This window comes from Nicotiana tabacum, chromosome 2, assembly GCF_000715075.1.
Source record: "Nicotiana tabacum cultivar K326 chromosome 2, ASM71507v2, whole genome shotgun sequence".
NCBI classification, from domain to species: Eukaryota; Viridiplantae; Streptophyta; class Magnoliopsida; order Solanales; family Solanaceae; genus Nicotiana; species Nicotiana tabacum.
In genome coordinates this window covers 68,130,976-68,203,064 of record NC_134081.1, presented here as the reverse complement: position 1 = coordinate 68,203,064, position 72,089 = coordinate 68,130,976, and the positions used below count along the sequence as shown (strand labels likewise).

Sequence of the window (72,089 nt, the reverse complement as noted above, 5' to 3'; positions counted from 1 at the left end):
GCATTCATGGTGGCACTCGGTCTGCAGCTCGAGATACCCATAACGTCGAGGAAAATGACGTAAGCTTGCGTATGATTTTCAAAATGTTGCAAGCTCAACAAGCAGCAATCGCTCAGTTGCAGAGTCAAACCCAGATACCGAGTAGACCGGAGCCCAGTCAACCTCGAGAAATCGCCCATACAACGGAACCAGCTATAGTGAAATCAAATGAGCAGGAGTCGGGGACTAATCCCGAAATTGCTAAGATGTTCGAAGAACTGACCAAACGAATAGAATCGGGATAAAGGAGGATCGAAGCAAACGACAAAAAGGTGGAGACATACAACTCCAAGGTTGATCCGATCCCGGGGGCACCACCAATATTGAAGGGCTTAGATTCCAAAAAATTCATACAAAAGCCTTTACCCCCCAAGCGCGGCTCCTAAACCGATCCCAAAGAAGTTCCACATGCTCGAGATTCCTAAATATAACGGAACTACCGACCCCAACGAACATGTCACCTCATACACATGTGCCATCAAAGGGAACGATCTAAAGGATGATGAGATCGAATCTGTATTATTGAAGAAATTCAGTGAAACCCTATCAAAGGGAGCAATGATATGGTATCATAATTTGCCATCTAATTCTATCGATTCTTTTGCTATGCTTGCGGATTCCTTCGTAAAAGCACACGTCGGGGCCATAAAAGTCAAGACCAGGAAGTCGGACCTGTTTAACATAAGACAAAAGGATAACGAGATGCTAAGGGAATTCGTGTCTCGTTTTCAAATGGAACGAATGGATCTACCCCCGGTCACAGACGATTGGGTTGTTCAGGCTTTCACTCAAGGTTTGAACGAACGAAGTTCGACGGCTTCACAGCGGTTGAAGCACAACCTAATCGAGTACCCGGCTATCACTTGGGCCGATGTGCACAATCGGTACCAATCAAAAATTAGGGTCGAAGATGATTATTTGGGGTCTGAACCCGCTGCTCGAAGGAATATCAATCGAGAACAAGGTCCGATCAGGGATCGATACCGACTGTATAACGGAAATCACAGAATCAATGAATCGAGACGTAACCCCGGACAAAGCAACAAAAGAAGTGATCAAGGTCAAGGGTGTCTCGAGGGCTGATGAACAGAAGTGGGTTCGACAGGCCTACCAGATCTAAGGAAGCGCCTCGGTTATCGGAGTATAACTTCAGCATTGATGCATCCGCCATCGTGTCGGCTATCGGACGCATCAAAGACATAAATGGCCTCGACTCATGCAGACCGATCCTGCCTAGAGAAATCCCAATCAAATGTGCGAATATCATGGTACCCATGGCCATATAACGGAAGATTGCAGGCAACTAAGAGAGGAGGTAGCCCGGTTATTCAATAAAGGGCACCTTCGAGAATTTTTAAGCGACAGGGCGAAGAACCATTTCAAAAACAGGGATTTTGGCAAGCAAAACGAACAAGAAGAACCACAGCACGTCATTCACATGATCATCGGCGACGTCGATACCCCTCAAGGGCCGGTGCTTAAACGCACTAAGACATCGATTGTGACTCAGGATTATGCACCTATAGGAACTTTGTCCTTCAATGATGAAGATGCAGAAGGAGTCATACAACCTCATAATGATGCACTGGTAATATTCGTACTTATGAATAAAACTAAAGTTAAGCGTGTATTAATTGATCCAGGTAGCTCGGCTAACATCATTAGATTGAAGGTCGTACAATAGCTCGGTCTACAGGACCAGATCGTACCCACGACCCTGGTTCTAAATGGATTCAACATGGCATGTGAAACCACCAAAGGCGAGATAATTCTGCCGATAACCGTGGTCTGGACCATCCAGGAAACGAAGTTCCACGTAATCGAAGGCGACATGAGGTACAATGCCCTTTTTGGAAGGCCATGGATCCACAACATGAGAGTTGTACCTTCGACCCTACACCAGATTCTTAAATTCCCAACCTCGAGGGGTGTCAAACAGTGTACGGAGAACAACCGGCCGCAAGAGAAATGTTTGCCGTCGAGGAAGCGAATCTGATATCCTCGCCTTCACCAATAAAGGGATTGAGCTCAAAAGGGGAACAGGATGCCAAATAGCAATCACAGACACCAGCTTTAACCAAACTAGAAAATCAGAAGATCGATGAAGATGATGATCAAAGGATCCCCCGATCCTTCGTGCTTCCCGATGATTTCGACGCTACCCAATCAATGATTGAAGAGTTGGAGCAAGTCATATTAATCGAGCATTTTCCCGAACGAAAGGTATACCTGGGAACGGGATTAACCCCCGAACTCAGGAATAGGCTTATTCAATTTCTTATCGATTACATGGATTGTTTTGCTTGGTCCCATTTAGATATAACAGGGATCACACCGGATATAACGACGCATCAGCTAAGCCTGGACCATAGGTTCCAACCAATAAAGCAAAAGAGAAGGCCCCAATCCGAGGTAAAGTAGGCATTCATAAAGGACGAGGTAACTAAACTTTTTATAATTGGGTCCATTCAGGAGGTGAAATATCCTGAATGGTTAGCCAATGTAGTTGTAGTCCCTAAGAGAGGGAACAAACTTAGAATGTGTGTAGATCACAAGGATTTAAATAGGGCATGCCCCAAAGATTCTTTTCCACTGCCTAACATCGATCGCATGATCGATGCCATGGCCGGCCGCGAGATCCTTACTTTTCTCGATGCCTATTTCGGGTATAATCAAATCTAAATGAACCCGGAAGACCAGAAAATGACTTCATTTGTCACCAAGTATGGAATATATTGTTATAATGTGATGCCCTTCGGGCTAAAAAATACAGGAGCTACTTACCAACGCCTAGTAAATAAAATGTTCTAGGAACAAATAGGTAAATCAATGGAAATTTATATTGATAACATGCTAGTTAAGTCCCTACGCGCAGAGGACCATTTGACCCATTTGCAAGAAACATTCAGGATTTTAAGAAAATACAACATGAAGCTCAACCCCGAGAAGTGTGCTTTCGGGGTCGGTTCGGGCAAGTTCCTCGTCTTCATGGTGTCAAATCGGGGGATCGAGATTAACCCCGATAAAATCAAGGCCATCGAAGACATCGCCATCGTGGACAGCGTAAAAGTCGTCAGATCGAAGTCACAAATTTTTCTCTCTACACAAAAAGAAGAATGATTTTGCTTGGACCCCGAAATGCCAACATGCATTAGAGAAATTAAAACGATATCTATCGAGCCCACCACTGCTTCATATTCCAAAAATAGACAAAATTGTTTGCTTGTACTTGGCAGTATCGAAAATCGCGGTAAGTGGTGTCCTAGTTCGAGAAGAGCATGGTACACAATTTTCCGTCTATTATGTAAGTCAAACCTTAGGAGAAGTTGAATCTAAATATCCATACTTAGAAAAGTTGGCACTTGCACTGATAAGAGCCTCTAGAAAGTTAAGACCGTACTTTCAATGTCACCACATATGTGTATTGACCACTTACCCACTCCATAATATTTTGCACAAGCCCGAACTATCAGGCCGGTTGACCAAATAAGTAGTCGAACTCAGTGGTTACGATATCAAATATCAACCCCGTACGACCATCAAGTCTCAAATTTTAGCGGACTTCGTGGCCGATTTCACGCCGACCCTCATACCTAAAGTTGAAAAAGAACTCTTATTGAAATCGGGTATGTCATCGGGGATATGGACCCTTTTTATGGACGGGGCTTCGAACGTTAAGGGTCCGGGCTAGGCATCGTTTTAAAATCACCCACGGGTAACACTATTAGGCAATCTATCAAAACTACTAGGTTGACTAACAACGAGGCCGAGTATGAGGCCATGATTGCAGGTCTCGAGCTAGCTAAAAGCTTGGGAGCAGAAGTCATTGAAGCCAAGTGTGACTCTTTGCTGGTGGTAAATCAAGTAAACAAAACCTTCGAAGTTCGAGAAGATAGAATGCAAAGGTATTTGGACAAACTGTAGGTCACTTTTCACCATTTCAAAGAATGGACTTTACAGCATGTTCCACGAGAGCAAAACAGTGAGGCCGATGCACTTGCAAATTTGGGATCATCGGTCGAGGAAGGCGAGATAAGCTCGGGGACTATCGTTCAACTCTCGAGATCCGTGATCGAAGAAGGTCATGCCGAAATAAATTCTACAAGCTTAACCTGGGATTGGAGGAATAAGTATATTGAATACTTGAAGAATGGAAAGCTCCCATCAGACCCTAAAAATTCGAGGGCCCTACGAACCAAAGCTGCTCGATTCACATTAACTACGGATGGAACGTTATACCGAATTCCATTCGACGGACCATTGGCAGTATGCTTAGGTCCAGGAGACACCGACTACATCCTACGTAAGGTGCAGGAGGGCACTTGTGGAAATCACTCTGGTGCCGACTCATTAGTCCGAAAAATAATCAGGGAAGGGTATTAATGGATCGATTTGGACAAAGATACAAAGGAGTTTGTTCGAAAATATGACAAATGTCAAAGGTTTGCACCAATGATTCATCAACACGGAGAGCAACTTCACTCAGTCCTATCCTCATGGCCATTCATGAAATGGAGAATGGATATCGTCGGCCCTCTGCCATCGGCCCCAGGTAAAGCTAAGTTCATTCTATTTATGACTGACTATTTCTCTAAATGGGTTGAAGCACAGGCGTTCATGAAAGTAAGAGAGAAATAGGTTATAGACTTTATCTGGAATCATATCGTATGTCGATTCGGGATACCCGCCAAAATAGTGTGTGACAATAGGAAACAGTTTGTCGGCAGCAAAGTAACGAAATTTCTCGAAGACCACAAAATAAAAAGGATATTATCAATACCATATCACCCCAGTGGGAATGGACAGGACGAATCAACGAACAAAACTATCATTCAAAACCTAAAGAAGAGGTTGAACGACGCTAAGGAAAAATGGAGAAAAATCCTACCCGAAGTGCTTTGGGCATATCGAACAGCATCAAAATCTAGTACTGGGGAAACCCCGTTCTCCTTAGTATATGGCTCTGAAGCCTTGATTCCAGTCAAAATCGGGGAACCCAGTGCCAGATTTCGATATGCAACAGAAGAGTCAAATAACGAGGCTATGAACACTAGCCTCGAATTATCAGATGAAAAATGAGAAGCTGTTCTCGTCTAATTGGCCGCCCAAAAGCAGCGAATCAAAAGATACTATAATAGAAGAACCAAGCTTCGCCATTTTAAACTCGGGAACTTGGTGCTAAGGAAAGTCACCCTCAACACTCAAAATCCAAACGAAGGGAAACTAGGACCTAACTGGGAAGGACCGTATCAGGTTCTCAAAAATGTCAGAAAAGGATCATACAAGCTCGGTATCATAAATGGCAAACATTTATCAAGCAATTGGAATGTATTGCACCTAAAATGATACTACTGCTAAGGTACGACCCTCCCATATTCATTTACATTTCAAAACTTACCCATACAGGAGTCCGATCAGGAGCTAGGATTGATCCTTCAATACGAAGGCCTAGGTTTGAAAGCACACGTTGCACTATTTTTCCCTTAGACTGGTTTTATCCCAAATGGGTTTTTCGGCAAGGTTTTTAATGAGGCAACCATTGATCGTGCTAACTTAGAAACAAATCGATAGTATCTGAGACCTCTTTACAATCGACCTCGAATACTGTGGGCATTAGCCCTCAAATATATCAAGTTCGATGCAAGAAAGTTACTTCATAACAACAGGGTTCCGATAGGAAATATTGTAAGAGCTAAATGGTCTGCTCATGTAGTTGGCCCGAGCCTTGACACAAAACATGGACACATGTACAATGACTTGCAAAGAAAAATTTCTTCTTTACCGATATCTTATATCCAAGACTTATTACGCAAACATGCTTAAGGTAAATCAATGAGTTCAAGCAACGCTCACTCAACTATCAAGCCTACGGCTACATTACTTCGAGTTCGAAACATTCACTCGACTACTAAGCCTACAGGCTACTTTTATTTCGAGTCCTAGCAAGCACTCACTCAATCATTACACCTATGAGATATATTACATCGAGTTCGAATCATTCACTCGACTACTAAGCCTACGGGCTACTTTTATTTTGAGTTCGAGAAAGCACTCACTCGACTACTATGCCTACATGCTACACTACTTTGAGTTCAAATCATTCACTCGACTACTAAGCCTACGGGCTACTTTTATTTCGAGTTCGAGCAAGCACTCACTCGACCACTATGCCTACGGGCTATATTACTTCGAGTTCGAATCATTCACTCGACTACTAAGCCTACGGGCTACTTTTATTTCGAGTTCGAGCAAGTACTCACTCGACCATTACGCCTACGGGCTATATTACATCGAGTTCGAATCATTCACTCGACTACTAAGCCTACGGACTAATTTTATTTCGAGTTCGAGCAAGCACTCACTCGAATACTACGCCTACGGGCTACATTACTTCGAGTTCGAATCATTCACTCGACTACTAAGCCTACGTTCTACTTTTATTTCTAGTTCGAGCAAGCACTCACTCGACCACTATGCCTATGGGCTACATTATTTCGAGTTCGAATAATTCACTCGACTACTAAGCCTATGGGCTACTTTTATTTTGAGTTCGATCAAGCACTCACTCAACCATTACGCCTACGTGCTATATTACATCGAGTTCTAATCATTCACTTGACTACTAAGCCCACGGGCTATTTTTATTTCAAGTTCAAGCAGACACTCACTCGACTATTATGCCTACGGGCTATATTACTTCGAGTTCGAATCACTCACTCAACTAATAAGCCTAAGGTCTACATCACTTCAAGTTCAAACAATCACTCAACTCGACCACTAAGCCTATGGGCTACCTTATTTCAAGTTTGAGTAAGCACTCACTCGGTTATAAAGGCTACAAAGTCCAAATTCGATCAAATTGCCTAAATCCTTATGAAAACATTCATAAGGCATGAATAAATCTTTACAAGGCATGAAACAAAATAGAAGCAAGTCGGTACAAGAAAAAGATATTTATATATATATTCAATATTGTTTACATGGTTGATTACAACATAGAAACTAAGGGCTAAGTTTCTTGGTTATCTCCGGGAGTGGTCTCTTCTCCACCGGACTCCCCCCCATTCTCGGACCCGCTCTTACTCCCATCATCATCATCATCATCATTATCATCAACGTCATCACCGGAAGCCAAGGCTTCAGCATCGGCTTCGAGTTCTTTATCCCTTTTTATCTCTTCAACGAGATCGAAACCTCAAGCATGGATCTCCTCGAGGGTCTCCCTCCGAGATCGGCACTTAGCAAGTTCAGCGACCCAATATGCTCGAGTATCGGCGGTCTCGGCTGCCTCTTTTGCTTGGACCTGGGCAGCTTCAGCATCGGCCCGATAGACGGCCACGAGTGCATCCGCATCGACCTTTGCCTTTTCGGTGTTAGATTCGGCCTTGGCAAGTTCAGAGGCCAACCGAGCCTCGAGCTCCTCTATTTTTCTTGCTTGAATCGAGCTTTTCTCCTTCATACTTTGAAGTTGGTTTTTGACCGATGATAATTGGGCTCGAGCAGCTTCTTTCTCTACATCAAAGCGATCCATACCTTCTTTCCACTTCAAAGACTCCGCTTTTATCACATAGACCTCTTCACGGAGTTTCCCGATCATCTCAATTTTCTGCTGCAAGTGTGAGACCGAAAACTTAACCATCATTCTGGTATCGAGCCCATAGGCTTTTAAAAGTATCATTACCTGTTTGGACAGATCAATCTGATCTTGGTGAGCCTTGGTCAACTCAGCTCGAAGGTTTTTTATTTCCTCTCCCCTTTTCCCTAAGAGGAGTTTAAGGGAGTTCCTCTCCTCCGTAACCCATTGAAGGTCGGCCTCATATCGACGTATCTCGGTTCGGGACCGAGAACATGCTTCTCGATGAACTGTCGCGGCCTGCAAAGAAAGAAGAAACGAAGTTAGAAAAGAAAAGCAAACATAAAGGTAATGCCAACAAAATAATTTAAGGCTTACCTGATTCAAAGCCTGCTGCACTCCGTGAAAAAGATCCGATGCGTCACTTGTACCGATAGCGTCCTCGACACCGGTAAACATGTCACGAAAAGGATCCTCTCCATCATGAGTCTTGTCTAGTTCGAGGCCCCCCAAAGCTTGGGCTTCCCGAATCGCCCCTGCGGAAAAAGCAAGAAAGGTGGCGAGTCTTCGATTGCTACTGCCCCAAGTGAATCACTTGGAGCATTCTCTTCGGCTCGAAGAGATTCGGGGAGAGCCCCTTCAGATATATCCCCTATCCATTGGCTTCGATGGGAAGCATCTTCGATCTCCAACAACTCGGGGACTCTGCCCGAATCTTTCTCCGATATATCCTCAGTTCGAGGTGGAGCCTTATGAACCACCATCGATCCAGCTGCCTGTGGAACATCGGTGGTCTTCTTCGTTCGGGCCACCAGTGCGGACCCATCATTTTATTCTTATTCTTATTCTTCGTCTTCATCCCTTAGATGTAGAACTGATTCTACGGTCAAAGGAATGGTATTCTTGTCCGGCTTATGAGCCGTCCTTTTCTTCGGTTTTGGATCTTCTAGAACGGAGGCTCTTTTCCTCTTATTATCTTTCACAGGCTTTGGGACAGAGGCCGAAGCCTCTTCCTCGACGGACGAGGGTCTCAAAACTGCATCTTTGCCCACACCTACATACGGAAAATTTTATTAAAGTGTATGGAAAACATCTTGTTCGAACTAACAAAAATACGAGAAATGGGCTTACCATGATTTTCGGCCTCCCATCGGCCCTTTGACAAGTCACGCCATGAGCGCTCGGCATATGCGGAGGTCGAAACTAGATCCCGTACCCAGTTCTTGAGATCGAGAACTACTCCGGGCATCCGGGGAACCACTGCATCACAAAAAGAGGGATTTCGGTGAGAAAAGATACGAAAGGACAAAATAGTAAGAGATAACAGCAGAATTACACTTACGCTTCATGTTCCACTCCTCGGGAAAAGGCCTCTTTTCAGTCGGAATCAGGTCTGAAATCCTTACTCGAATGAACCTGCACATCCCGCCTCGATCCCTATCCTCATCTATGCTCGAGAACAGAGCCTTGGTAGCTCGATGTTGAAGTTTTATTAACCCTCCTCGAAAAAGGCGAGGACGGTACAATCGGATGAGATGATCGAGGGTGAAAGGCATCCCTTCGATTTTGTTCACAAAGTATTGGATCAAAATAACGATCCGCCAAAAAGAAGGATGGATCTGGCCTAGGGTTATTAGGTATTTACGACAAAAATCTATGACAACAGGGTCGAGAGGACCTAACGTGAAAGGGTAAGTGTATAAACTTAAAAACCCTCTCACGTGAGTAGTAATATCCTCTTCGGGAGACGGGACTACCACTTCTTTGTTCCCCCAGTTACAATCTTTTTTTATCTGCTCGATATACCCCCCGGTTATCGAATAAATATATCTCGATACGGGCTCATATCGGCCAGAAACCGGCAAACCTTTATCGAGTTTGAAATCGGAGGTAAGAACACACGCCTCCGGAACGTACTCCTCAGACCGTGGATCCACCGGTGTTTTGTCGACAGGAGATTGGGAAGAAGAAGCTTTTTCATTTTGGGGGATGATTTTTGATGTCTTCACCATTTTTGGATTTAAATAAGGTGCCAAAAATTTGGTGGTTTAGAAGAAGAATTTTGCAGAAAAGAGTCACAGATCAACGAATAAACTCAGAAGAGACGAAAAAGAACTTAAAATATCTTCTGAAGATTGAAGAAATAAAAGTGATGAATGGTGGAAGGAAGGGTTATTTATAGATTGAAGCAATGACGGTTCAATATCAGCGGTGGCCGACCACCGTCTGACACGCATTAAATATCTTGGTAAGCTAAACCGATAGACAACTATCACGGACGTCATGGTCGGGCTCGATGCAAATGTCGGCGCATATCCAATCGAGCCATTGAGAAATCATATCATTTCTCACCATATTCTTCCCGAGAAACGAGGGGACTATCTGTATACGGTCGAAATAGATTTCGGTCTTCGTACGATTGATCGAGGTCGAAACATAATGGATCGAAGAAAGACTTCGTAATATCGAGATGGGTTCCGAAGATGGTATGAACGAGCTTCAGATTTCAGGTATAGGTCAAACACCAAGTTCGAAGTCATTATCGAGCTCGGGTTCGAATCGAACTATGATGAGATGATTTCGAGCTTAAGGGGCAGAGGCCAACCGATACCGAGCCCAAATCATCACCTGATCTCGAGTCCACATCGAGCTCTAGAAGCAATATCGACCAGCACCGAGGCCGATCGAGCTCGAGCTCACAGACAAGAGCCGTTACAAACACACTAAGGGAGAGAATCTCGGCGAAAATTAGGGAAAAACTGATTTATCATGGGTTCTCTACTATGTATTTTTAATTATATCTAAAGTAGGATCTTCCACTATAAAGAGGATGTCTACATTTCTGTAGAGGGCGGTTCTTTGGCTTACATTGTAAATTCAAGCACCATACACTCCTATATTTAAGAGTTATTCTTTTAAGATTCATAAATTGATTCATCTTGCTTAGTTCTAAAAATCATCTTTTTCCAACCTTGTTTATTTGGTATCCGTATTTGAGATTTCTATTTATCCTTATAATTTGTACTAAGATATACCACATATCCTTAGAACTACGTACAAATTAAACTCTATCCGTTTTTCGGGTAAACAAACTAAATTTTAGGTTAGACCGTTCTATGGTAGCTCGGGGGAGACGGTAAAAAAAATTGAAATAGATTTGACTTCATAAAATTTAATGTAAATATATATTGGGTAATTTAAATTTAAATTATTGAGTCATGCTCACTATAAACTGTTTATTTGGCTAGTAGGTATCCCTATTAAATATCCACAGTCCTAAAAAGTGACATAGCCTAACACTCACTCTCGCACATGTGGCTAAATAGCTTAAGGATGTACCCTTTTTGAGGATTATGAGTAGGCCAAGAATTGTATTTCATTAAAATGTCATTGTCGTAACTCGTAAGAAGTAAAGAGCTGCCAAACTATAACAAACCAAGTAAAAAAGGTGGGCCTTTGAAATCCTATTGCTCCTTTGCAAATTGCGACTTTTCCTGCAAATTGTTTTTGCTCTCATCCAATCCTCCTCAGCACCTCGAGAAGCTAGTGGCCCTAAAAATCACAATGATTTAGGTCAACTGTTTCATATTCTTTTTCCATTTAATATGACTTTATTCTCTTTTTTACTCACATGCTATCCGAAATTTATTAGCTCAATTAATCCTAGGTCGCGTTGAGTAAATTCACTCAGGGAATTGGCCGTTTCCTAACAAAAGTTCTCTATTTTTCGGACTCAAACAAAAACCTTTAGTTCATGGTAGAAGAACTTAAATCATCTCGTGATACTCCCTGATGGTCCATTTGATATGTGATATGATGTATTATTTTCTTCAAGATAAATATTTTAACTGGCAAAATTATATAATAAATAATTTCAAGTTCTTGATTGAGTCTTGAGGAAAGTAACATATATTAATTGTACATCGTAGATGAACATGAGGATAGTGCTTTGACGATAATTTAACCACTCAAAGTAACCAATTATACTCTCAAAAGAATTGACATAAAATAGGTAAAATAGTTATAAGAGAAAGAACTGCCACCATTACTAGCACATGTCATTTCCCTCACTTGGTACAATAACAATTTAAAAAACAACCAACGTAGTAAAAATGAATTAATCAAGGAAAATATTTTATAAGGAAATTGTTTCCTTTAAAAAAAAAGTACAGTTGACTTTGTAACGTGATTTATGGACACATGAATTAAATTGATCTGATTAATAAGATAACTAAGGATAAAAGAAACAAAATAAAAATACTTAAAGAAATAACAAGCTTAGACTTCATGCTGGTCCCACCGAAACTAAGAACAATTAGAAAATCTTAGTAGCAATTATATAAAGCTTTGTCAAAATGTGTCACCACCCAAACTTCCTCCGTATAACGTCATGACGGCACCTAATCTCTACGACTAGGTAAGCCTAACAAATTGCAAAAAATAACAAAACGAAAGTAAAACTTGGCAACTAACACGAGTGGATAACTGAATAACTAGTAACAATGCCGCTCGGCATATACAATAACCAATACTCTATAAATACATAGTCTTTCCAAAACCCGAAACATCGTAAGTCACAAGCTATAGAAGGAAAATAGCATCTCTATACGCCAGAGTCAAATAAAAGGAATACATGAAGTATTTGACATAGGGGAGAATAGAGGGGGACTCCTAGGCCTGCGGACGCGAGCAGATGTACCTTGAAATCTCGGGAACAGCAGCAAATGCACAACTAATAGCGAGGCTGGTATGATGAACCTGGATCTACACACGAAAACATGTGCAGAAGAGTAGCATGAGTACACCACAATGGTACCCAGTAAGTGTCAAGCCTAACCTCGGTCGAGTAGTGACGAGGTCAGGTCAGGCCCACTGGTAAATAATAAATAAGGCATGAGAATATACAGTATAATTAGAGACTAGAATTTAATAAAAGAAAACACAGCAAGGCAACAATACAACACACAAGGGTAAACAGCAGGGGAACTCCCGAGGTACTGTCTCGTAGTCTCAAAAGTGAATATACAGAGAGAACTCTCGAGGTACCGCCTCGTAGTCTCAAAAGTAAATATGCAGGGAGAACTCCCGAGGTACCGCCTCGTAGTCTCAAATGTAAATATACAGGGAGAACTCCCGAGGAACCGCCTCGTAGTCTAAAAAATAAATGTGCAAGGAGAACTCCCGAGAAACCGCCTCGTAGTCTCAAAAGTAAACACACCGCTCAAACTGATAAATACAACAGTTAACAGCAAGATTTCTACAGTTATACTAATAAAGAACAAGGAAAAGCAAAAAAATCAACTAGGCATGCTTCAGAGAGTTCAAATAAGCAGTTAAAGCATGTAGACATGCGATATTAGACTAAACAGGATAACTACACATATTGGAATAGCTCAATTAAGAATGAAAAACAGACTAATACTCATTTAAACGATATAACTCAAATTAAAGGAAAAATATGTTGCTACTCAGTAAAATAAATCAGGTTTTACAACAAATAGCTCGTGTACGTACTCGTCACCTCATGTACACGGCGCTCACATATTACAACAGTACCAAATCCAAAGGGGATTTCCCCCACCAAGGTTAGGCAAGCCACTTACCTCGAACCAAGCTCAATCAATCGGTAACAATTCCTTTTCCACGAATATCCGACTCCGAATGGCCCAAATCTAGCCAGAATCAATTACGTACCATAAATACAACTATAAGAAACTAATCTAATTAATGAAATCAAAACTAAATCAAGAGATTAGAAAATTGCCCCAAAAAGCCTCCCCGGACCCACATCTTGAAATTGGGTAAAAGTCATAAAATATGAACACCCATTCACTCACGAGCCCGGTTATGTAATTTATTTTGGAATCCAGCCTCAATTTGAGGTCTAAATCCCCATTTTATAAAAATCCCTAAATCTACCCAAAACCCCCAATTTTCACCATGAAAACACAAGATTTTTGGTTAAAATCTTAGGAAATATAGTGAAAGATTGAAAGAAACTAGTTTAGAATCACTTACCAATGATTAGGGGAAGAAAGGTTCTTTGAAAAATCACCTCTAGGTTTTTTTGTGGAAAGGTATGAAGAGGGATGTCGCTGAGTATGTGGCTGAATGCTTAGTGTGTCAGCTGGTTAAGGCTGAGCACCAAAGACTAGCAGGACCCTTACAGCCAGTTCAGATACCGCAGTGGAAGTGGGACGAGATAGCGATGGACTTTGTCTCTGGATTGCCGAAGACTGCGAGGCAACATGACGCCAGAAACATTTGAGAGAATGAACCAAAATCCCGTCTAAGTCCCATTTTGATCAGTTGCAGATGTCGCATTTGCGACCTGGGGTTCGCAAATGCGAACCCCGCAAATGTGAAGAATCAATCGCAAATGCGAAGATCTTCACATCTCTGATTCAATCGCAAAATGCGATGAATTGTTCGCAAATGCGAAATGGCCTGAATGGAAATGCGAAGTAGCTCCCTTCCCCAGTCCTCATTGCAAAAGCGAAGACTTGGTCGCAATTGCACAACTGGGTCTCTTCGCAAATGCGAAGGTTATGTTCGCAAATGTGAAACTGACAGGTTTGCTGCCATATAGCAAATGCGAGGTCTGACCTCGCAAATGCGAGATCAGAGGCCTACACCAGAACTGGGACACACCAGTAATATTTTCTAAGTCCAATTCACTCTATAGCCTATCTGAAACTCGCTCGAGCCCTCGGGGCTCTAAACAAATTATGCACACAAATCTAAAAATATCATACGAACTTGCTCGCGCAATCAAATCGCTAAAATAACACCTAAAACTATGAATTTAGCATCAAATCAAAGGAACTTCTATTTTCACAACCGGACATCCGAATCACGTCAAACCAACTCCGTTTCTCGCCAAATTTGACAGACAAGTCATAAATATAGTATTGGACCTATACCGAGTTTTGGAATAAAAATACGGATCCGATATCCAAAAAGTCAAACATTGGTCAAACATTTCAAAGTCATTAAGCCTTTAACTTTTAAATTTCAACAAAGTGCGATAACTCGAGCTAGGGACTTCCGAATTTAATTCTGGGCATACGCTCAAGTCCCAAATCACGATACGGACCCACCAGGATCGTCAAAACCCGAATCTGGGTCCATTTGCTCAAAACATTGACCGAAGTCAACTCAAATAGATTTTAAGGCAAAAATTTCATATTTTCTCAGTTTTTAACATAAAAGCTTTCCGAAAAAACACCCGGACTATGCATGCAAATTGAGGAAAGCTAAATGAGATATTTAAGGCTTCAAAGCGTAGAATTAGGTACTAAAACATAAGATGACCTATCAGGTCATCACATTCTCCACCTCTAAAATAATCGTTCGTCCTCGAACGGACATAGAAAAGTACCTGAGCTGGTGAAAAGGTGGGGATATCTACTCTACATGTCCGACTCAGACTCCCAAGTAGCTGCCTCGATTGGCTGACCTCTCCACTACACTCGAATTGAAGGATAACTCTTTGACCTCAACTGACAAACTTGCTGGGCTAAAATAGCCACCGGCTCCTCCTCGTAAGTCAAATCCTTGTCCAACTAGACAGAGCTGAAATCTAACACGTGAGACGGATCACCGTGATACTTCCAGAGCATCGAAACATGGTATACTAGATGAACTCCTGCTAGGATGGGAGGCATGGCAAGCTCATAAGCAACCTCCCCAATACGTCGCAACACCTCAAATGGGCCGATAAACCTTGGGCTCAGCTTGCCCTTCTTTCCGAACCTCATAACACCCTTCATAGGTGACACTCGGAGCAAGACACGTTCCCCAACCATGAATGCAACATCACGAACCTTCTGATTCGCATAACTCTTATATCTGGATTGGGCTGTGCGAAGTCAATCCCGAATCACCTTAACCTTTTCCAAAGCATCCTGAACCAAGTATGTACCTAATAATCTAGCCTCACCCGGCTCGAACCAACCCACTGGAGACCGACACCGCCTACCATACAAAGCATCATACGGTGCCATCTGGATGCGTGACTGATAACTGTTGTTGTAGAAAAACTCCATAAGTAGCAAGAACTGATCCCAAGAACCTCCAAAATCTATCACACATGCACGAAGCATATCCTCTAATATCTAAATAGTGTGCTCGGACTGTCCGTTCGTCTGAGGGTGAAGTGTTGTGCTCAGCTCCACTCGAGTACCCAACTCATGGTGTATGGCCTTCCAGAACCATGATGTAAATTGCGTACCCCGGTCAGAGAACCTTCTGATTCACATAACTCTTCTGTCTGGATTGAGCTGTGCGAAGTCAATCCCGAATCACCTTAACCTTTTCCAAAGCATCCTGAACCAAGTTTGTACCTAATAATCTAGCCTCACCCGACTCGAACCAACCCACTGGAGACCGACACCGCCTACCATACAAAGCCTCATACGGTGCCATCTGGATGCTCGACTGATAACTGTTGTTGTAGGAAAACTCCACAAGTGGAAAGAACTGATCCCAAGAACCTCCAAAATCTATCACACACGCATGAAACATATCCTCTAATATCTAAATAGTGCGCTCGGACTGTCCGTCCGTCTGAGGGTGAAGTGTTGTACTCAGCTCCACTCGAGTACCCAACTCATGGTGTATGGCCTTCCAGAATCGTGATGTAAATTGCGTACCCCGCTCAGAGATGATAGGTACCGATACGCCATGAAGCCTGATGATCTCGCGGATATAAATTCGAGCCATCTGCTCGGAAGGATAGGTAGTCATCATAGGAAGGAAATGAGCTGACTTGGTCAGCCTATCCACAATCACCCAAACTGCATCAAACTTTCGCTAGGTCCGTTGAAGTCCAATCACGAAATCCTTAGTGATCCGTTCCCATTTCCACTCTGAAATCTCTAACTTCTGAAGCAATCCACCTGGCCGCTGATGCTCATACTTTACCTGTTGGCAATTCAGATACCGAGCTACATATTCCACTATGCCCTTCTTCATTCTTCTCCACCAGTAATACTGCCTCAAGTCCTGGTACATCTTCGCGGCATCCGGATGAATGGAGTACCGCGAGCTGTGAGCCTCCTGGAGAATCAACTCACGCAACCCATTTATATTGGGCATACATAGCCTTCCCTGCATCCTCAATGCACCATCATCCCCAATAGTGACCTCCTTAGCATCATTGTGCTGAACTGTGTTCCTAAGGATAAGCAGATAGGGGTCATCATACTGACGCTCCTTGATACGATCATAAAGAGAAGACCGAGAGACCACACAAGCCAATACTCGACTCAGCTAAAAAATATCCAATCTTACAAACTGGCTGGCTAAGGCCTGAAAATACAATGCCAATGGCCTCTCTGTTGTTGGTAGATATGATAAACTCCCCAAACTCTCTGCCCGGCGACTCAAAGCATCGACCACCACATTGGCCTTCCCCGGATGGTACAAAATGGTGACATCATAGTCCTTAAGTAACTCCAACCACCTCTGTTGATGCAAGTTAAGATCTTTTTGCTTGAACTGATGCTGCAAACTTCGATGATCGGTGTAAATCTCATAAGGGACACCGTACAAATAGTGCCGCCAAATCTTCAAGGCATGAACAATAGCTGCTAACTCCAGGTCGTGGATAAGATATTTCTTTTCATGCACCTTCAGTTATCTGGATGCATAGGAAATTGCCCTACCGTCCTGCATCAACACCGCGCCGAGACCAATTCGCGATGCATCACAATATATAGTATAAGATCCTGAACCTGTAGGCAATACCAATACGGGAGTTGTAGTTAAAGCTATCTTGAGCTTCTGAAAGATCTCTTCACACTCCTCTGTCCATCTGAACGGAGCACTCCTCTGGGTCAACTAGGTCATATGTGTTGCAGTAGATGAGAATCCTTCTACAAAATGACTGTAATACTCTGCCAAACCAAGAAAACTCCGGATCTCCATAGCTGATGACGGTCTAGGTTAACTCTGCACTGCTTCCACCTTCTTTGGATCCACCTTGATCCCATCACTCGATACTACATGACCCAAGAATGCCACCGAGTCTAGCCAAACTTCACACTTTAAAATTTTTTTGCATATAACTTCTTTTCTCTCAAGGTCGGAAGCACAGTCCTCAGGTGCTGCTCATGATCCTCCCGAGTTCGGGAGTACACCATAATGTCGTCAATAAACACAATGACGAAAGATTCAAGATAAGGCCGGAACACACTGTGCATCAAGTGCATAAAAGCTGCTGGGGAATTGGTCAGCCCAAATGACATCACAAGGAACTCGTAGTGACCATACTGAGTCCTGAAAGCGGTCTTCGGGATATCTGGCTCCCGAATCTTTAACTGATGATAGCTGAAACGTAAATCAATCTTGGAAAACACCATGGCACCCTGTAGCTAATCAAATAAATCATCAATACGAGGCAATGGATACCTATTCTTCACTGTAACATTGTTCAGCTGGCGATAATCAATGCACATATGCATAGAACCATCCTTTTTCTTCACAAACAAGACAGGAGCACCCCAAGGTGACACACTAGGCTGAATGAAGCCCTTATCAAGCAACTCATGTAACTACTCTTTCAATTCCTTTAACTCGGGAAGATCCATACGATACGAAGGAATAAAGATGGGCTGAGTGCCCGGCAACAAATCAATGCCAAAATCAATATCTCTGTCGGGCGGCATGCTCGGAAGATAAGCTAGAAACACATCTGGAAAGTACCTTACTACTGGGACTGACTCAACTGTAGGGGCATTAATACTTACATCTCTCACATAAGCTAGATAAGCATTACACCCCTTCTCAACCATTCATTGAGCTTTAAGAAATGAAATGACTCTGCTGGGAGTATACTCTAAGGTACCTCTCCACTCTAATCGTGGTAATCCTGGCATAGCCAGCGTCACGGTCTTAGCAAGAATAGCATAATAGGGCGACAACCACTCCATGCCCAAGATAACATCAAAGTCTACCATACTGAGCAATAATAAATCGGCTCTGGTCTCAAAACCACTAAGAGCAATCAAACACGACCGATACATATGGTCCACAACAAGAGAATCTTCCACATGAGTAGACACATAAACAAGGGAACTCAAGGAATCACGAGATACGCCCAAATACGGGGCAAAATAAGAGGACACATAGGAATAAGTGGAGCCTGGATCAAATAAAACTGACGTATCTCTATGACTGACCGGAACAATACCTGTAATGATAAAGTCGGAAGCATCTATGATCTGGCCTGGCCTCCCCCTCTAGGGTGACCTCGACCTCCCCGACCTCCACCTCGAGCTGGTTGAGCAGGTGGGGCAGTAGCTGGTGCTCTAGTCATAGCCTGAGGACCTGGTGGAGCACGCGGTGGCTGAGAAGTCTATGGAGGTGCACCCCTCCTAAGTCTGGGGCAATCCCTCACCATATGGCGGGTGTCGCCACACTCAAAACAAGCTGTCGGAGAGTGTGGCTGCTGTGACTGGCTCGTGCCAGGTATGCTAGACTGACCGCTAAAAGCATCCCGTGCAGGAGGCACACTAGACACTGGTGGTGCATAATAAGGCTCATGGGGCCTATAAGGGGACAGAATACCACTGGCGGCTAGAAGAGCTGAATGAATGGGGCGACTCACATAACCCCTACTATGGCGAACTGTAGCTGGGGAACGAGTACCACTATAAATGCCAGACTCTCGAGACCTCTTGGCCTCCCTCTCCTCTCTATCCCGAGCAAGCATGCCCTCCAATCTCCTAGCAATACTCACAACCTGCTGGTAAGGAATATCCATCTCCAGCTCCCTGACCATACTAATTCTAATACTGGGGTGGAGTCCCTCAATAAACCGACGAACCCTCTCCCAAACTGTGGCAACCAAGGCCGGTGCATGTCGGGCCAAATCACTGAAGCGAACTGCATACTCTGACACAGTCATAGCACCCTGGCGCAACTGCTCAAACTTCACGTCATGCGTCTCTGAGACTCTAGGGAACATACTCCCTCAAGAACATATCCGAGAACTGAGTCCATGTAATTGAAGCTGCCTCAGTCGGACTACTCAACTCATAAGCACGCCACCACTGATAGGCTACTCCTCTAAGCTGGAATGCAGTAAAAGAAACCCCACTCAACTCTACTACACCCATAGTGCAGAGAATACGGTGACACTCTTCCAGAAAACCCTGGTCATCCTCTGACGCCAATCCACTGAAGGTAGGAGGGTAGTACTTCTTGTACCTCTCAAGTCCAAGCTGCTCCGCCTCAGAAACTGCTACCATAACTGCAGCTACTGGCTGCATCGGTAAAATCTTCGAAACCTGGTCGACCTGAACCCGCTGCTCTAGAGTACTGGCGATGGGAGTCTGCCCTCAGATGCCTGCCCTCCAGCTGGAGCTACTGGGGGATCCTCTGTCGCAGCTTGAGCGGGTGCTCTGGCTGCACCGTGTGGATGTCCTCGACCTCTACCCCGGCCCCGGCCTCTCATGGCTCTAGCAGGGGGCGCGGGTGCCTGGTCATCAGATGCGCCTATACGTGTCCTCACCATCTGTGAGAGAATAGAATACAGAAGTTTAGAATTTTGAAGTCAACAATTTTCGCATGACAAGGAATCAAGGAGCGTAATTTTCCCTAACAGTTCCATAGTCTCCCGAAGATAAGTACAAACGTCTCTGTACCAATCCGCGAGACTCTAATAAACTGGCTTGTGACTCACGACACCTATGAACCTAGAGCTCTGATACCAACTTGTCACGACCCAAACTCCCTCTGTATAACATCGTGACGGCACTTAGTTGCTACGACAAGGTAAGCCTAACAAATTGCAAAAAATAACAAAATGAAAGTAAAACTTGACAACTAACAGGAGTGGATAATTGAATAACTAGTAACAATGCCGCTCGGCATGTACAATAACCAATACTCTATAAATACACAGTCTTCCCCAAATCCGAAACATCGTAAGTCATAAGATACAGAAGAAAAATAGCATCTCTATGCGCCATAGTAAAATAAAAGGAATACAAGAAGTGTTTAACATAGGGGAGAATAAAGGGGGACTCCTAGGTCTGCGGACGCGAGCAGATGTACCTTGAAGTCTCCAGAACAGCAGCAAATACATAACTAATAGCGAGGCTGGTATGATAAACCTGGATCTGCACACGAAAATATGTGCATAAGAGTAGCACACGAAAATATGTGCATAAGAGGTCAGGTCAGTCCCACTGGTAAATAATAAATAAGGCACGAGAATATACAGTATAATGAGAGACTAGAATTTAACAAAAGGAAACACAGCAAGGCAACAGTACAACATTCAGGGGTAGACAGCAGGGGATCTCCCGAGATACCGTCTCGTAGTCCAAAAATAAATATACATGGAGAACTCTCGAGGTACCGCTTCGTAGTCTCAAAAGTAAATATACAGGGAGAACTCCCGAGGTACCGCCTCGTAGTCTCAAAAGTAAATATGAAGGGAGACCTCCCGAGGTACCGCCTCGTAGTCTCAAAAGTAAATGTGTGGTACCTCGGTAGTCTCAAAAGTAAATATACAGGGAGAACTCCCGAGGAACCGCCTCGTAGTCTCAAAAGTAAATGTGTAGGAAGAACTCCCGAGGAACCGTCTCGTAGTCTCAAAAGTAAACACACAGCTCAAACCGATAAATACAATAGTTAACAACAAGATTTCTACAGTTATACTGATAAAGAACAAGGAAAAGCACGTAGACATGCAATATTAGACTAAACAAGATAACTACACATATTGGAATAGATCAATTAAGAATGAAAAACAGACTAATACTCATTTAAACAGTATAACTCAAATTAAAGGAAAAGCAGGTTGCTACTCAGTAAAATAAATCAGGTTTTACAACAAATAGCTCGTGTACGTACTCGTCACCTCATGTACACGGCGCTCACATATCACAACAGTACCAAATCCTAAGGAGATTTCCCCCACCAAGGTTAGACAAGCCACTTACCTCGAACCAAGCTCAATCAATTGGTAACAATTCCTTTTCCACGAATATCCGACTCCGAATGGTCCAAATCTAGCCGGAATCAATTACGTACCATAAATACAACTATAAGAAACTAATCTAATTAATAAAATCAAATCTAAAGCAAGAAATTAAAAAATTGCTCCAAAAAGCCTCCCCGGACCCACGTCTCGGAATTGGGTAAAAGTCACAAAATATGAACACTCATTCACTCACGAGCCCGGTTATATAATTTATTTTGGAATCCGACCTCAATTTGAGGTCTAAATCCCCATTTTATAAAAATCCCTAAATCTACCCAAAAACCCCAATTTCCACCATGAAAACACAAAATTTTTGGTTGAAATCTTAGAAAATATAGTGAAAGATTGAAAGAAACTAGTTTAGAATCACTTACCAATGATTAGGGGAAGAAAGGTTCTTTGAAAAATCACCTCTAGGGTTTTTTGTGGAAAGGTATGAAGAGGGATGTCACTGAGTATGTGGCTGAATGCTTAGTGTGTCAGCTGGTTAAGGCTGAGCACCAGAGACCAGCAGGACCCTTACAGCCAGTTCAGATACCGCAGTGGAAGTGGGACGAGATAGCGATGGACTTTGTCTATGGATTGTCGAAGACTGCGAGGCAACATGACGCTAGAAAAATTTGAGAGAATGAACCAAAATCCCGTCTAAGTCCCATTTTGATCAGTTGCAGATGTCGCATTTGCGACCTGGGGTTCGCAAATGCGAACCCCGCAAATGTGAAGAATCAATCGCAAATGCGAAGATCTTCACATCTCTGCTTCCATCGCAAATGCGATGAATTGTTCGCAAGTGCGCAATGGCCTGATCGCAAATCCGAAGTAGCTCCCTCCCCCCAGTCCTCATTGCAAAAGCGAAGACTTGGTCGCAATTGCACAACTAGGTCTCTTCGCAAATGCGAAGGTTATGTTCGCAAACGCGAAACTGACAGGTTTGCTACCATATAGCAAATGCGAGGTCTGACCTCGCAAATGCGAGATCAGAGGCCTACACCAGAACTGGGACACACCAGCAATATTTTCTAAGTCCAATCCACTCCATAGCCTATCCGAAACCCGCTCGAGCCCTCGGGGCTCTAAACCAATTATGCACACAAATCTAAAAATATCATACGAACTTGCTCGCGTGATCAAATCGCCAAAATAACATTTAAAACTACGAATTTAGCATAAAATCAAAGGAGATTTTCAAGAAAACTTTGAAATTTCTATTTTCACAACCGGACGTTCGAATCACGTCAAACCAACTCCGTTTCTCGCCAAATTTGACAGACAAGTCATAAATATAGTATTGGACCTATACCGAGTTTTAAAACCAAAATACGGACCCGCTATCCAAAAAGTCAAACATTGGTCAAACATTACAAAGTCATTAAGCCTTTAACTTTTAAATTTCAACAAAGTGCGATAACTCGAGCTAGGAACTTTCGAATTCGATTCCGGTCATACGCCCAAGTCCCAAATCACGATACGGACCCACCAGGACCGTAAAAATACAAATTCGGGTCTGTTTGCTCAAAACATTGATCGAAATAAACTCAAATGGATTTTAAGGCAAAAATTTCATATTTTCTCAATTTTTAACATAAAAGCTTTTCGAAAAAACATCCGGACTACGCACGCAAATCGAAAAAAGCTAAAATAAGGTATTTAAGGTTTCAAAGCGGAGAATTAGGTTCTAAAACATAAGATGACCTATCAGGTCATCACAAAATGAGAGAAGAATATCAGCCTTTGAGAACATTTCGAATGCGGAACAAAAGAATATAGGATACAACGTAAGTATGATGTTTTGCTATATGATTTCTAACGAACGCAAAACACAACACAAAATTATTGCTCGCTAGTCAAAGATAATATAGTTAAATTATCGTCTCCACATGAATTGAATTTAAATAGTGTTCGAATAATTTTTAGTTAAATATTATCTAGAAAAATTAACACTTGATTAAATGATTATCAACTACGATTAACTACTAAAAAATCAAGCAATTATCAATTGATCACAAAAGACAAGAGTTGAGCAACACAGAAATATCAGTGAGAGAAATAAGGGTAGTTGACTAGACAGGTGCAAGATAATTGACTCGGGATCTAATTCTTGAAGTAATTCACTCTATAATACCGTTGATTCTCACGAATTCACCAGATGATTAGATTACACTTGAAGTTAAGGTTCCTCTTTCGATTAAACGTTAATTTCAGTAATTAATCCAATTGAAACACGGTGAACCATTGCAACGAATAAAATGATGGTTTTAGGCTAAAGAGCAACTTCTCACGAATATTTTCCTATTTTTTAGTTCGATTAATAATTCAAGAGGTTCTTTCGATTACCTAGCTGAATCATGAATTTAAACTAGAGCATAAGATATAAAGAAATTCAATATAAAGCTCCTCTTTCGATTAAGCAAGATAATAAACTACTTCACAATACGAATTAAAGCTCCGTCAATTAATTCAAGCAATTGTCAAGAATCGAATCCATAGTCAAATTATCAGTACAACATATCTGTCAACACCCTAAAGGAAATTACTCCATAGCAATAGAAAAATTCATCTCAATAAGGTTTAAAAATATAGAAATCATCACTGCTAATGATTCGATTTAAACTCCCGTATTGCATCGATTGTTGGTTGAAATCTAATGAAATCTTATGTCTTCTTGCCTTAGTTGCTTCTCAAATACTTCGCAGGTCAAAAGTTCCTTTAGAAAGGTGTTTTTGGTGTATTTATGCCGTGTAGAAATGGGTCAGGACGAAACTACCCTTTCCAAGCCGAAAAAGAAAAATACTCTGGGGAAAATGCACGGGCGTGCCACACCTCGCTCGCACCATGCGGCGCACTTGTGGGAATTATCAGAGAGCAAGTTTTTTTGTTAGCAGGCACCTTTAGACTGCCGCGTTGCGCCTCACGGCGCGGTAGTGGTTCTTTCTCAGAGTAATTTTTCTTTTACTTTTTGACATCCAGACTTGGTCCTCGACCCCCGAATGCGGTCCCGATTTAATTCCTTGGACTTTTACTTAGCTTTCAAAGCTCCAATTTTTTCAATTCAGCTCCAAATTAACGTTTTAACTCGGAATCACTTCCTGCAAGGCGTAAAACACGTAATAAGTGTAATTCACTATCATTTAAGCTCAAACACATGTAAAATGCAGTAATTAGAGTGCAAAATACGGCTAAAATACGGGGTTCTAGCCTACCATCAATTTTCTCCCCCTTACAATAGAATGAAAGGCTTTATTTATACTAGAGTTATGGGGTGCATGATTCACAAATCATGCCCCATTAAATATCAATATTAATGATGCAATAAAAGGTAATTAAAAGATGATAAAGAATAATAAAGGATAATAATGACTAATAAAGGCCGGAGGAATCTTGGGGTCTTCTATAACGTTTTTGTAACGTTCATATCATGAATTGCTTATTATCCGGCCACAAATTTATCTTTGGTGTCACCATGATTAAGTCAGCAATGACTGATTATCCTTGACACATATCACTTCCTAATTCACCCAAGACACATATCGCTTCCTAATTCACCCGAGATCAGTTTGTACCGTATACAAAAATATTCTACTCCATGTCAGACACGTTGATTTTCAATTTGTTTTCTTTTCCTTTTCATTGTTTTATCCAAATGCTACCACTTATATATTCGTTGCCTATTTTTATAAAGGCAGAGACTTTTGAATTTTTTTTTACTTATTAAATTGTGAAAAGCTTCATTCTTTTGACGAAGAGTTGGAACGATAACGCAATGAAATTATATTTATTTAATATTTGCTAAAAGTGAAATGACGTTCTCATGTTCTGGGTTTCTACTATAACTTTTTTTTTTTGTTGGATAAAATATTATTTTGACATGTCACGTGCAAATCTTTATGTTACATACTTTCGCAGGTATCAAATGTGATATCGTATCTTATTTGTTTATTCAGATAAAGTTCGATATAATTTGAAAATAAAATAAAATAAGATGGCTTGTTTCAGTTGTCCATTCTTGAATAGAATTGGGTGATGGTATTTCTACATTTTCTTTGAACCGTTGAAATTAGTTTCATTTGAAGAATTTATTACCAAGTCTTATACTAGAAGCAAATACATTTGAAAAGGCAAACAGAAATTCAATTAGGTAAAATGTTGTTGGGGTTGGAATTTTAGATAAACCACTTTGTGTAAAAATATTTTCTGAATTATTAATTAGTAGCAAATAAGAAGTTTGGGATGGAAACAAAAATCTAGTTAACGTTCCTATGCGCTTTAAACAAAATACGTGTTTTATTTGTGCAACGAACTATAAATTGTTTCCTCTCTATTTATCCTAATTGTGATATTGTTCGTGCTGTTTAGATCAACTTGTGCGCCCCTCAACTAGTTTCTCGAGTTGCTTGCTACCTTCCAGGCTTCCATCAATACATAAATAGGGTAACTTTATCTAACTAGGCTTGGTGAGATGGAAATAAATAATCACCTAATATTTTTTAATCTTGATATATAAAGCTAAGAGTTTATGGTTCTCACTCCACTTTATTAATTACTAAGCCACACCCTTGATATAGATATCCCTCAATTATCACTTTAAACCCACACAATGGAATAAAACGCAAATTTGATGGTTGAACATGATTTATTAATCAAACATTTTGCCTTCTTAGTATCTTCGTGCGTGTAAGTTTGTTCATATTGTTAGTCCTAAACCGAAAAAGAATTAGGGCTACAATAGGTAGACAGCGTAATGTTAGGGTTTGCCTTAATTTTCTTAACATGTTTGGATTTTACCTATTACTTGATGGAAGGACTCAATATTTAATGGGCGGAATATTTACTATAACTTATTTTAGTTTTCCCCAAAATAAAATATAAATCTCTTCCATAGTTGATAGATCCATTTCTTGTAAAAAAAAGGCTGTAGACTTCTATGAATTTAGGACCCCTCCTTCACACATAGGTAACAGTAGCATCCATAATGCAGTCCTTAAGAGAGTCTTATTTAGGGGAAAAATTTCTTCTCTCAAAAAGTTTTTTTTTCTTTTATATTAGTAGATTGATGTAGGTCAATTGACCAAATCATATTAAATTATAATATCTTCTTTGATGTATTTTTCTTTTGTCGCATGATTTATCATCATCCTTATTATTTCGATATTAATAAGTGATCTCAGAACCAATGATTCTAACTATGTTGAAGACAGGTTCAAATCAAACTGCAACTAATTTGACAAGAACGAAGATTTTTATCCCAAAAAATTAATTTTGTTCGGATACGTGGTGACAAACTTTCAACTGCATATTTTTAATGTTCCTGCTACATTATCTTTAAAAGTACAACGGCTCCAACTTTCAACCCATATTTAGTTCTAACGTATAAGCTCCACTTTTAATCTTGTACACTTTTAATACAGGGTTTCATTTTTATCCCTGTTCATTTTTAACGCTGGACTTCAATATTTTAATTCGTGCTTAATTTTAGTGCACATGGCTATAATTTTAATCCATATCTATTTTTAAATATAGCAAACAACAGTCACGAAGATTATGTAAAGAATACGGATCAAGTTTTGCCCAAAAAATTCAAGCCAAATGAAAAAACTATTAGGGTTTACCTTAATTTTCTTATCATGTTTGGATTTTACTTGTTACTTGAAGGAAAGGTAAAATATTTATGATAACTAATTTTACTTTTCCTAAAAGGAAAATATAGATCTCTTCGATAGTTGACAGATTCCCATGTTGTAGGAAAATACCGTGGACCTCTATAAATTATGAATCTCTCCTTCACACAAAGACAACAATATTATCCACATTGTAGTCCTTAAAAGAGTCTTGTTTAGGTGGAGAATTTATTCTCTCGATAAGTTTTTCTTCTCTTTTATATTAGAAGATTGATGTAGGTCCAGATCATATTAAATTATAATGTCTTCTTTGATATATTTTTCTTTTATCGTCTGATTTATTGTCCCCATATTTGCTTTGTTAGCTTTTGCATGCCGCCTTGTTATTTTGATCCCCATACGTAAAATTAGCCAATTCATGATGTATCGTCAATACATATACATTACTAGGACTACATGAAGAAACATAATTAATGAAGATTCACATAACAGATTCTAATTTATTTGAGATTGAGGTGTATTTTCTATTGTTTTGCTCCTAAACATGTCATTAAAAATATTATTGAATTGGTATTTGCATAGTGGGAATGCTTTACCTCTGCCTATACTCTATTAGTAGTATTTCTTTCTCACTCAATAAAAACAAAATCACTTGGTGGTTATTTTAAAAAGTAGCTACTGGAGTACTATTATTTTGTATTTAGCAAAATACGTAAACATACAGTTAAAGTTGGCCTCAGATGTCTCTCTCACACTGCAACTTATCAGGTGACCATATAGACACTTTATGTTAGTTTTAGTATGTCTCGTAAACATTCCGAGGTGACATGGCAAAATGAGCGTGTCTCACTCATGTTTGAGCGCGTGAAGATGCATAAAATTATATTTTTACTTTAATTTTTTTCATGTGGACCCCGCCTTCTTCATCCCCAATCAAGCCATAGCCACCATCACCATGTTTGATCTTTTCTTGTTCTGAAAGATGAATTTCACATTATTATTTTTTTTCTCTCACCTCACCATCTTCTCTTTGCCACAAGCTCATCTTCTCCATTTGTCTTCCACCATATGAGCTTTACCAAGCTTCACTCTAACACCTAAAATAACCATGTACATAAGTCCTTTAAGTAAAAAAAATGAGCAGCCCCATCACCACCAAACAACTCGCACACAGAAGTACAAAAACACCATGTAACCATCACCATCTTCTCAACCCAAAAATAACAAAAAACTTGTCAATTTGTTCAAAAGTAACATGAAGAAGAAAGAAAATCCTCGCTACCTCTATCTCCTCATAAACAATATCTGGATCATTCAAAAGCAATAACATTTAACATTAAGAAGAAGAAAAATCTAAACAGTAACATTCCCGGCGAAAACAATTTGAACAATAACATTTTCGGCGAAATTTCATTTTTTTTGGCAAAGTTTTATTTTTTTTCCAACAATAACGAAATTAATCTTTGTGACTTAAATCTAAAATAAAAAATCAGATTTATATTTCAAAAATTCCTCCGAAACTTCATTTTTTCGGCGAAGTTTCTTGAATCTAAAGAAGAAGAATCAGATTTGAAACTTTCAAAGAAATTTCGACGAAAGCTCCAACGTGAAGAAAAAGAAGGAAAAAAAAGATCAAATTTCTAGAGAAGAAACAAAATTGGAAAAGAATGACCGGAATTTAATTTTTCTGGCAAGGAGGGGTCGTTGGGGAAGATGACGGCGGTAGGGTTGGAAGAAGGAAGAATTGTTCTTTTTGAATTTTTTAATCAAGTTATTATTAAGGTGATAATATTTTTATTTTAAAATACACGTGTCATTATTTTATCTGTTGACTTGACATGTCAGCAGAGAATGTATTTTACGAAAATAGACTTTCAGACATAGGTGTCCACATGATATATCTGTACTAAGTTGAAGTGTCTATATAGTCGGTCACTTAGTAAGTTGGAGTGTGAGAGATATATCCGAGCCCAATTATAAATGTTTGTTTGCGGTTATATTTTATAGAACACAGAGAAAAACAGCTGACTACAGTATGGCAAGCTGGACGTATATATGTAAAAGCACTGACTCTTTCACCCCACGTGTTCATCTCATGCCAAGTTCCATGGCCATTCCCCCCCCCCCCCCAAACAACAGGGCCCCACCTGCTTTCCTCTTAACGTCCGTTACCTCCATTCGTACTCATTCACAACGACATTTCCAAAGCTCCAAAAATTTCCTCCATAAAATCCCCTCTTTCTCATGCTCTGATTCTTCAATACCGCAATGAAGCTGAAACATCCTCCTAGCTCCAGTTCTCAAACCCTAACTTCAACGGCCTCGTCTCACGACGCTACGTTGCTTGTCCGTGAAACTCTCCGGATTAGTGCCGACCTCGCCTCCGCTCCTCCGTCGCCGTCCGTCGCCGTTGAGCGGCGGCCGGAAGTGGCGAGCTTTGGGCTTCATGATCGGCAATTTGTTGATTCGAGCTTGAGATTGCTCTGCTGTGAGGAGATCGACGGTCGCCGATGGAAGTATTTCGCTGACGAGAGTGTCAATTGTGGCTCTCAGCAGTTAAAGAGGAACGCAATTCGTGCTGTTAGTTTGCAGTCTCCTCAAGCTCCTGTCGAGGTTTGTCGCTTTTGCTTGCTCTTGAATTTCTTTTTAAATACTTTTTAATTTGTATGCTTGTGAAACTAAAATGTTATGGCGATTTTTTATTTTGTTTTCTACATTGCTGTTATATGGATTTGTTGGCATTTACTGCATAAGTTACTATTAGTTTCAATTTTCTGGTGAAGAATATACTCTTATCTAGAAGAATTCAACTGGACAGAGAAAAAAGTTGAAGAACTTCCTCATGACCTAAGAAATCAAGTCGAAACCCAGTGAGTGCGCTAAAAAGAAAATTCCTATAGAAGAAATATAATTCTCTAAATTGTATCTTGAGCATTTTGTTAAAGTTCTAAGTCTAGGATTCTGAAATTCCAACATTAGAGGTGTATTTTCAGCAAAGTGTTAAAGCTTTTCTGTAATGTGAATTGAGAGAATACTGTCTCCTGCTTTATGACTTCCTTTAAGCTACTAAATTATGTGTCTATGAGGAATGCATGTTAGTATGTTGTAAGATCGCTGTGTGAGTAAGACATTGTGCACCAACTTTTATGGTTACAATTTTTTGTTATTGTGTGAGCAAGACATTGTGCATGAATCTTAATAGATAAGATTTTTTTTTTATTAAGAATGTATTTTTCTATGTTCCTATCGTATATGTGGTGCAGGAGTTTATGGGGTTCATAAGATCCTACGTGGTTCCAGAAGGTTTTCCTGGTAGCGTTACACCTTCTTATGTACCATACATGACATGGAGGGCACTGAAGGTATACAACTACAAAATAAATGCTCTGTCTTGGGTGCCATTTTTGGCTAATGTTTTGTAACATGCTGCTGTGGTTATTAACAAATACCTCGTTTTTGCCACTTGTAGCACTTTTTTGGTGGTGCAATGGGTGTTTTCACGACACAAACACTCTTAAATTCAGTAGGAGTTTCCAAGCATAGAGCTACCCCTGGTGCCGTAGCCATTAACTGGATTCTCAAGGTACAGATAGAGTCTTCATCATTGTTTCAGCAAGTACCTGATACAAAAAAACTCTTAGCTACATGCTTTTGCTTGATATTTTACCTAAAGTTGGGACTTGATATAAGAATGTGGAAATGATTATGCAAAAAAATTAGAATAGGTTTTGTGAGATTAGGTTGTTGGCTCGGCATTTCAGTCTGCATATCAGATATATGTGTATTTGAAGCTATTTACATGCTAACAAGGTCCAATATTTTCCTAAAGGTCCTAGTAAGTAGTAACATGCATTGTTTTGGTTGCAGGCTGAAAATAAACAAATGTGTACCCCTCTTTTACCTTTTCATCAAAAAATATAAAAATAAAAAATAAATAAACAAACAAATGTTTTCGCTCTTGAGCTTGAGCTTTTAGATGAGTTGGTTCACACAATTCGACAATGTTACATGAGCAGGCAAAGGTCTTGGGTTCGAGTCTTATCATTACCCATCTACAAAAATACTTTCACGTGCTTGACCTTAAAAAGAATCAGGCCTGCACTTGACGGAGAGTGTTGCATACCTAATATAAATAAATGTGTCCCCTCTTCGCTCTGCCCTGAGTAACCATATGAGAAAACAATATCCAAATTTGTGTCATCCAAAAAACAGATGTTTCTTTAATTCTTTCTGACTGAGAAGCGGGAACACCCATTCAATCATGTGGAATTATTTTCTTTATAACCTGAACCAAATCCATCTTGGAAATTGTGACAAGCCAATGAACTAGGGAAAAAACTTAGATTTAGTTCTTTCTGGCTTGAGGGTGTTTGGGGGGGGGGGGGGAGGTCTTCACTTCATTACTTGAATATCCAATCTTCAACTCATTATTTAAGCATTACAACAAATTCTTGAACATAATATCAGAGTAAGACGGGGTTAAATCAAGAACTGCTGTGTATTTTATGATATTCTGAGAGCTCACTCCTTTCATGTTCCATGAGTACAAACTGGAAGGTATATGCAATTTGCAGGATGGTGCTGGCCGCGTAGGGAAGATGCTTTATGCACGACAGGGAAAGAAATTTGATTATGATCTAAAACAGGTATTCTCCATTGTTCCCTCCTCTCTAATTTTCTTTTTGTTTGTTTTGCGTTTTTCTGTTGTTTATATTTGTTTCTTGGTTTGGGCTGTGGTATGGGTAAGGATTGAAATCTAATTAATGGTTTCAACTTGTGATTATTATTGTCCTAGTTCATTTTTCCTTACAATTCTTGTTTCCTTATGATGCCCATCAGCTAAGGTTCGCGGGTGATCTTCTAATGGAGTTGGGAGCTGGTGTTGAACTGGTAACTGCTGTTGTGCCGCAGTTTTTTCTTCCTTTAGCCTGTGCTGCGAATGTCGCCAAGGTTTGTCGCCTTCCTCTTTTCCATATTTATTCCTGTTGCATGCACATACATTTAGCTAAGAACTCAAGATTTATTTTGAATTGCTTACAGAATGTAGGTGCTGTCACTTCTACCTCAACTCGTACTCCTATATATAAGGCCTTCGCTAAAGGGGAAAACATTGGGGATGTAACTGCTAAGGGTGAATGCGTTGGCAATCTTGCTGATTTGGTATGCATTTCTAATCTTTCTTTCCTTCTTCTCTTTTTCTGGTGATGAAGATATTGATTTGATCTTAACAAGTATTCTGAATTTGGAAGTATGCAGAATTCTGATTTCAATTGCATGGCCTCTTGAGACCACTTCTCAAAAAAACAATTATCCTGGTCTGGCCATGGTAGTGTCATATATTATAGATTGCATTATTGTCTTAAATGCCATTTCCACAAGAAGGCTATTATTTCCATCTTTTGAAAGGGAAAAGTGGCAGAAGAAGAAGTCACTGTACTTTATGGTAGTTGTTGCAGGTTTCTTAAAGTGATGGTGTTGCCTAACTACTCATTTGCTCACTAACTTTTCACTCAATTCTTTCCCTTATGAGGGTTTTGGTGGAATAGAAACTGAAACAAAGGCCATATTCTATGATGGCAGTTAAGTTTTACATTATAGGGAAGCTGCAACCGACTTTGTGATCTGCTGTTATGTTGTATACTTGTATCTTCATATTGTTTCAAAGAATTTCGCTGGAGCTAATGTTACCATTTTCAAAAGAAGAATTTCGCTGGAGCTGTTCACTTGCTTATTTGTAAAAGTGACACTTTTAATCTAAGTTACTCGGACTCGGGTACGGGTATCCGACACGGGTACGGATCCAAAGGTCGGATCCTTCATGATCTAAATTTTAGGATTCGAGGATATGGATCTAGGTACAGGTACGGGTGCGGGGATTCGGCGAAAAACAAATTAAAAATCTAGAAATATAGCTATAAATTGGATGAAGAAAAAAAATTGATTTTTTTGGCTTTGGTCACAGAAAGTCGAGAAAGTCGAGATGAAGCAGAGAGAGAGAGAATGGCTTCTTTGTCCATTTTCTTGGTCTGTTGGAGGGAAAGTAGGTAGAGAAAAGATAGGAAGGATGTATTTTGCTGTCAAGAAAGGTCTCTATACCCCACTTTTTAGACAATAAAGTTCACTACCCCACTTTTTTTGACAAGAAAGTTCCTATGTACCCCACTTTTTTGACAAGAAAGCCACTTTTCATGGGATAGTACAATAAAAAATATAAAGAGATTTGTACCACTTCCTTTACTTACGGAAATTTTCCTTAAAATTTTGGTCAACACACCCGATCTCGTCTGACCGGATCCGACACAGATTCCACACCCTTATCCATGTCAGTGTCGTGTCGACACGGGTACGGTGCCCAAATTGCCGAGTCCGAGTAACTTAGCTTTTAATTCTTGTTGTAAATTGACTGCACATCTTCAAGGGGGAGTACCTTTTGGAATGGGTATTTTAATAACTTTTCTAATTTTTCTAAGGTGTTGGCTAGTCAAAAACTCCCATGTCCAGCAGATGAAAGTAGCGGAAATGAGGATGTTGAGATGGATGTGTGGGCATACTAGGTTGGATAGAATTAGGAATGAAGTTATTCGGGACAAGGTGGGAGTGGCCCGTGTGGAGGCAAAGATGCGTGAGGCGAGGTTGAGATGGTTCGGGCATGTTAAGAGGAGAAGCACAGATGCCTCAGTCAGGAGATGTGAGAGGTTGGCCTTGGGAGGTGAGAGGAGGGGTAGAGGTAGGCCAAAGAGGTCTTGGGGAGAGGTGATCAGACGGGGCATGGCGCAACTTGAGCTAACCGAGGACATGACCCTAGATAGAAGGGTGTGGAGGTTGAAGATTAGGGTAGAAGGTTAGTAGGTAGTCGTACGTTTCCCTTTGTCTTCTCTAGTTCGATAGTATTAGTGCTAGTACGGTACCCTTTTTCCTTAGTTTGCTATATTCGCATGTCTTGTTCCGTTATTACTTGCCATCGGTAATTCCGTAGTTTACTAGCAGTACTTCGTTCATATTCTCGTTTGCTGCCTTGGACTTAGTTTTCTAAATATATTGTCTTGCTATTACTTGTTATCGGTACCTCTTTCATATTCTCTGTTGCTATCTTCGATTTAGTTTTCTAATTATTTGTCTTGCTATTACTTGCTATCAGGGCTTCTTTCACCTTCTTTAGCCGAGGGTCTATCGGAAATAGTCTCTCTGCCCTTCCAGGGTAGGGGTAAGGCTACGTACATCCTACCCTCTCCAGACCCCACTTGTGGGATTATACTGGGTGGTGATTGTTGTTGTTGTTGTTGTTGTTGTTCTAATTTCTCTAAGATCAATTTTATCATTAAGTTAGGAGTTTTCTCTAAGATCAATTTTTATCATTAAGTTAGGAGTTTAGTCTAATGAGGTGGTAAAACTGTTTGAAACCATTGAGTAACTGATGTAAAAGTACTGGAATTATTGATTGTAAGATGAGAACATGAGTTGCTATCTTCAGATATCAAAAATAAGTTTTAGACTTCTTTCTCAATCCATGTGTTCAATAAAATCTCATCGTCTGGGCCTTGATTATTCACAATTCAGAAGCTAAAATATTGTTCACATTGAAACGCAAATTTTACTGTCTTTTCATTTCAGGTCTATGGTTCATAAGGTGCACTCCTCTTCGCAGCATATCAGTTAATGATAATGAAAATATATAAGAGTTCTCTATAATAAAAAGGGGAAGAAAGAAAAAGAATATATAAGAGTTCTCTATAATAAAAAGGGGAAGAAAGAAAAAGAATCTACAAGAATGAAACAAGAATTATGAGCAGAAAAGCAGAAAACTACTAAAGAAGCAAAAGAATATTACAAAGGCAACAAGTTTGACGATCCTTAAAAAGTTTCCTTTTTTCTTTCAGGGGAATTGAAGGGGCTTATTTCCTACTTGACAAGGAGTTTATATTTATTTGTTTAGTGGTTTCTGCCATGTATCTGACTTCTAATGTATTTGAGCTGGAATAACTTATGTTAGTTTTTTCTTATGAAGCTTGGGACAGGATTAAGTATCATGATTGCCAAAAGGAATCCATCTTTGGTCAAGACATTTGCCCTCCTCTCATTTGGATATGTCTTCAGCTCTTATCAAGAGGTTAAGTAATGTGCATTAATTTCTAGTTCACTGCACTTCTTAACGTACTAGTCTGATTTCTTTCCTTGTTCTTTTTCCCATTTGACTGACGTCTCTTATTGCTTTTGTATATATTAGGTGAAATCTGTTGTGTTGCATACCCTGAACCGTGCAAGATTTACAGTAGCAGTAGAATCTTTCCTAAGGACAGGTTAGGAATAGCCTTTCCGTCTTCCTCCTTCCCTCTTTTTCTGTTATGATTGAGTCTCTTTCGTACCATGATTTTTGTTTGCTGTTAACTGACTGTCAGCACAACTGAATGGTTCAACTTACAAATTTGTGGTAAAACTAGGACATGCCAACATTTTCTTTGACTCAAATGTAGCAAAGTTATGTGCTTTTTGTCCTCTTTTACCTTTTCTTCTCCATTTTAGTTTCCCATAGACAACAACAACAACAACAGCCCAGTGAAATCCCACAATCCCACAAGTGGGGTATGGGGAGGGTAGTGTGTATGCAGACCTTACCCCTACTCCGGAGGAGTAGAGAGGCTGTTTCCGATTTTAGTTTCCCATAGAGTTATTTGGAATTATCCGAAGTTAAGAAACACTTAGTATGAGTGAAGCGAAGCAGGAAAGGTAAGATAAGTTAGCAGTCATTAATCTTTTTCTTCGAGTTGATGCCTTTTCCCCGGACCTCACTTGCGGGATTACACTGGGTTTGTTGTTGTTGTCCGAGTTGATGTCTTATCGTGCTACTTGCTTTTCAGGGAGAGTTCCAACACTGCAGGATGGAAATTCAAGGGAAAACATATTCAGTTTTCCATGGAAAAAGCACAGACCTATTGTTCTTGGTAATTACAAGGAAAATACACTTTGTTTCCTTTGTCATCTGAACATAACATCATCAGACGTATCCATTGCAGATTTTAACTAACTGCTTGCAGGACCAAGATTTAGAGAAGCTTTCCAAGATCCAAACTCATATCTTGCTGTCAAGCCCATCTTTGAGGTATGTTATCAAGGGAGGATGAATGTCAAGGGGAGCTCTCCTGCACATAGCACACTTACATCCCCTTGCTTTCTTGTTATGCTGCTAAATGTTTCTTCTTCTATTTTATCTGATTCATGCTTGTGACTTGCATGTTGATCTTGGTTAACAGAAGGAGCAATATATAGTGTCATACAATCCTTTTAAGGGAAATATATATGTGTTGCTCAAGGATCAAGCTAAGTCTGATGATGTACTGAAAGCAGCATTTCATGTAAGACATCTGACTTATCCAACTGATGAACGTGAAACTCTTAGTAACTTACATTTACCTAATTAACTTTAAAATACAGGGCCATGTGCTTCTGCACATCATTCGTTCATCGACCGACAAACAGTCTTCCTCCAGGAAACAGCGGGAAGATGAACTTTCAGCATCCTTGCTATCAACTGCTGATCTTCAAGCTCATGTTATAGAATCTTATAAGATGGTCTCTGCTTTATATATGCCTTTCAAGAGCAAAGCTAAAGAACAGGTGAAGAGAAATTTGCCACTTAATGATACTATTTCTGATAGATCATTTTTCTTTCTAAATTTTAAACAAGCTAAAACATAGAGATGATATGTTACAGTCTGAGAGCAAGTGAGCCTCTGTTTGTCATTACCTATAATCACATATTACAGTTGGAAAAAAAAAAATCACGTGCAAAGATGAGGAAGTATCAGGAAGGCTAAAATGAAAGAGACCAGAATTTTTAAGTCTTCAATCTCATCCCTGTAATTCCTGCTCCTCCACCTCCACCTCCCCCGAATACAACAACAACAACAACAACAAACCCAGTTTAATCCCATAAGTGGGGTTTGGGGAGGGTAGTGTGTACGCAGACCTTACCCCTACCCTATTACAATCATGGTTATGGTTTTACAATCATATTCATCACGACTGACAATTAGGATTTGTTTCTTTGGTATTGCTGCAAGTGAACGTTTTTCTTAAGAAGCTAGATGGCAATGTTTTGCCTTGTCTGAAGTTGTTAGTGTCTTGAAAAGTATAGGGGCTGGGACCATAAATCAACTTCCCTCCATCATGACTAGCTAACTGGAACAGACATACAGTTGGTTAAAGTACAGGGACATATGATATACCTTATTTCTCTTCAAGTGTGCCTTGGTTTCAATTAACGGATTGCTATTTTTTACACTGGCATGTTCATCATGTATTTTTCGTTTTCGATCAGCCATCTGCTTGTTGCTACTCTGAAAATGCAACAATATCTTACAGTGAAAGGAGAAATCTTAGAGAAAGAACGTTGGGCTGCTATTTTTTTCTTATTGCTTGTGTCATTGCTATGGTCCTAGATATGTGATTGCCAAGGCACCATGCAAACGTGCTTTCCTCTGGAAGGCCCTGACATGGATTCATGAGCTCTGTTTCACTTTTATCGCTTGCCCCCTGAAATTTTAATACTCATAACCTTTATGACTTCTGTTAAAATGCTTCTCATTCTAGAATCCAGATAATTAGGACTTGTAGCAATCTCTTAGCCTCGGTTCCCTTTGAATTACTCTTTTTGTGGAAGTGGAAGATCCCTGATTATTTTTAAGACTACATGCAGTGTGTGACACATGATCTAGCCTTGTAAAAGGATTTAAAATGGATTCTCTTGTAATTGGTTATATCTATGAATTGCCTCCATAATTCGTAGTGGGTAATTCCAACTTATAAGATGTGAGTGCCATTCAGCATTAAATGCAATTACAAATAAAATCATAGTTGTAGTGTTTTTCTTATAATCTCCTTGCCCGTCCATTCTGTTTTTCATTACCTTGAAGGCTTGAACTCCTTCAAATGGTGCTGCTAGCTGTATTTGTTCAGCTGGCTGGATTAATTCAAAGAGGTCGTAAGGAGTTATTTTACACGAAGGAATTAGTGGAAAAACTGTACACTGTCCAACTCATGATCAATTCCCTCTTTTCAGAAGGGTGAGGTCTGTTGGCTACCAACAATTTAACCCCGTTGGATTGTGATTATCTTTTTGGGGTGAAACGTTTTAATATTCACATTGCAGAATATTAATGGAATTAACACAGTGGGCCTGGCAATGGTGGTTTCGTTGTTTGTCTTCCTTACCAGTTTGATTATCACATACTTGCAGGAGGCTGCTTCTTTTATTTATTATGCAGGTTAGTGATCATTTTACATTCTTGCAGGGCTGGGTGATGTCGGAATCACTACTTAATCCTGGCCGAGCTAGACTTTGTGAAATGGTCAAATAAGATACATAACTGTTGGAGTCGGTTGCGGAGGAGCTAAAATTGTTTCTTGTTGTCACAACTATTTTGCATGACCATTGATGTCACTGCCGCACTGCAAAGCATTTGTGCATCTAGGGGAATTTGCTACATGGCGGCAAATGAGGTCGGATTTTTGAAGTAATTGCCAGATGTTTATCTTGATGCTGTGTAGACGCAATTTGCTACATGTGCTTGCTATTTTGTAGCGCGACAGTTTACCTGTACATCAGCAGCTCGTGATTGGCGTAAGCAAGAAAATACACTTAGTGAAAGAGATTTCAGTAGATTTGTTTATTCCACCAAAAACAATTTCTTTGATATTTTCTTGCATATAAATTTTCATTTTAATACTATTTGGTACTGCATACAAGGGTTTAATATATTTTTTTTGGGGTTGTGGGGGGGGGGGGGGGGTTTGGAATTGCGCTTTCAGTTTGGAGACAAAAGATGCTCTCCTGCCCCAGTTCCCTGTTTTTTCTACTTTGTTTCGGCTAGTGTAATAACATCTCCATCCGGTATTCCCTTTTCCTTATCTACCATTTTTACTCTGCACTCATGGTAGAATCTTATTCTTTAGACATGGATTTGCTTTTAAGCAAACTTGAGGAAAATGGCACTTTTATTATTGTTATTCTAGTTACTTTATCTGATGATATTGAGTCTTGGTTGAGATTCCAAAAGAGAAAGCTGAACTAATGGGTATCTATTGGACCACAAGTACAAGTATGGAGGCCAAGGATGCAAGTAAGCATTTGTGGTCACTCGCTTCGTTCCTTGATATCACATCCACAGCATAATTCTTGTCCAATGGTCCATCTCGATATTTGCAAGTGGGCTATTATGTTTTTCTTACATGTAGAGAGTTATTAAGATGAATTGGATTGTATTGTTTGACGAGATTCAAAATGTGAGGGTCAAAATGTTTAATTTTCAGTGAATATCCTCAACATAAACAACAAAGAAAAATATAGCTGGAGTAGATAAATCAATGTGTTTCAACAAAATTCTTGGCAAACAATGTGGGCAAGTTCATGTTAGCTGTTCCAGAAAAGCCATGCTCGTTAAAAAAAAAAATCTGGTGAATTTACTCTCTACAAAAAAAAAAAAAAAGCTTAACGTAATTTAGGACCAATTGAAAGTGGTTCGGTTTTATGCACCATTAACTATGTGATCTGCCACATTGCCGTAGGCCTGGGAGGTAAGGTTTCCACATTTGCTAAAAGTCAGGTGAGGAAGTGTGCATATGTGAAAGGTCTAATGCCTGGTGAACGCGAAGCATAAGAGCTAGCATGGAGCAAAATCCAAAGAAGCCTAGTATTGTTCTTTCTTTCCTTATTTTTTCCTTTTCTTTCTTTTCATGGATATAAGCAATAGGTAGAAAATTTATTCACCCATGTAATGTATTTGTAGGGTTGGTTTATTGACTGAATGTTTGCATGTGTTTCAACACCATGTTCTCGCGATACTTGTTATTGTTATTCTTTTTTAAAAGTAGTTTCTTTATTGTTTTTTTTTCCTTTCTAATCTTTTAGGACCCTCTGTCTTCAAAACAGTCCCACCAGGTCGATTCAGTTACTGGACACTAGTTTTGATTCGTATGATTTCTCAACCTGATATGTTGAGACAGTGACCAGTGAGGCGAGCTCGCGTCATAGATCAGCATTTTCGAGTCTCTTCATGTTTTATTCGTTAATTTTGCTTCCATTTCGTGATTTTTTTCTGGTGATTTTGTTGTCATGAGCTATTGGTGGAATGAAGATTTTATCCCTAGAATTGTATTGTTAACTCGTGAATTACAACTTAAATTAGACTCCTGGAATGCTCGCTTGTAAAATTCTCTAACTTTCATGTGCTGGAATCAAAGTCATCTATGTCGTTCATTTGGTCTTTCCCAGAATTTGGTTACTTTGTCTTATGGTTGGTTCCATTAATTGTATATTTAATATAGTTTTATAATCCTCAATGCTAAAAAAGTTGTTCATTTCACTCAAAGGAAATGAAAAAAAATATTCGTGTATTATCAAACATTTTGGTAAAGTTCGAGGTTCAGTACTATAACTGATGTTAGTTATCCGTGGCAATTGGATCATGGGGTTTCAAATGAGTACCTTTGGATACAATCCAACATACATGGAGCTTCAAGCAATTAGAGTTGGCCTACAATTAGATATGGGATCATAACTTTACACCACTGGAAATTGAAACGAAGTCCACAGTTATTCTCCACATACTTGAAACTTATAATCCTATCTATACCAACTTAAGTTCTTGATTCCATGTGCTTATAGAGGAGGTTGGGGAATTTAGTGATCCGGCATAATTTTAGGGAAAGAAGCATGGTATCACTTCTTTTGACGCAACAAGGGACCAAGCAAGCCACTGTCAACAACCTAGTTATTGAATAGTCTCCTCCAGAATATGATGCAGACGCAATTCTAGCAGACAAAACTGGATTAGTATCTACTAAGTCTATTACTGTTTCTGTTTGTAATAAGTTGGCTCCCTTGGTAATCTATGTGTACTTCCTAGTCCTAACTCTTGTAACCTTAGCAGTAATATTGTAACTACTTCCACTGATGATCTCAATGGGACATCTAGTCTATGTAATGTTACTATCTAGTAATGAATAAAATCTCCTTTTTAACCAAAAAAAGAAAAGAAAGATATTACTGATTACTAGCACTAAGCCATTCAATATGACTTCCTTAAAGAACAGTTCGCCGGAATATAGTTTCATAAAGAATGTGTTATGAATTGGGAAAGTGGGAGTCTGATTTAGGAAAGTAGGGTATTGGGAGGAGTCACGTGAGGAGTTGTAATAAAAGGGGAATAATTATGGGATATATTCAGGGTTATCCATAGAAATCAAAATAATTACCCTGATTCTACCCACGACCCTACCCATATAATATTTCGGTATATATGTATACTATTATAGTATAATGTTGTAGTATAACCATATACTTTATTATAGTATACTCTTACATTATATTGTGATACAATAACGGTATACTGTTGGATAACTGTGTTTTAATTTGCATATTATTATAGTATATCCTTTCGGTATATATGTATACTATTACAGTATACTGTTGCAGTATAACTGTATACTCTTACAGTATATTTTGATACCGTAATGGTATACTATTGGGTAAATATGTTTTTATTCAAGTTTCAGCTGAAATATTGCATATTATTACAATATATCATTTAGTTAGCTCTATTTATTTTTTTAAAAATCTTATTTTATTCCTCTTTTTCTTTGTCATTAGATTGTGTATCATATAATAAGTCCTAGTAATAATAATTCTTAGAGTTAGTTAATCGCAGTATGTGGTCAGGGGCGGATGTATCCTTTCGGATATGAGTTCAATTGAACCCATAACTTCCGACACAGAGTATGGATTTATATGCAAACATCTATTAAAATCTCAACAAGTATTAGATTTGGACTCATAATTTTAACAGTATAATCAGTTCAATGCTAAAATCTTAAAAGTTAAACCCACTAAATTTAAATCCTAGATTCACCTCTATAAGTAATTGAGGAGTTAACTTATCCATAGAGTTATTTAACAAGACATTTTGGATCGGGGGATCTTGATTTATGAACGTAGGAAAAGAAATAATAAAAAAGCTCTTGAAGCCTTCAAATAATAGCACAAATGATAAAGAGAAGAATAAAGTGCAATGTAGGAAAAACAATAGGAGAGGAAAAACACAAAAAAACATAAAGTAATTAATGGCAGAAAGGGAAAGTCAAAGAAAAGTTAGGACAAAATAGGAAAAAAGAGGAGAGAGAAAACACAAAAAGATAAAGAGTAATTAATGAAAAAACTAGAATATTGGGAAAAAGTCAGGGTAAATATTTTGAATCGCATGGGTGTATTATGTAAAAAGTTTCGAGTAGGTAATTAGTTTGGCCCAAATGGGCTTTTAGTGTAGATTTCCCAATAATTATTGGGTTAAAGGCATCCGGCTAATAGAGCACAGAACTGGGCCAAAGTGTTGAGGCCCAATGTTCACCCGCCACTTATGCAGCCAAGTCCTATCAATAATAAATACTAGGAGCTAGGTGAAGGAAGTTAGGCAATTTTTCGGTAATTCAGTTATACGTCTAACAACCTTCTCTTCCACTTCTCTCCTCTCTCTTCTCGAATCTTCTCTTCCATTCTCCTAATTTCGTTCTTCTCCTTCTTCTTTCTCAGGTTATGAAGAATACTTGTAACAGTGGTGTAACAATTTCCATTGATATTGAATAAAAGAATTCCCGTTTTCCATTCTATTACTCAATTGTTTAGCTAATTGCTTAATTCTTCTAGTCTATAACAACTTGGTATGAAAGCTTCCTCCTGGCACCATGAGAATTACAAAAACTCGAGCTAAAACCATTGAAGAAAAATGTCAAGAAACTGAAAAATCAGTTATAGAATTGCATGACTGAAACAAACAAAAAACTGGAGTCCAATGACTAAAAAATGGATGAGTTGAATCACAAATTTGATATGATGATGGAGAAGATCTTCACGCACAAAGATTGCATCCTGGGAAGTGCACCGACTGAAGGTCTTCATTTGGAAGGGTCTGGGAGCAGAATGAGAATGACGGATGAGCAACATCCTGTAAAAGCTCCAATGAACAACTTTGCTTCTATAGTGGAGTTCCCTTACTTTGAGGAGGGAGATCCTAGATCATGGTTGTACAAATGTGATAGGTATTTCCATTACAATCACATTACTGACCCACAATAAAAATTAGAATCAATTGTTCTTCATCTAAATAGAAGGGCTGAGTCTTGGTACTTTTCTTATCAATTGGGGGGAGGGGGGGGTATTTGTGAGATAGTTCAATTTTATTGAAGAAATTTCAAAAGATTTAATGAATCTTACAATAGTAATCTCAAATTGTTGGGAGAATTCAAAAAAGTGGAGCAAAAAGAGACTATTAATGAATATCTGGAGAGGTTTGAGGATTTGAAGGCTTGGGTGTTGATAAAGTACCCAACTATTGCTGAAGAATATTTCTTAAGATTCTTCATTAGAGGGTTAAAAGAGAAAATTAGGCACACTATGAAAATGCTTGAACCCTATTTTTTACGTCATGCTGTAGAAAAAGCCAGACATAAAGAGAACTTGATTGGCACTATGACTAGGAAGAACAGACTCAGTGGAGCAAGAAGTGTAGTGAAGTACCAAGGATCCAACTCTGTATCAGGAGCTAGACCTTTGGGAAATCTGCAGAAGGACGATAATTCTAATACATCCATGTCAGGAACTAAACTATTTGAAGCCAGAAGGGCAAGGGAGGAATGCTACAAGTGTGGGGAAAAATACTTCCCAGGTTATGTGTGCAAGAACAGATAGTTGAACACACTATCTGGAAGTACTGAATAGGAGGAAGAAATTCTGGAAATGAATAAAGAAAAGGAGGTTATGCCTAGTGAGATTACATAAGAAATATTGGATGAGGCCATCAGCCTCAATGCACTATCTGGTAGCATAACATCTACCACTATTAAGCTAAAAGAAATGTACGTGAAGAAGATGTTGACCATTTTGGCAAACAGTGAAAGTACCAATAGCTTCATAGCTAGTGAGACTGCCAAAAATCTAGGCTGCATGATTAAAGAGGATGTACCTATATATGAGAGTGGTTGTGGCTAATGGTGGTTACCTGATGAGTTACCAATCTTGTCCTCAATTTAACTGGAAAACTCATGGGATAGACTTTGGACACAAATTAAGACTACTGGATATTAGAGGGTGTGGTGTGGTCTTAAGAATGAATTGGATGAGGAAACATAATCCCATCCTGTTTGATTTCATTGAGTATAGACTGCAGGTGAGTGTGAAGGGGAAGAGAGTGGACCTTAAGGGCCATTCTGAGGAAGGCAAACTCCATAGCATGACAGTTAGTGGAGTCAAGCAACTCCTCAGGAAGGGTCAAGTGTTGTGGACTCATCTATTCACAATTACTGCCAGGACTACTGATCAACAAGAACCCATATCTGACAAGATCAGAGCAGTACTTCAAGAGTTTCCAGATGTTTTTGAGGAGCTCGTGGACCGGCGTTGCATATGAAAGTTGGAAGAAAGAGCAAGGGCTAGAGAAAAATGTACTAGTGCGTCGCATAAGGCGTGGCATTAGTAAAATATTTCGTCAGAAGTTTGAGAAGTTTAGAGACTTGGAGTTTTTGAGTCTGACAGAAAAATACACTAATGCTAGGCATATTGCGTGATATAGTGCATAGCATCAGTACAAAATTTTGTCAGGCAAGCTAAGTTCAGAGAGTTTACAACCAAGAAATTTGCATTAATGCTACGCACCCTGCGTAGCATAGTGCGACACATGAAGTGTAAAAAGTTTGTAGGTTTTTCCACTTCGGCTCAAAGAGGGTAGTTTCATCCGAGTTCGTTCCTACTTGGTATAAATACACTAGAAACACATTTTTGAGAGAATTTTTGACCTTGGAAGCTTTGGGAGAGCATTGGAGGCTACAAGACTCAGGATTTCATCATCTTTCCATCAATTCAATACGAGAGTTTGGATTGTAAAGTTTGATTGATGCTTCCTTATTCTTTAATTATATTTGTGATGACTTCCTCCATGATTATGGAGTAGTTTACCTTAGGGTTTGACAAATATGGTATTTTGATAAATATTTGTGGATTTTAATTCTAGCTCTTGCTTGAATTCGTTTATGGAGTTTTGAATTGTTGAAACTATATTCATTAGTTTATTTAATCAGAAAAGGAATATCTTGGTGATTATCTTTGCATTATTTTGTTTGATTCAATTCATTGATTCTCTTAATTAATCGGAAGAGCTTGTTGAATTGTCGATTAAATCAAGTTAGGAGAATATTCGAGAGACGTTTTACTAAGGACCAATCCATTAATGCATGCTTGCATATTTCACGGTGCTTATTTTAGTTCATCTCATAGAGTTAAGATTTAATCGAGAGAGGAGTCTTGACTACACGTTTGAACTAATCATCGAGTGAATTCGTGAGAATTATTAGAACATTAGAGTGAATTAAACTAGAGTATATCCCAAATATTGATCTTGCACCTATCCTGTCAATCCTTTATTCCTCATATTAATAAGAACCACTTTACGAATTTCCAATTCCTTGCTCTCAATTGTCAATTGCTCTATTTTAATAGTTAAACTTAGTTTATAATTATTTAACTCAAGTGTTGATCCTCCTGAATAGCAATTAAGTCAGAAATTACCCGAACATTATTTAAATCCAATCCATGTGGAGACAACATTATACTATACTATCTTTGATTAGCGAGCATCAATTTTGTGTTGTATTTTGCGCTCGTCAAATTTTGGCGCCATTGCCAGAGATTGGCAATCAATAGTGTTTAAAATAGTTTTCGGTGCTAATTCAGAAATTTATTATTTTTTTTATTCTTTACGGGTTTCCTCTTCCGTGTGCAGGCAACATATTGACGTATCTGGTGTATAACTCGATCTTCTTCAAAGGAATTGATTCCATACAATCTAGAGGTGGAAAAGACTCTGCGACAGTTGAGGAAAGAGAAAGAACTCACCGAAAAATTTTTGGGGCAACTTTCAACCCTAGAACACATGGCTAAAAACGGTGAAGATGAGGTCGAATTAGCTGCAAGAGAAGCAGCACAACAAGAAGCTGCACGAATAGCAGCTGAGGAAGCCCGTTAGAGTTGCTGATGAGATCATCAACGATGATGAGGGTCGAAGATTCAATCTAAATTTACCCTTGATTGAAGACCAGTTCAAGAATGCGGTACCCAGGCCTAGTAGATCATTGGGTGATTATGACAGACTGGTCTACAATCAGGGACTATCCAGTGTTAGTCCTTCGCCAGTAGCAATAAATAATGTCGAGTTGAAGCATGGCTTGCTTCAAACTATTTATAACAACTATGTCTTAAGAGGGAAGGTGAATGAGGATCCTAACACTCACTTGATGAATTTTGAGGAAATCATGAACACTTTCCAGTACAACGGAGTATCGAAAGATACAGTATACCTTAAGGGCATTCCCCTTTTCACTGAATGATGACGCAAATCACTGGCTTCGTAGCTTACCAATGGGGTCGATCAGGACATGGGAAGATATGACTAGAAAGTTTCTTGACAAATACTTCTCAGCTGCAAAAACAGTGAAGTTCAGAAGGGAAATTCACAACTTCTGCCAGACGGACACTGAAACAGTTTTCGAGGCTTGGGAAAGATTCAAGGAGACAGTGAGAAAGTGTCAACATAATGGGATTGAATTGTGGATGCAACTCCAGGACTTTTGGGATGGACTTACACCTCCCTCACGACGAACTCTGAACACTGCAGTTAGAGGTCCTTTAATGAAGAAGACTCCTGAGGAGATTGCGGCAATTCTTGATGATCTCAAAAATCTTTGTGTGATTCAGGAGCTTCTATTAATCTTATGCCTTTGTCTATTTTATGGAAATTGGAGGGAGAGATTGGAGAGATCAGGTCGGTACCTGTGTCCTTGTAGCTGGCGGATCAGACCATAATCATACCTGAAGGAATAGTGGAAGATGTGCTAGTTCGGGTGGACAAATTTGTGCTCCCTGTGGACTTCATTGTGGTGAACATGAAGGAGAATAGGGAGGTTCCCCTGATTTTAGGAATACACTTCTTGGCTACGGGCAGAGCAATTCTAGATATTCAGGAAAGGCAGCTCATACTCAGAGTAGGGGATGAAAGGCTGATCTTCAAGATGGAAGGAGAAAGGGGGGCCCTGAAAGAGCAAATTGGAAAGAGTGAAGCTGATAAGTGTGGGATGTACCCAAAGAAGGCGAAAAATAAGCTCTCAGCATGGATGTGTGCACTAGGTTGGGCGTGCAAAGGAGATCCCGACTTCGATTCCGACCCCGGCTAGATGAATCAGGGAAGTTTCCTTTACCTCTTACTTTTTAGTTGTGTTTCATGGGGACATCCCACAATTTAAAGTGTGGGGTGGGGAATGTATATATGTATATGTGTGTTTGTAATAGTATCATTTCTTTTGATTTTGTTTTTTGGACTTTTCCCGACGATGTATTTCCTCGACTGTCTTCTTGAGGGATTAGAGTCGAAGAAAAAAAAATATTTTATTTTTCTTAGGTAGGGTAATAATTTCCCCTTGATTTATCTTTGTGCCGCAGTTCTTTTTCAAGGGTTTTTGTTTGAACCGGGTGTAGTTAGTTTTTCTTTTAGTAGGAGTAGTGAAGTCTTGTGCTATGTATTGAATGGAGATGACTTTCCTTGACTTTGTTATGCCTTGAGAGCAAAGAGTGCCTTATTTGTGACGCCTAGACTCAGTTCTTGACTCCTAAATAAACACCTTAAATTGTGTGATTGTAACTTTTCTTAACTATTTTGACTAGAGAGTCGGGATAGATCCGATCCTAAGTGAGTTATGTGCCAATAAATGAGTGAGATTTTTGTTGATATTCTGTGCATTTCAGTGATGTCTAGAACTTACCCCATGTATTTGCAAAGCAAAATAGTAGTCTTGTTCAGTCTAGGAAGTGATATAGACATTTCTTTCTTGAGCCATTTATATGTCTGTGACTCGCCTAATTGTTGTGTATCCTAGTTAACCCTGTTGAGCCTGTGATCCTATTTATTTGGCAACCACATGCCCGATCCACTTTGTTTGAATTAACTATCAGTTTGAACATTTTACCTCTCTTGAGCACTTGATTTTGTTATGAGTTTGTAAAATCTAAGTGATGTATGGTCGGTTTTTTTGAGTGAAACTATTGAAAAATGAGAAAGGTGCATTGTTTGAAAAATTATGAGAGCCACATGTAAGGAATTGGAGAAAAAAAAGAGAAAGAAAAATCAATCAAAACTTTGAAAATAAGAAAACAAAAGAGTGTGTACGTGGTAGAAAAGAGAAAAATTGATCCCTTGCTATTGGTAGTTCTCTTCTTGTATGTGCTTAAAGATAGTGGGAGCTTAATGTTGTGAAGGTTGGGGTTTGGTTCAAAATAAGTGTGGGGTTTAAATGTTGAAATTGTATGTATTAAAGTACTCAGGGAGGTGTAGTCACTATATCCAAATGTATCCTACCTGTCCCGCAGCCTACATTACAACCAATTAAAGCCCTACTTGATTCTTAACTTAATGAGCTAAATTAGTAGAGTATTATACTACGGGCAAGCCTATGGTATATTCTCTGTGGCGCATGAATTTTATTTCTGAGAGTGAGTTAATTCTTTCTATATTGAGTTCCTATTTGTTCTTTAATTTTATTGTGTGTAGAACTACTCTCTATCTTAGGTATGAGGGCACATGATTTGCGAAGGTAAGGTAAAGTCTTTGACCTCTGTGTTAGAGTAAGTGAGCAGGTTGTGAAAAATACGTGGTGCTTTGAGTCGAGTGTTGAGGCTAGGGTGTTATGATATGGTGGTTAGTCTATTTTAAATATTCTTGGCATGATGAGTCATGGAAGTGGTCTGATAAGAAGGTCGTCTTTATGTGAAGTGCATTTTAATTTCTCGAGGACGAGCAACGGTTCAAGTGTGGGGTGTTGATGGTAGGCTAGGAATACGTGTTTTAGCCGCATTTTGCACTCTAATTACTGCACTTTGAGTGTGTTTGAGCTTAAATGATGGTGATTTGCACTTATTACGTATTTTATGCTTTGTAGGAGATAATTCCGAGTTAAGAAGATGTTCTGGAGCTACATCGAATAATTTAGACCTTTGAAGTCTGAGTAAAAGCCTAAAGAATTTAAACCGGGATCGCATCCGGGGCTCGTGGATCGGTGTTGCATACAAAAGTTGGAAGAAAGAGCAAGGGCTGGAGCAAACTATACTAGTGTGTCATATAAGGCGTGGCATTAAGCGTCGCATTAGTACAAAATTTTTTCAGAAGTTTGAGAAGTTCAGAGACTTAGAGTTTTTGGGTCTGACAGAAAAATACACTAATGCTACGCATAGTGCGTGGCATTGTGCATAGCATCAGTACATAATTTTGTCACACAAGCTAAGTTCAGAGAGTTTACAACCGAGCAAATTTCACTAATGTGATAAGTGGAGATTTTAACTACTTATTAGCGCCTTTTAACTTTTGTTTTAGTCAAAAGACATTGAATTGTGTGTCCGAAACTAAGGAAATTATGCAAAATTGTAGGAATGCTGGAAGTTGGGCTCCCGTGATGAAATCCGGCTAAAAAAAGAGCAGTCTAAGCACAAAGCAATAAAGGGCACAAAAGCACAAAATGTGCGGTCCGCATAAGGAATTCTGCGGCACCAGAAGAAATTGCGGATCGTAGAATTCCATCTGCGGTCGCAAGCAAAGAAGGAAAAATCTGCAGACAATTGTGCAAATTGCGGACCGTACATGAATTGTGCGGCCACAAAAACTGGGCTAGGAGTCAAGATCAGAGAGTATGCAAATTACTAAGTCCAGAACCTAAGTGAATTGCGGACCGCACAATATTTGTGCGGCCGCAGAAGATTGCCTTGCGGCGGCAACCCTAACATTGTAGACCACAGAAGATTGTCTTGTGGCCGCTATTCTAAATCTGTGGACCGTAGAAAAGTTGCTTCGTAGTCGCAGTTCAGAATTGTGCGGCCGCAGAACTCCAGCTCCTGTCAGATGAAGAAATCTGCGGACCGCACATGGAATTATGCGGCCGCAGAACCTCTCGAGAGGTATTTTTGTCCGAGAGTTTCAACCTTGTATAAATAGACGAGTTTCACAAAATTAGGTCAAGTTTGAACATCTGCAATTGCAGTATTCATTTTTCTTTGCCATTTTTGGAAGTTCACTTTGCTTTGGTGTATTTTACAATAGATTTAGCCATTTTAGTCTTTCATTATGAGTTTAATTAGTCTTTCTTCTCTATTTTTTTCAGACCCAAGCATGAGCAGCTTGATTTTTACTAGGGTTGTGACTCCACCCTAGTATGTAAACCTTATGGGTATCTAATTTAGTGCTTGTTTATGATTAGGTATTTATTATTTAGCTTAGTTCATGCTTTAATTTTTGGAATTAATGGTTGCAAACATTAGTTCATGCCTATTTGACTTAGTCTCTACTTGAGAAAGAGAGACATAGTCTAGAAAAACTTGGCTAACAAGGAATTGGGTAAATTGAGAGATTGATTAACCCAATTAAAGGGTTCAACCTAGAGATAGTAATAACCCGACTTGAGATTTTATCAACTGTTTTGTGTGATACCCATTTGGTCTTCAGAAAGCCAAATTGGGCAAAACCACTCTCTGACTGAGAGGTATTGAGTGGGTACTTTAGAGTTGATGGCTATAATACACCTCAGTCAACAACACAAGCATTAACGTCTTTATCCCATTAGGCAAACACTTAGGTAATGATCACAACCCTAGGCTTTTTATCAATTTGGAAAAACCTCAAAAATAATTATCTCTAGTCTTCTTTATTTATTTTGCAATCAATAGAGTACAATTAGAAATAGAAAATTAATATTTTTTGGGAAGTGCAATTTAGATAATTCAATCGCACACATTGAAATATATACCTCTAACTCCCATCTTATCTCCCTGTGGATTCGACCCCGACTCATAGTCGGGTTTTATTATTTCAAACGACCGTTACATATCTCTATTGAGGTGTGCATTTGGACGCGATCAATTTTTGGCGCCGTTGCCGGGGAACTAAAAACGGTGTTTGCTATATATTTGGGTGTGTTTTTGGAGTATCTTCTTTTGCTTCTGTGTTACTAACTTGTTTGAGAAATTGTAGGTACAACCATGGCAAACAATGAGCTCGGAAATATTACTTTGGGAGATATGGACGTTGAGGATGACCAATTGGATGAGGTTCCTCTTGAACCTTAAGCCAATAGAAGAGGCCGAGTGCCTCATGACAATATGCCCGTTCCACCCCCATCTCCACCATGAGCGGCTCCACACCGGGTGTTACCCAATGAAGGATATGCAAGTGCAATAGTCCCTCCCCGTATTAGGGCGGGCAACTTTCAAATCACCAACATGATTCGCACTTTGCTAGAGCAACGAGGTTTCTTCACCGGTGCTCCAAGTTAAAATGCATACAAACATTTGAAGGGGTTTATGGACACTTGTTAGGGGAGCAAACAAACAAATGTCTCCGAGGATACATTGAGGCTAAGGCTTTTTCCCTTCTCTCTACGAGGGAAAGCTTTAGATTGGTTGGAACGTTTGCCGAACCATTCCATTCACACTTGGGATGAGTTGGCGAAAAGGTTTATTTCTAAGTTCTTCTCTCCGGGGCACATGGCTACACTTCGGGATGAGATTTTGGCATTTAAGCAAGAGACAAATGAATCACTACACGAGATATGGGAACGCTGTCGAACAATAGTTAAGGAATGTCCCAACAACGATATGACAGAGAACATGATTCAACAAACATTCTATCGTGGAATCAACACAACCAACCAATGTGTAGTGAATCAACTTGCCAGTGGGAGCTTCATGACTACGCCTTATGCGGAGGTGTGTGAGGTTTTAAATGAAATGGCATAAACATCATCGGTATGACAATCCCGGGCTAATATTCCACAAGGTGATCCCAACGTGATCCATCTTCACAAAGAGTTGCATGACCATGGGCAAGCCATTGCTGAATTGACTACCACCATGAATCAATTAGCGAAGGCTCAACTTTAACAGATGCAAAATCCTAAGCAAGTCAATTCCATGGAGGGAGTGAACATGATGGTGAATAAGAGGAGAACCAAGGGTCCACAAGTGCAGCATCGAGTGGATAATTTTGTGTAAGAGGATAGTGGTTTTGATCAAGATGATTCTTATAATGACCAAGAAGAGGAGGTGAAATATGTGAACAACTTTCAAGGGCAACGAAACAACTTCCAAGGCCCAAACCAACAATAATGGTGACCTCAAAACAATCAAGGCAATTGGAATTCTAACAACCAAGGAAATTGGAGTGGTGGCAACAATCAAGGGAATTGGCATAACAATAACAATCAAGGAAATTGGAGTGGTGATAATCAAGGAAGGCGGATGGAACAATAATTAAGGCAATCGGGGGTCGAGTTTTCAAAGGCCCCTGATGTATCAACAACCGAACAACCCACCTCCTTATCCTTCCCATGGTCCTAGATCTTCAACCAATGAGATGGGGCATATTGAGAACATGTTCAAGAAAATGATGGAAAATAATGCCGATTCGGATGCCCAACTTGCCTCACACAACACATCGATCCGCAACTTAGAAGTTCAAATGGGGCAAATCTCTCAAGCTCTAAATTCTCGTCCTAAGGGGGCACTACCAAGTGACACGGTGGTAAACCCAAAGGGTGGGAACAACACGGGGCATACCATGACCGTTACCACAAGAAGTGGGAGAGGTGTAAATACATCCACCTCAAGTCAAAAGCAAATTGTGGATGATGAGCAAGCGGTACAAGAAGAGAAGTCTCGAACAATATGGTGTAAGCAAATGATGAAGTTCATATTGATATTGATGATAGTGTGGAAGAGACTCAAGAGGAGGTGAACTTGTCTAGGGATCACTTTATTGACATACTGGAGCCGGTAGTGAAAAAGGCTAAGGCACCATTGCCTAAGCCTCCACCTCCATACCCTCAAAGTCTTGCCAAACAAAATGGCGAGAATCAATTCAAAAAATTCATTCAAATGATGAAGAGTATCTCAATCAATGTGCCATTTGTTGAAGCTTTGGAACAAATGCCCGATTATGCAAAGTTTATGGAGGATCTCGTGACAACGAAGAGGTCAATGAATTTTGAAACTATCAAAGTCACTCATCAAGTGAGTACAATCGTGCATTCGATGGCTCCTAAGTTGGAAAATCCCGGTACTTTCACAATTCCTTGTACAATTGGAAGTGCCGAGTTTGCTAAAGCTCTTTGTGATCTTCTGGAGAGTATCAATTTGATGCCCTATTCAATTTTCAAGACCTTGGGAATTGGGCAACCAAGACCCACCTCTATGAGATTGCAAATGGCCTATTGGACCATGAAGATACCTTTGGGAGTGATTGAAGATGTCTTGGTTCGTGTTGATAAATTCATTCTTCCGGCGGATTTTGTCATTCTAGATTGTGAAGTTGATTATGAGGTGCCGATTATTCTTGGAAGACCTTTCCTTGATACAGGGAAGGCTCTTTGTAATGTTGAAGCCGGAGAACTTACTTTCTGGGTGGGAGATGAAAAAGTGGTATTCCATGTGTGCAAGTCCATGCGGCGACCAAATAGCAATGAGGTGTGTTCTTTTGTGGACCTAGTGACCGAGGTTATCGTTGATGATACAAGTGCCACAATTAATGTTGGTGATATGTTGGAGTCCGTCTTGCTCAACTTTGATCATGACGAGATGGATGGCTTTATGGAATGTGTGAATTCTTTGCAAGGAATGGGATCGTACAATTATGCACCCCGGAAACTATCCTTAGATCTTGAAATAGGAAAACTCCTCCTACAAAGCCTTCCATTGAAGAGCCTTCTACCTTGGAGTTGAAGCCATTGCCTCCACATCTTCGGTATGAATTTCTTGGCCTTTGTTATACTTTACCGGTTATTCTTTTATCTTGTTTGACTAACGTGCAGGTAGATTCTACATTGGCGGTGCTACAAAAGAGGAAGAAGGCTACTGGGTGGACATTGGCGGATATTCGGGGGATAAGTCCCACATTTTTCATGCATAAGATCAACTTGGAGACAGGTGCCAAACCATCTATTGAACATCAAAGGAGACTAAATGAGGCTATGCAAAAAGTTGTCAAAAAGGAGATTATCAAGTGGTTGGATGTCGGGGTTGTTTACCCCATTTCCGATAGTTCGTGGACTTCTCCGGTACAATGTGTCCCAAAGAAGGGGGCATGACGGTGGTCACCAATGACAAGAATGAGTTGATTCCTACAAGAACTGTGACCGACTGGAGAGTATGTATGGACTATCGCAAGCTCAACAAAGTCACAAGGAAGGATCATTTTCAACTTCCCTTCCTAAACCAAATGCTTGATATGTTGGCCGGCCGTGCTTTCTATTGCTTTATTGATGGGTATTCGGGCTACAACCAAATACTTATTGCTCCGGAGGATCAAGAGAAAACAACCTTTACATGTCCCTATGGTACTTTCGCCTTCAAGCGGATGCCATTTGGTTTGTGCAATGCACCGATGACTTTTCAAAGGTGTATGATGGCTATCTTCACGGACATGGTGGAGGAATACCTTGAAGTTTTCATGGATGACTTCTCGGTAGTTGGAGATTCATTTGATGGTTGTCTTGCAAATTTAGATAAAGTGTTGGCAAGATGTGAAGAAATTAATTTGGTGCTCAATTGGGATAAGTGCCATTTCATGGCCGAGGAAGGCATTGTCCTTGGCCACAAAATCTCAAAGAATAGAATTGAAGTTGACAAGGCAAAGATTGAGGTGATTCTAAACTTCCACCTCCGATTTCAGTGAAAGGTGTGCAGAGTTTCTTAGGCCACGCAGGGTTTTACCGGCGTTTCATCAAAGCTTTCTCTAAGGTGGTGAATCCGTTGTGCAAGCTTCTTGAGAAAGATGCTAAGTTTAACTTCAATGATGATTGTATGAGAGCCTTTGAATTGTTAAAGTTCAAGTTGACAACCACTCCCATAATCACTGCTCTAAATTGGAGTGTCCCCTTTGAACTCATGTGTGATGCTAGTGACGTAGCGGTTGGGGCTATTTTGGGGCAACGCATCAACAAGATTTTTCATCCGGTATACTAGGCTAGTAATACCATGAATGGTGCCCAAGTCAACTATACCGTTATGCAGAAAGAGCTCCTTGCCATTTTATTTGCAATTGAGAAGTTCCGCCCATACTTGATGGGTGCGAAAGTTATTGTCCACATGGATCATGCAGCACTTCCTTATCATATGAGCAAGAAAGATTCCAAAGCTCGATTGATGAGATGGGTGATTTTGTTGCAAGATTTTGATATTGACATCCAATATAGAAAAGGGAGTGAAAATCAAGTGGCTGACCACTTGTCTCGTATGGAGGAGGAGGGGAGGCCGCATGATGGACTTGAAATCAATGACTCCTTCCCCAATGAGCAACTCTTGACCATTTCGGTGAAGGAGGTGCCATGGATCACGGATCTAGCAAATTTCCTTATGTGTGGTATCATCCCGGATGAGTTCTCTTCAAACCAAAGGAAGAAGCTCAAACGTGATTGTCAAGATTATTATTGGGACGAACCATAACTTTTCTGGATTTGTATGGATGGGGTGATTAGAAGATGTGTACCGGAAGAAGAGCAATATGAAATTCTTGGGGCTTGTCATTCTTTGCCATATGGTAGTCATCATGGTGGAGCAAGAACGGCGGCCAAAACGCTAAGTTGCTGTTTCTATTAGCCCACTCTTTACAAGAATACAAGTTATTTAGTGAAAAGATGTGATGAATGTCAAAGGGCCGGTGGAATCTCAAACAAAAATGAAATGCCCCTCACCACCATTTTGGAGATTGATATTTTCGATGTGTGGGGTATTGACTTCATGGGTCCGTTTGTGAGTTCTTGTGAAAACACCTACATCTTGGTCGCGGTTGATTATGTGTCTAAATGGGTTGATGCCGTTGCTCTACCTAACAATGAGGCGAGAAGTGTGGTGGCGTTCTTGAAGAAGAATATTTTCACAAGGTTTGGTACTCCACGGGCTATTATAAGCGATGAGGGCTCACATTTTTGCAACAAGGCTTTCAACACTTTACTTAGAAAGTATGGTGTTACTCATAAAGTCACGACTCCCTATCATCCACAAGCTAGCAGTCAAGTGGAAGTCTCCAAACCAGGAGATAAAGAGTATTTTGTCCAAAACAGTGAATGCTAACCGGACAGATTGATCCAAGAAGCTTGATGATGCATTGTGGGCTTATCGGACGACTTACAAAGCACCTATCAGAATGTTTCCATACCGGTTGGTGTTCGGCAAAACTTGTCATCTTCCGGTGGAACTTGAGAACAAAGCCATGTGGGCTCTAAAGAAGTTAAATCTTGATTGGGATGTAGCCGCTAACTTGAGGGTTGCACATTTGAATGAATTGGATAAGTTCCGGTACCATGCTTATGCAAGTTCGTCCTTGTACAAAGAAAAGATGAAATATCTTCATGACAAATACATTGGGAACAAAGAGTTCAAGGTGGCGATCTCGTATTGTTGTTCAATTCGAGGTTGAGGATGTTTCCCAAAAAGCTAAAGTCTAAATGGAGCGGTCCCTTCGAAATTGTGGGTGTGACGCCTTTTGGTGCATTAGATTTGAAGAACAAAAACAATGATGTATTCTGAGTCAATGTTCACCAGGTGAAGCACTATTTGGGAAAAGTTGGAGATGGCCACATCGTGGCGGTGATACATTTCAATTGATGGTATTTTGCGTCATGCCACGACGTTACATCAGGCGCTTCTTGGGAGGCAACCCATGTTTCTTTTTCTTTTTCTTTTCTTCCTTTGTATTTAGGTGTTATTTTTGTGCTAACTTGGTTTGAAGTGTGCTACAGGGATGAGTGTGCCTCACAGGAATGGAAATTTGGCTAAGTGTGTAAGATTTGCGGACCGCAATTGAATTGTGCGGTCTACACATTTACAGTTGTTGCAGCAAAAGTGCTCTACGGAAACACAATTAACTTACGGACCGCACAAATGGAAGGTGAAAAATGTCCACTCTATGAAGTTGGTCTGTCAGAAAAATGGTCGATCTGCGGCCGCAACAGGATATCTGCGACCGCACCAAGGGATCTGCGGTAGCACACACAATTCTGCGGATCGCAAAACAAAAGGGCAACTTAAGCCCTCAGGTAACAGAGTGCGGTCTGCAATTGAAATTCTGCGGCCGCACTCGCTCTTCTTTCCCTTAGAAAATCAAGAGTACAAATAGATGGCTAGGGCTACTGTCACTCTTTTCCCTCTCTGAGAAAAATCACAGTAATCTTTTGAAATTTCTTGCTGAGTATACCAGTGCATTCATACAACACCTTTGATCAATCTCTCATCACACTCATTTATTTGGTATATTTCAAAATATTGTTAATCTTTTTCTTTTAATTTGTAGCTTTTTAGTAAATTTTAGGCCATTTGTCAATAGAATCCAATTATACATACATGTGGGGGTAAATCTATAGTGGGTTAACTAGTACATGTTCTAGGAGGACTGGGTAAATGTATTCTCATGCTTTAATGATGTTACCATGTCAACATTTGCACAAAAAATTGCAAACCCTAGAAATGACTGATCGTATATTTTGAATTCTACGGCCGCACTTGAAATTGTGCGGTCCACAGAAGTTGATTCTAGGTAAGTTTAGTTAAGAATGAGTATGCGGCCACAACAAAAATAGTGCGGACCGCAAAATTTCCATTGTGGCCGCAGAACAATTATTTCACTGTCTTCAGAGAGTTTACATATTTGTGATTCAATGTGTGGCCGCAAGTCAAAATGTGTGGATAGTAGAAAACATATTGCGGCCGCACATCCACTAATTCTCTGTTATCAGAGAGTTGGCATGTTTTGGGTTTATAAGTTGCGGCCGCAATGAAAATGTGCAGACCGCAATTCCCATCTGCGGCTGCAAGAGAGAATTGTGCAGTCCGCAAGACCTCATTTACGGCCGTAAGAAAATTGTGCGGACCACAGACCCTCACCCTTCAAGCACACTGTGTGTGTCACCCTCACTGTGTTTCTAGTGTTTACTTGTATACCTTATGTGTCGACTCAACATTGAATTACAACTAACGATTGCGTCTATTTTATATAGATAATGGTTCGATCTAGAGGCAGAGGTGATACTTCTAAAGGAAGGGGTGAACCTTCTCGGTGACCAGGGAAGAGAGCCTTACCTAGTACCCAAGAGCATGAAATAAGAAAAAAGATAGCTGCCAGGAGAGGGAGAGGTGCAGATCTCTCTGAGACGAGTTCATACGCCTTGTCTAGGGACGTATCAGAGGGAAACTTAGCCTCCATTCAGGAATAACCAGCAGTACAATCCAGGCCGTTACGGAAATTTCAACTGAGGGACGAGCCATCATCATCCCACAACACTTCCGAGGATTCGGAAAGTGCTAGTCAGGCTTCTGAGCCATATACTACACCTGCTCCTGAGGCACCAGAGACATCAGTTCAGGACATCCCCGATGATGGTAGAGGGGGAGATGCTATAGTTACCGGCCTTGAAAGGACAAAGAAGAAAGAGGTTTGGGAGGATCGGTTTGTCAGCTTGGCCGCCTTCACTAGCTTCCGTCAATGGTGGCCAGTGAGGTCGCTTACTCTTAAGCAGCAGTTTTAGTTGAAGGATTTGGAGAAATATAACCCAGCAGTGTTGAGACAATTCAAGGAACGTAAGGGGTGGATGTGGTTCACCTAGAGTGTGGTGGATGCAAAAGAATATCTTGTCCGGGAATTCTACGCCAATGTGGCGCATATCAAGAAGGGGACAAAGGTAACCAAAGTGCGTAACCTTAAAGTGAGATTTGATCAAGCTACTCTCAACATGTACTTGGGTTTCGAAGATGTCGAGCCGAAGGAATACTTAGAGAAGTATGCAAAGGGAGATGAAGCCCGACCTTGGTTAGCAGAGATTCTAGCAGCTCCTGGGCCACCACCGCCATGGATCACAACAGGGGTTCCTATTCACAGGAGCACTCTGATCTTTGAGGCAAAGAGGTGGCAAACCATTGTCTGCAGCAAACTGGACCTAAGCCAAAATGAGACCTATCTCCCGATCCCTCAGGCAGTTCTAGTTGCTTCGATCATGGCCGGGTTCCCTATCAATGTGGGTGTCGAGATGTCGACCAATATCTCAGTCATTGCTCGGCAAGATGACTCGTCCTACCCCTATCCCAACATTATTACAGAGTATCACACAGATGCTAGGGTAAAGCCGAGGGATTTTGATACAAAGGTGAGGCCGAAGAATCCTTTCTCCTGGTACTCACTTATGGATGCAAGCAACTCGAAGAGAAAAGGTCGACCGTCTACCACCACAGGCCAGTCTGATGAGCCATCTATGGTAGTTGCAGAGGGAGTTGATGTCCCATCTACTTCGGCCGAGCCTTTCTCTAGTGCCACAATTATTCCTCCACCATCATCCATAGCCCCTTTTGCAGCTTTTGCCACAGTCTCCACTTCAGCTTTGAAGCCAGTGCCCATGCCTACTGCTCTACTTTCTGCGCTGCAAGTCTCCCAGACATTGGCGAGCCTTAACAACTTGATGCAAACAACCACTGTAAAGCTGTCCGACCTATCCAGTACTATTGCAGCATAGTCTTCAGTTCAGGCACCTCAGATTCCCCTGACAGTTTAGGAGACATTGAAGAAGCTTCTAAAGAACCAGAACACCATCATGGCTACCTTGGTACAACCGGGTCAGTGATCGAAGAGCTGGGCAAAGAAGTAAAGAAGATGAGAAAGTCCCAGGCCAGTAAGAAGTCAGTGGACAAGCTCCGGAGGTAGGTGACCAAGCTTGCTACAGCCAGAGATATCCCTTTTGATATGCTGATTGACCCACACCCTTCAGACCCAGTTTCTGTGCACCATCAGCACCGGTGGCACCAACTGGCTAGTCTGAGGAGCCAGACTCTGCTGCCAACATTGCCGAGGTAGTGCGTCAGATGTTCACCAACTCAGTCACTTTAAGAGTTGAGGATGATAAGATCCAATTGGATGAGACTGAGGGCGGTGACATTTCTGTGGACACAGAGATGTCCAAGGAGCCATAAGGAGTTTTCTTCTCTTTCCCCTATTTTACTCTTATTTTGTTAAGCTTTGGGGACAATGCCTATTTTTATTCAGGGGGTGGAGTTTATTTTGATGATATTTGGTACATTCTGAGACAATTGGCCTGTAATAACTTGATATTATTTTCTTTCTCTTTCTTATTCTGTATAAATTCTCTCCTTTTTCTCTCATTATGTATATTTAGTAGTTTTTGTTTAATTAGATTCTTTATTTTTAGTTCCATTATTAGTTCGTAGTTTGAGTTAGTAGCTTCTTTGCTTGTTTTAGTAGCTTCTTTTTATGTTTTAATAGACAATAAGCCTTTGGTTTTCTTAATGCTACGGTTCTTTCCAAAGGTAGTTATTGTGTAAACTGGTTGACTCATCCCAACGATGGATGGCGTGACAACCTTCTTAAGGAAATGAGTCCCTTTTTGGTCGTTAGGTAATAATAGTAGTAGTAATGAATAAAAAGACCTAATTAAGTCATGCTCGAAGAGTCAAACATGCTTCATTTGGTATCAACACACTTAACTACGTGCTTATTGTTAGAAATAAGGTTTTTCAAAGAAATAGCTCTTGTTAGTGACTTTGTGACTCTTGTTTGACTTTGGCAACCATCGAGTGGTTTAATTGAACCATAGTGATTTTCAATATTGAATGTGGTCGTTGTGGGCCCTCAAATCTATCCTTTTTAATAATCCAGTTGTGTGAGGGGTGAGATACTTTGTTGTTAGTCCAAGTACACGTGCGAATGTGTTTCAAGGCGAAATCCTAACTTTTTCATGGCTTGAGAAGTGATTGTAGGCTTTTCTTGGCCCGTTTGAATTTTCTATTGCCTACCAATGTTGTTATCCCTAGTCAACCCATTTGAGCCTCGAGCCTTTCTCATTTGATAACCATGTAACAAGCCTGTACCTGTTTTGTCGTGAGCCTCTCTTGGCACCCGAGCTTTCCTTAACACTCTTGTGAAACAAATGGCTAAAAATGTAAGTTTGGGGAGGAAATTGAAAAAGGTATCAAGGCACAAAAAGAGAAAAGAAATGACGAGAAGGAAAAAGAAAAGAACAAAAAGAAAAATGCAAAAAATGTGAATAAGTGGAAGAGTTAAAGGGATTCAAAGAGAGGTAATGATCCCAAGCATGAAGAAATCAAAGAGGAAGAAAATGAATGTAATGATCAAGAAAGAGTGATGTTAAATCTCTCTAGTTCCCCAAGGAAAAGAAAGTGCCATAAAGAATTGGCAAAGAATAAAAAAATGGAGTGCTTAAGGAAATGTGTAACCACTCAACCACATTGTATCCAACCCTAATCCAAAAGCCTTCATTACATCCCGAAAGAAGTCCTATTTGATTTCAAGCCGAGTGAGCTTACATTAGTGGCGATCTACATGAGGGTCAAGCCTATGGTACTTGAAGCCGTACTTGCGACATTCTCTTGAGAGAGATGAGTGAACCTTTCATAAATCTTTGGATTGAGTGCTAGAAATTCTTAAGTGAGCCAGGCAACCGGAAAGTAGAAGAGGAAGAGTTTGGAGTCCACCATGACCTACATGATAGAGAAAGAGTCCTTGATGAGTAAAGTCAACTTTTGATGCTCAAATGTCACTTTAGAACTATATGTGCATAAATATTTAACTTGTCGCCTTGTTGATAATACATAAGTAGTATGGGTAATTGTTGGTCCCAACTGATGTGTGGATGGCTCACCTTTAACTCGTTGAAATGACCCTTAACTTTTGGAGGTGGGAGCTAAATTGTTTGCTTGAGGACAAGCAAAGACATAAGTTTGGGGGAGTTGATAAGTGGGGATTTTGACTACTTATTAGCGCCTTTTAACTTTTGTTTTAGTTTAAAAGCATTAAATTGTGTGCCCAAAACTAATTAAATTGTGCAAAATTGCAGGAATGTTGGAAGTTGGGCTCTCGAGATGAAATCCGGCTAAAAAAAGAGCAGTCTAAGCACAAAGCAATAAAGGGCATAGAAGCACAAAATGTACGGTCCGCATAAGGAATTCTGCGGCCGTAGAAGAAGTTGCGGACCACAAAATTCCATCTGTGGCCGCAAGCAAAGAAGGAAAGATCTGCAGACAATTGTGCAAATTACGAACCACACATGAATTGTGCGGCCACAAAAGCTGGGCTAGGAGTTAAGATCAGAGAGTATGCAAATTACCAAGTCTAGAACCTCAGTGAATTGCTGACCGCATAATATTTAGGCAGCCGCAGAAGGTTTCCTTGCGGCCGCAACCCTAACATTGCGGACCACAGAAGATTGTCTTGCGGCCGCAGTTCTAAATCTGCAAATCGCAGAAAAGTTGCTTCGCGTCTGCCGTTCAGAATTGTGCAGCCGCAGAACTCCAGCTCTTGTCAGTTGAAGAAATCTGTAGACCGCACATGGAATTGAGCGGCCGCAGAACCTCCCGAGGGATATTTTTGTCCGAGAGTTTTAGCCTTGTATAAATAGACGAGTTTCACAAAATTAGGTCAAGTTTGAACATATGCAATTGCTGTAGCCGTTTTTCTTTGCCATTTTTGGAAGTTTACTTTGCTTTGGTGTATTTTACAATAGATTTAGCCATTTTAATCTTTCATTATGAGTTTAATTTGTCTTTCTTCTCTATTATATTTAGATCCAAGCATGAGTAGCTAGATGTTTACTAGGGTTGTGACCCAACCCTAGTGTGTAAACCTTATGGGTATCTAATTTCCGATAAGAGTGCTTAACTACGTGTATACTTGTGCAAGTGTCCTAACTTAGTCCATACCAGCAAATAAGCATAAGAAAAAAGAACGGACAACACGTAGAATATTTTCTCACAACTTTCACAAGATAAAGCTCTCACAGGTAAGTATATCACTGCACAAATATCAACAACAAGAATGCTCCAGGCCATCACAAATCAATCCTGGACACAGCCCAACTTGTCTCGCCACGTGTGCAATAATAAGGTAAGTGCCCGCCTTGTCTCGCCACACGTGCATAACAATGTTCCCACCTTGTCTCGCCACATACGCAACCCATATATATATATATATATATATATATATATATATATATATATATATATATATATATTATCCCGTCTTGTCACGCCGCATGTGCAAATAACAATAGTAATAATAGCACGGCAGAAACCTCGTGCAACCCCATAACAATAACCGCATGGCAGAAACCTCGTGCATGACAATAACAACAACCGCACGGCAGAAACCTTGTGAATCACCACAACGAGTACAACAACAACAATGACAATAATACAAAGTACGACAAGTAAATCAACTCAAGAACTTTAAATCAGAAAGAAACGGTAGAACCAATTCACAAGGAATAACCACAGTGAAGGATGTTAGGCGTAAAGAGAACGGCTCAACAAGGGAAAACTAATATGTAGCAACGATCCCACAATATACATTTCAACAACAGGGAAGCTAACACGAGTCAAATAATTCCAAATAAAACAAGTCGACTAAGATGTAGGATATCTAACTTCCTTTTAAGGTTGAGAAATTTTGAAGGATATTCAACAATTCAGTTAAGGATAAGCAGCGGAAAGATAATCATAACCTCAATTAAGACTGAACAATTATAGGATGAGATAATAATAATTCCAAATAAAGATAAGCAGTTATGAAAAGATAGCATGACAATAGAAGAGGTAAAATCTTCAGTTAAGTCAAATAAGAGTCAAATAGGCAATAAGAGTGAATCCTGAAGCAATTAATTCAAATTAAAGCATGTAGAGGTGAAACTAGTAAATAGGAACTTAATCATATCAAGAACAACTTCATACTCAGTGAATATAAAGACCTAACAACCCAAAAAGACCAACTTTCCACAAATAAGTTCGAGTACGCACTCATCACCTCGCGTACATGGACTACAATCAACATAGAAGACTCAAATCCTAAGGGAAAATCCCCCACACAAGGTTAGGCAAGATACTTACCTCAAAGAAGACAAACCGATACTCTAAAATGAACTCCTCGGGTGAAATGACCTCCGGGCGGCTCAAATCTAATAAAAATAACTTCAAAGCACAAATAAAACTTATAAGAGACTATTCCGGATCATAAAGTCTCAATCTTTATCAAAATCTAAAAATCAATCCAAAAGTTGACCCTCGGGCACGCACCTCGGAACTCGACAAATTTTACAAAACCTGAACACCCATTCCGATATGAGTTCAACCATACTAAAATTATCAAATTCTGATACCAATTCATCCCTCAAATCATGATTTTTCATTTTGAAACTTTTCTTCAAAAACCTCCTTTTCCCCCCACTCAAAGCACAAATTAAATGATAAAAATAAAGATAAATTCATAGAATGTAATAAATTCTAGGTAAAGAACACTTACCCAATCGATTTACTTGAAAAACCCACAAGGAATCGCTCAAAACCGAGCTCTAGAACTCTAAAAATGTTAAAAAGGCTAACCCTCGGAATAGAGAACTTATATTCTGCCCAGGTGTTTATGCATCGCGAACGCGGAAGAGAAATCGTGTTCGCGAAGAAGAAAAATGAAAGCTGCCCAGTTGTGCTTCGCGAATGCGACAACACGTTCGCGAGCAGAGAGGAAAAATCTGATGGCCCAATGACTTCTCTTCACGAATGCGTGAAGTAGTACGCGAATGCGAAGAGTGGAATGGAATAGCTACACGAATGCATAAGCGACACGCGAACGCGAGAAGAAAATGATCACCAGCTCCCAGCTCCTAGTTTCTACTACGCGAAAGCGAAGGTGGAGCTGCGAACGCGAAGAAGAGAAGTGCATACTTACGTGATCGCGGATAGAAGCTCGCGAACACGAAGAAGAAATATTCCCTCCTCCAAAATTACTCTTCGCGAATGCCAAGGAAGGGATGCGAACGCGATTAAGGAAACCAGATGACAGAAAACTGCAGTTCAAAAATAGAAGGAAATGGCCCGTAGCCCATCCGAAACACACCCGAAGCCCCCTGGACCCCGTCCAAATATACTAACAAGTTCCATAACCTAACACGGACTCGCTCGAGATCTCAAATCACATCAAACAATGCCGAAAATACAAATCGCACCATGAATCAAACTTATGAACTTCCAAAACTTCCAAGTTCTAAAACTTGTGCCGAAACCTATCAAACCAACCCAGAATAACGTCAAATTTTGCAGGCAAGTCCCAAATAACATAACAGAGTTGTTCCAACTCTCGGAATTGCATTCCGACCCCAATATCAAAAAGTTCACTTCCGGTCAAAATCTCCATAAATTTGACTTTCGCCATTTCAAGCCTAAATCAGCTACAGACCTCAAATTCACAGTCCAGACACGCTCTTAAGTCCAAAATCACCCAACGGAGCTAACGGGATCGACGAAACTCCATTCCGGAGTCATCCCCACACAGTTCCAACTACGGTCAAAATCCTAAGACTTAGGCTTCCGTTTTAGGGACTAAGTGTCCCAAATCACTCCGAATCACCCGGTAATTGAATTCAACCACGCACGCAAGTCAATACATATAATACGAAGCTGCTCAGGGCCTTATGCCATTGGACGGGACTTAAATTCTCAAAACGACCGGCCGTGTCATCACATCCTTCCCCTCTTAAACAAACATTTGTCCTCGAACGTGCCAAGAATCACCTCGAAGTCTTCAAATCACTGAAAGCACATATCTAACATACACCCGGGGGTGACCCCACGTCACCCCAACCCATATAAGCCTGACTACACCATCTCATCTATAATGCACCCTTTCTACCAACACCGATAAGCCTTAGAGTCAAAATTCTCACCTTCCGTTCATCTCCAAAGGACCCGATTCTAAATCCATACCAGGTATCAGTCTCAAACCGTTGCAACAACTCATGCCTGCACCCACACGGTACAACCACTCAACATAACATGCCACACATAGGCTCATAATAACGTTTCTGATCACAATAGCTGCCCGAAATCAAAACCGGCACCGGTAATTAGCCTCATATCCGTTAGCAACCCATTTCAACCCTCCATAACACTGACAATGATGCAAGAAAACACGAAGACCTCATAACTATACACCCGGATCAACAAGTCACAACTGACACCATCAGGCACACACCCCGCAAACTAAAACTCAAATAAGCACACGACAAAAATGACTGAATATGTAAAGAGAAACACATAAGAGAAATATCAAACAAGCCCGACAGGAACAACTCTCTAATAGTACCCTACTACGAATCAATTTAAAAGGAAAAATCAAAGTACATGAACAAATCATAAGGATCTCATCCTGGTATAACTTCCACCACGGCACGCAACCCAGCTAAAGCATATCAAATCACATGGAATCGCGAGGGTCTCACCCTCAACTCTGAATTACAAGCCGAATACACATCATACCAATTGAAATATTCCACTAACTCAGTTCTGCCAATAAAATCATAACACTTACTGAACTCTCACCCCGGTAGAGTGTCAAATCACAAATCGTAACCAATTACTCAGGAATCACATCAAACCTACAATAATGGACAACATGAATTCACTTCTAGTCTCGTAACTTTCAATAATGAATTAAAACAATGATATACATGGCTATCACTCATAGAATCTCCCAACAGGGGAAAACACATAAACATAGTACTAGGTCATGAACTCACCCATAAATGGGACAATAAATAAGGGAACTCGCCCCGATAAGCAAAACCGAAACAAAATACGAATGGTGCCCCTCTTTAACAAATCAAAAGCATACCTATATGACATCATCTGGCGTAGTGGCCTCAAGCCTACTATATGAAACACATCAACGGGCCGGGCCTTCCCCTCTTGGGCGCCCTCTACTCGCCTGAATACTCCGCTGTGACATACCTGTCCGGAGTCTAGGACAATCTCTAACCCTGTGGTTGGTATCTCCACACTCGAAGCAACCTCTCAGCTGATGTGGCTGTGGGAACCATGCGGTACAGGTACTCTGAGACCCATGAGCACCTAAAACACTATGCGAAGCCTGAACTGGCTGACCCACAAAACCTCTATCATGTCGTACTCTGCCTCCAAAATAAGGACCCGTAGATCTCTCTGGTCTACGAGGCCTCCTCGCCTCCCTGTCCTCTCTCTCCTGACCTCTCTTGTCTCCTCTCTCCTGATCCCACATGCCCTCTACTCGGTGAGCGATCCCTACTACCTGCTGAAACGAAACATCTAACTCTAACTCCCGAGCCATGCTGAACCGAATATCATGCTTGAGCCCCTCAATGATTCTACGGACACACTCTCTAACTGTAGCGACCAAAGCAGGTGCATGTCTGGCCAAATCACTAAATCTAACAGCATACTCTGACACTGACATAGTGCCCTGGCGCAACTACTCAAACTCCGCCCGCCATGCATCTCGAAGGGACTGAGGTACAAACTCTCTCAAGAACATCTCTGAAAACTGAACCCATTTAAGTGAAACTGCATCAATCGGGCTGCCCAACTCATATGCCTGCCACCACTGATAAGCCACTCCCTTAAGTTGGAATGTAGTAAAAGTAACCCCACTCGTCTCAACAATACCCATAGTGCGGAGAATGCGATGGCACTCCTCCAGAAAACCCTGTGCACTATCTGAAGTCAAACCACTGAATGTAAGAGGGTCATATTTCTTGAACCTTGCAAGTCTAAGCTACTCTTCCTCAGATGCTGCTGCCCTGACCACGGGCTAAACTGGAACCACAGGCTATGTCGTCATGACACCTGGAACCTGACCAACATGAACTCGCTGCTCTGAGGTGTGGGCAGCGGGAGTCTGGGTTCCTCCCCCAGTCTGTGAAGTAGCTGGTGCAACTAGAATCAAACTCGCCTGAGCCAATGTACCAAACATGCTCAGGAACTTTGCTAAGGTCTTCTGAAGTCCGGGGGTAATAGCAGGCACCTCCGGTACCTGCCCCCCAACTGGAACTACTGGCGGCTCCTCAACTGCTGCTCTGGTAGGTGCTCTAGCTGCGGCGCGTGCTCCTCTTCGTCCTCTGCCCCTAGCGACATCTGCTCCGGGGCAACGTCATCAGTAACTGCAGCTCGTGTCCTCACCATCTGTGAGAGAATGGAATGATAAAAGTTCAAACTTCGAGACCAATGAACTCGTACGATAGGAATGAAGGAAGTGAAATTGTCCTAATAGTCCCGTAGCCTCTCGAAGATAAGTACAGACGTCTCTGTACCGATCCGCAAGACTCTACTAAACTCGCTTATGACTCGTAGCACCTATGAACCTAGAGCTCTAATACCAACTTGTCACGACCCAATTTCCCCTCCATTGGGTATCATGATGGCACCTAGTCTTAGGGACTAGGTAAGCCTAACATTTACTGAATAACAACCATAATAAATAACATCTAACAACTTGAAATGGAATTCTTTATAAAAGTTTACAATTTCCAAAACCGGTAGTACAAGTCATAAGCTATACAGAGTGTTTGCTAGAAAACTTCTAAATACAACTGTCCAGAAATAAGAATAACAGTGCAAAACAAAAACTTGAAGGTGACTCCAAAGCCTGCAAACGCAGCAACATGTTTACCTTGAGTCTCCACAGCAACGACCCGCACAGCTGCTAACGAACAAATACCTGGATCTGCACAAAAATGTACAGAAGTGTAGAATGAGTACACCACAACGGTGCCAAGTAAGTATCAAGACTAACCTCGTAGAGTAGTGACGAGGAACAGTCAAGACACCCACTGGTCTAATAAATTGAACAAGTAAAAGTATATGAACAACAAAAATATGCTATCTACATAAAGACTATACAATATGGCTCACAATACAGTAATGGCAATACGAAAGGAAACAACAAGTATCAGCGGAATACCATAAAAATGACACAAAAATGTGAACAGAACACAACCTAAATCCGGAATCACAAATACAGCAAGGACAAGTAATAACTCAGCAACTACAACCGCTTTTAAATCAGGTTTTAGTCATCAAACTCCACGAGGTACCGAACCTCGGACAATCACAGCTCACGGGTCTCAATACCTGAACCCTAACACATAGCATCCTGTGCCCTCATAATACCTCATAACCGCACTGACGACTCACGTGCCAATAGAGCCATTCTCACATAGCTACGTGAACGCGAAGGTGGAGCTGCGAACGCGAAGAAGAGAAGGGCAGACTTACGCGATCACGGATAGAATATCGCAAACGCGAAGAAGAAATATTCCCTCCTCCAAAATTACTCTTCGCGAGCGCGAAGGAAGGGATGCAAACGTGATTAAGGAAACTAGATGACAGAAAACAGCAGTTCAGAAATAGAAGAAAATGGCCCGTAGCCCATCCGGAACACACTCGAGGCCCCCGAGACCCCGTCCAAACATACTAACAAGTTCCATAACCTAACACAGACTCGCTCGAGGTCTCAAATCACATCAAACAATGCCAAAAATACAAATCGCACCACGAATCGAACTTATGAACTTCCAAAACTTTCAACTTCTAAAACTCGTGCCGAAACCTATCAAAACAACCCGGAATGACGTCAAATTTTGCAGGCAAGTCCCAAATAATATAATGAAGCTGTTCCAACTCTCGGAATCGCTTTTCAACCCCGATATTAAAAATTTCATTTCCGGTCAAAATCTCCAAAAATTTAACTTTCGCCATTTCAAGCCTAAATCAGCTACAGACCTCAAATTCATAGTCCAGACACGCTCCCAAGTCCAAAATCACCCAACGGAGCTAACGGGACCGATGAAACTCCATTCCGGAGTCGTCCCCACACAGTTCCGACTACGATCAAAATCCTAAGACTTAAGCTTTCATTTTAGGGACTAAGTGTCCCAAATCACTCTGAATCACCCGGTAATTGAATTCAACCACTCACGCAAGTCAATACACATAATACAAATCTGCTCAGGGCCTTATGCTGGCGGACGGGACTTAAATTCTCAAAATGACCGGCCGGGTCATCATATTTATTTTGCAATCAATAGAGTAAAATTAGAAATAGAAAACCAATATTTTTGTGGAAGTGCAATTTAGATAATTCTATCACACACATTAAAATATATACTTCTAACTCCCATCTTAGTTCCATATGGATTCGACCCCGACTCTTAGTTGGGTTTTATTATTACAAACGACCATTACATATCTCTGTTGAGGTGTGCATTTTGACGCGATCATAATGCTACGCACATTGCGTAGCATAGTGCGATGCATGAAGTGTAAAAAGTTTTTAGGTTTTTCCAGTTCGACTCAAAGAAGGTAGTTTCATCCGGGTTCATTCCTACTTGGTATAAATACACTAGAAATATGTTTTTAGAGGACTTTTAACCTTGGAAGCTTTAGGAGAGAATTGGAGGCTACAAGACTCAGGATTTCATCATCTTTCCATCAATTCAATACGAAAGTTTGGATTGTAAAGTTAGATTGATGCTTCCTTATTCTTTAATTATATTTGTGATGACTTCCTCCATGATTATGGAGTAGTTTATCTTAAGATTTGACAAATATGGTGTTTTGATAAATATTTGTGAATTTTAACTCTAGCTCTTGCTTGAATTCGTTTATGAAGTTTTGAATTGTTGCAACTTTATTCATCAGTTTATTTAATTGAAAGAGGAATATCTTGGTAATTATATTTGTATTATTTTATCTGATTTAATTCATTGATTCTCTTAAGTAATCGGAAGAACTTGTTGAATTATGGATTTAATCAAGTTAGGAGAATATTCGAGAGATGTTTTACTAAGGACCAATCTATTAACGCATACTTGCATACTTCACTGTGCTTATATTAGTTCATCTCGTAGAGTTAAGATTTAATCGAGAGAGGAGTCTTGACTACACATTTGAACTAATCATCGAGTGAATTCGTGATAATTATTAGAATATTAGAGTGAATTAAACTAGAGTAAATCTCAAATAGTTATCTTGCACCTATCCTGTCAACCCCTTATTCCTCACATTCATAAGAACCACTTTGCGAATTTTCAATTCCTTGCTGTCAATTGTCAATTGCTCTATTTTAGTAGTTAAACTTAGTTTATATCATTTAACTCAAGTGTTGATCCTCCTGAATAGCAATTAAACCAGAAATTACTCAAACATTATTTAAATCTAATCCCTGTGAAGACGATATTATATTATACTATCTTTGATTAGCGAGCATCAATTTTGTGTTGTGTTTTGCGCTCGTCATCATGCTATTTGGCTTGACTAACGCTCCTACTACTTTTCAGAATTTAATAAACCATGATTTCAAGCCTTTTCTAAGGAAATTTGCACTTGTATTCTTTGATGATATACTAGTTTATAGTCCATCAGTGGATAGTCAAGTAGGTCATCTTAGGCAAGTGTTACAAGTGCTTCAGAAGGAAAAACTCTATACTAAGTTGTCCAAGTGTGCCTTTGGGCAGGACAAGGTGGAGTATTTGTGCCATATTATTTCTGGCCAGAGGGTAGCTACTGATCCTGCTAAGATAGACTCCATGATTAATTGGCCTGATCCTAAATGAATCAAGTCACTCGGGGGATTCCTTGGTCTCACAGGCTATTACAGGAGGTTTGTGAAGTCCTATGGCATCATTAGTAGGCCTTTGACTAACCTACATAGAAAAAAATCCTTTTAGTGGAATGAGGAAGCAAAAGAGGCTTTTCAAACACCGAAGAAAGCCATGTCCACATCACCTGTGATGGCTTTGCCTGATTTCACCAAATCCTTTATTGTAGAGACTGATGCATGCTCTACAAGTATGGGGGTTGTTCTAATGTAGGACGGTAGGCCTATATCTTATTTTAGCAAAGCCTTGGCCTCAAGAATCAGGGGCT

The 72,089-nt window shown here is 40.2% G+C and overlaps 1 protein-coding gene across 1 annotated transcript; it reads left to right on the top strand.

The window, feature by feature from the left end:
• Positions 1 to 29,228: 29,228 nt before the first annotated feature.
• LOC107794413 (protein root UVB sensitive 6) lies at positions 29,229 to 38,948 on the top strand. The gene is made up of 13 exons (XM_016616899.2): positions 29,229 to 29,836; positions 30,487 to 30,585; positions 30,693 to 30,806; positions 31,798 to 31,869; positions 32,063 to 32,173; positions 32,264 to 32,383; positions 35,229 to 35,330; positions 35,448 to 35,520; positions 36,079 to 36,162; positions 36,256 to 36,320; positions 36,472 to 36,573; positions 36,653 to 36,835; positions 38,512 to 38,948. Exons 1-13 carry the CDS (start codon positions 29,492 to 29,494, stop codon positions 38,575 to 38,577), a joined length of 1,536 nt encoding a protein of 511 aa, XP_016472385.2. The 5' UTR covers positions 29,229 to 29,491; the 3' UTR covers positions 38,578 to 38,948.
• The last annotated feature ends 33,141 nt before the right edge of the window (positions 38,949 to 72,089 follow it).

Bases quoted from the DNA above. Each gene is read 5' to 3' on its own strand.
- LOC107794413 (XM_016616899.2), top strand. From the start codon at position 29,492: ATGAAGCTGAAACATCCTCCTAGCTCCAGTTCTCAAACCCTAACTTCA. The intron at 36,163-36,255 runs GTAATTACAAGG...AACTGCTTGCAG, and splicing joins GCACAGACCTATTGTTCTTG to GACCAAGATTTAGAGAAGCT. The intron at 36,574-36,652 runs GTAAGACATCTG...TTTAAAATACAG, and splicing joins TACTGAAAGCAGCATTTCAT to GGCCATGTGCTTCTGCACAT.